This window comes from Triturus cristatus, chromosome 10 (genome assembly GCF_964204655.1).
Source record: "Triturus cristatus chromosome 10, aTriCri1.1, whole genome shotgun sequence".
Lineage (NCBI taxonomy): Eukaryota > Metazoa > Chordata > Amphibia > Caudata > Salamandridae > Triturus > Triturus cristatus.
The window spans coordinates 256016883-256088971 of NC_140593.1; positions in this window are offsets into that span (position 1 = coordinate 256016883).

The window sequence follows — 72089 nt, forward strand, 5'->3', positions numbered from 1 at the left end:
CAGTCTACTAGCTGTAGATTGTGTTTGTTTGGATGGATGTGTGTGGCACTTGTCCCTCTATGCTGGGTCACTCCCAAACCTTTTGCCTTTACCTTCCGCCTTTTTGCTGAATTTATTTTTGTTGGCCATAGGAGTCTGTGCACGTTACCACTGCTAATTAGTGCTAAACATGTGTGTGCTTACTCCCCTTACCATAGCTTTATTGGATTACTTCTCTTCGTCGTATTTAATTTACTTATAATTCCCTTGAAAAGTCGCATACCATATACCCAGGCCGTGTAAATTAAATGCTACTAGTGGGCCTGTAGCACTTATTGTGACACTCACTTATGTAACACCTCATAACATTCCTCAGGCTTGCAATTACTGCCTGAAGGCAGTTTTGAACTGCCAATTCAACTTGCCACTATAACCCCTTTGCGAAGCCTTAAACTCCCCTTTTATTGCATATAAGTCACTGCTAAGGTAGGGCCTGGGTAGCCCATAGGGCAGGATGCATTATAATTAAAAGGATGGACATGTACTTATAAGTTTCACATGTCTGATAGTGAAAAAACAATAAATTTGTTTTCGCTTCTGTGAGGCCTATCTGTCCCACAGGATAACATTGGGTAGCTTTATTACACTTAAGTGTTAACTTTTGACTGGAGACAGAAAGGCATTTCATGTTTGGTATCTATGAAATGGTAATGAAATATCCTCTTTAATGGTAAAGTCAGACTCAATATTACAATTGTGAAAATGTCACTTTTAGAAAGTGAAAATGTTCCTGTCCTTAACCATTTTGTGCCTGCAGTCTCTCCTGGGTCACATGACTGGGTATAACTGACAGTTAGACTTTGTAAATTCCTCACAGACAGTCATACAATAGAGGAATTAGATGTGCCTGCATGGGCCATCTGCTGGCAGGATGGGGGGCAGAGCTGAGCACAACCGTACGTTTAACTGAATAGACTGTGTCCTGCCTTCACACAAAGGGTTTATCACCTCCACATTATCACTGCAGCCATCTTAGAACCAGGGCAGGGGAGTCCAGACATCCCAAGCACTCCAAAGAGACATTTCTAGATACTTTCCCTAACTTCACATAAGGCCCAAGGTATAAAAATAGGAACCTCAGGCCTACTCCTTAGTTCACTCTGCGACCTGCAGAAAAATAGTCAGAGGACTGTAGGCTGCTGTGACCATCTGAGCTCTCTACAAGACTGCTTTTCTGTACCAGGAATTACTGCTTTGCTGTCTTGAACCCTCTGAGGTAAGCACCACTGTTTGAGGTCTGCATCTTCATCTGAATCTAGGACTACCAGAGTGACTCCAAATGCTAGTGTGCACAGCATCTGTTCAGAGCCACAGGGACATAAAAGGTCCCACCATTCTGAAGCCACACCTGGAGCCAGCCTGAGTGAGTCCTGAACCCCTAAAAGGTGTCGCACTGGTCCTGGTGATTTTGTTGATGTGCTAAATGTGCCCAGATAGCCAAAATCCCAAAGTTGGGACTTTAATTTTTTGGGGCTAAAAACTGCTCCGATAACCATGGAAAGACCAGGACCAGCCTGCTTACGAATCCACCCAAGGTGCATCACCAGTTGGCTTAACTTCGTGGCTGCTCCTGCTATGTTCTTCTCCGCAGTAGGAAATCCTGTTCAGCTGTGAAACTGTCTTTGGTTACAGCCTGCTGCCTCGTCCTGCTGGAGATTTTCGACTTCCAAATATAGAAATCTTCACCCAGATGGTGACACCCTGTTCTCGTACACTGCATGCATCCTTGCCCCACTGAACTTTATCTTGTCAGAACATTTTTCTTGAAAATTGTTCCAAGTACAAAGGTAAGCACCGACCAGGTCCATTCCCCTTCTTGTATTCGAACCTTGCTCTATTGCGGTTGGCAATATTATTCGACTTTGAGCCAGTCTTGCGCAACTAATTATCCTTGGTTTGAGCTTTGAACTTTTAGGCACTAGACTTTACTTATAATTTAACTCTGTTTCTAATGATTGGAATTTTGTCATTTTAGCATCAAATAATTAATTAAGTGTTTCTCTAAATTGGAGTGGGATTTTTCTTGTGTTGTATTTTTACTTCATTACTGTTTTGAGCTGTATAAATTCTTTGCACATTGCCTCTAAGTTAAGCCTGACTGTTTTTTATGCCGAGCTCCCCAGGGTTAAGCAGAGGTTAATTGACTAACTTTGTGTAGTTTAGCCTGCCAAGGACCGTGGATGTTGCTTGGATAGGGATCACACCCAGTTAACCAACAACCCAATTTCTCACAATGTGCAATTGTAGTGCGTTTCAGAGAGATGTAAAAAAGGAGCACGGCCTAGACCACCTCTCTGCAACGCAGTGAAGTGGCGCTTACTGGAAGCCCCTGGTGGGCTAGTTGGCCCCCAGGATCCCTCAGGATTGAAGGGGAATTATTTCCCCAACTTAAAATGCGCCACAGGGTGTGTTTGCACACGTTAACTCAGGCCCCGTCCCCTCCCTTCACCACTGTGTAAACACGCCCTGTGGCCGTTTTTAGTTGGGAGATTAAGTTCATTTGAATCCTGAGGGTCCCTAGGGTCCAACTAGCCCACTAGGTACCTCCAGTAAGCGCCACAGAGCTGCGTTGCAGAGAGGTGTAAAAAGTGACACGGCCTGGACCACCTCTCTGCAACGCAGCTCAGTGGCGTTTTTTGGAAGCACCTGGTGGGCTAGTTAGCCCCCAGGGGCCCTCAGGATTTTAGGGGAATTATTTCCCCAACTTAAAACGCGCCATAGGGCGTGTTTGCACACGTCACCTCAGGCCCCATCCCCTCCCTTCCCCACTGTGTAAACACGCCCTGTGGCCGTTTTAAGTTGGGAGATTAAGTCCCCTTGAATCCTGAGGGTCCCTAGGGGCAAAATAGCCCACTAGGTACGTCCAGTAAGCGCCATTGCATAGAGGTGTAAAAAGGGGCACGGCCTGCACCACCTCTCTGCAACGCAGAGCAGTGGCGCTTACTGGAAGCACCTGGTGGGCTAGTTGGCCCCCAGGGTCCCTCAGGATTGAAAGGGAATTATTTCCCCAACTTAAAACGCACCACTGGGCGTGTTTGCACACGTCACCTCTGGCCCCATCCCCTCCCTTCACCACTGTGTAAACGCGCCCTGTGGCCGTTCTAAGTTGGGAGATTAAGTCCCCTTGAATCCTACGGGTCCCTAGGGTCAAACTAGCCCACTAGGTACCTCCAGTAAGCGCCACAGAGGTGCTTTGCATAGAGGTGTAAAAAGGGGCGTGGCCTCAGAACACCTGTCTGCAACGCAGCTCCCTGGCGCATACTGGAGATACCTGTTGGGCTAGTTGGCCCTCAGGGACCCTCAGTATTGAAGGGGAATTAATTCCCCAACTCACAAATGGCCAGGGGGCGCGTTTGCAGAGTGCTGCAAGGAGGGGGCATGGCCTCCGGTGCGATGCCATTCTTTTATTTATTTATTTTTTTTAAGAAGGAGGGCTGTGTGGCCCCCCATCTTTTTCTAATTTATTGGCCCTGGGGACCCCATCCCTCAGGCCCTGCACCCTAATTTTTTTTGTTGAAAAAAATAAATTTGGAAGGGGGCCGCGTGGCCCCCCTCCCAAGGCCTTAATCGGCCCCGGGGACCCCAACCCCCGGGTCATGGCCTTTTTTTAAAAAATTCTTTAGGAGGGGGGCTGCGTTGCCCCCCTCCTCAGGCCACTTATGGCCCTGGGGACCCCATCCCCCGGGGCCGGCCTTTGTTTTTTATTATTTTTAAAAATATATATATTTATAGAAACACCTAGGACATGCTGGACAAACCCTATGTACCTATCACCATGCTGATTTGCGTGATATTCATTAAAAGGTGACTATGCATACAATGAATCCCCGTGGAATGTATTTACACCGCTAGTGAAGCTCTGACGTGTCTGACGTGTCTGACGTGTCTGACGGGATCCGTGCCTAATCCCGGTGCCCCCGCCGGTGGGTACTCTCCAAGTAGACACCCTTGTCGTTTATTTATACAAACCTGGGTAGCTATTGATGGGCACATTTAATACACACGCACACCAAGCCCTTCAAAGGGGATTTGACAAAAATTCGACCATACTATGCAAGAAACCCCCTTCACGGTTAATAAAACACACATCCACCGCCGGATGTGTAATACTTTTTATTTTACTCTCTGGAAAGGAGATAAACCTCACTTGAGAGTCACAGCGTGCTCCTGGCTGAGCCAAATGCTGTGTTACACCCAAGAGTGCCCGCCGAGTGCCACACACATCTGTGTTGTATTCCACCAGCTAGTGCGTATGCTATGACACTCTCTAGCCCATGTGCACTGTAACACCACCCCGTGAATATGTCATGTCACACTTGCCTTCGCACGGGTTATATTGCCCCATCTAACGTGCCTTCCTTGATGCCTATGTTATAAAGCACAGCGCTATGCCATACATATTACAATCTGGGATCCATATCTTTGTCACAGTGCATATGCAACGTTACACTCCCCAGCACATATTTTATATTACAACTTTAGAGACTATGAATCTTTGAAGAAAGGGACGGTGCACCAAAGAGTAAAGTCAGAAACCGCTTTCAATTTATCCAAATGTATCCTTTATTCTTTGTTTAAATCTTTAAAATTCAGACACAGCCAACGCGTTTCGTTCCATTGGAACTTCGTCAGGGCAGAAAATTCACAAATAGTTAACTCCAAAGAATTCATAAACAATTAAGTCCAAAGTAGTACTGATTCCAACATCCAAAATATTCTGCAACCTCTCTAAATAATAGAAGCCATAAAGTCGCAATGGTAGACCCCCTGGATCCGTACGCATCAAATAACCTCAAATACCGGTCAACAGACCACAGTAAGCGATGTGCAATGGTCAAATCAACAATGTAGTTGTATATTAAAAAGCCAATATCGTGGCCATCCATCCTTATCGCAGTTACCTTTGACCCCGGAATACGAAGAGGAAGCTAACACACCACAATTCCTAAAAGGAGTATGGTACCATCAACAAATGATTTATAATGTAACTAAAGTCTTAAAACCTTCTATTAACTGCAATGCTTTTTAATGAGGTGCTATCATGTATATTGGTCCCAAGATGGCTGCCAACACTTCTTCGATGAAGTGCTGACAGCCAATCAGATCTCACGATGAGATGTGTGGTTAGGCTCCGCCCAGATATATCTATCTTTTTAACTATAATTTTCTCAGGAACTACTGAACAGATTTACACCATTTAAGCAAAAGGCACAAGTCTGAACTGAGGACTACCTCTTTGCCAAATTTGGTGTAATTCCGTTCAGCAGTTCGGGCTGTAGCTGCGTCAACAGGTCCTATGGTAAAATGCATGGGGAAAACGTGTTTTGACACCCCCCCTTTTTTCTCGGCCCCCCGTTGACGAATCACCGTGAAATTTTCTGTATAGGAGCGGACCGGAGCTGGCCAAAAGTTTGGAAAATATCGCAAAGATTTGTCAAACGGCAAAATGCGCGCAGGGTGCATGGATCCAGCTGTAAAAAAAAAAAAAAAGCACGGGTTTCCGCGCTTCCTTAATAATTAGCCCCCGGGGGGGCCAAATTCCGGGGGCAAAATGCATAAAAAGTTAATGGGGGGTCCAGGTGGGCCCCCAAGCCCCGGGGACCACCACCCCCCGCGGCTTTATTTATTGAGGGAGGGGGGCTGCCTGGCCCCCCTCCTGGAGCCTTCGAGGGCCCTGGGGAATGCCACCCCCCAGGGCCAGCTCCTACAGTGTCCTTGGGGTGCCCACCCCCAGGACACTGTTGTTTGCTATGAGAGGGCCGGAGTCTCCCGCACTCCCATAGCAAACTTCATTTGGATTTTGAAAGAGAGAGCAGGGAAACCTGCTCTCTCTTTCAAAATCCAAACCATATTGCTTTTCCACATGGGGAGCTGCATGTCAGCAGCTCCCCATGTGGAAAAGCAATGCCGGCTCCTGAAGGACGCGGGGAGCCGGCTGGGACCGTGGGGGCTCCCCCCACGGTCCCCAATGTTTTTTATAAGCCCCGGGGGATGGGGTCCCCGGGGATAATAAAAATTAGTGATAGGGGCGATTTGTTTTTTTTTACAATAAAATTTGGGAGTCGCGCATCCTAACGCATCGTGTGCATGATTTCTCTTGCGTAGGGTGCGCGGTTCCTAACGCATTGGGTGCGCTACTCCAAGGAAAAAAACTGAAATTTTTGGGAGATAAACATCAAGCTTAAGTGTTTTGTTCTTGAGTGGCTCTAAAAAGAACCGTTGTGTTCATTGAGAGTTTTTGGTACTTATAAGTAAGTACCTATACAGAGTCTAAAGTTGTTGAGGAAGACTCTGTTTCCTTCATCAGTAAAGTGTGCTCCATCTCTCCTATACATCTCTTGCATATGAAAGCGTAGATTGTTATTGTAAATGGACCCCATTCTATAGTCTCGGAGAAAAGCAGAAACAGATTTATTCACATGTTTCCTAACTTTCTCAATCTGTGGACAAAAATGATTGGACTAGTTCCATTTCTGCCTTTGGCATATGTTAGAATACACAAAGGCAGTTTTGGGAAAAAGTGAAATCAATTCTGCAAAGGTGTCCTTCATAAGCATTTCCAGACCTACCCCAGTCAAAGTGCCTAGGTCATTGCCACCACAGTGCACTATTACGAGGTCAGGGTGTTGGAGATGCATAAAGGATTTTACCAATGGCATCAATTGGTGCCACTTTAACCCTCTCTGTCCAATCCATTTAATGTCTACATTTGGCAAACCTAGGTCTTTGTGAATGCCTTTGTTTTCTGCATACCTTTGGCTCCAGAAAATATACCTGTGTCCCACAATCCCCACTCTAAGCATCTTGAAGGAAGGTCTGGATTCACTCACATGGTCTCTGTAAATGAAATGGTGGTTTGAAAAGTAAGATTTTTCCTAAAATGGTGGCTAAGATGCAGTTTTGTAAAAAGAAAAGAAATGATTGATTGTTTGACAACCTTCTACACTGAAAACTAGGGTGCATGTTTCTGTTTTTTAAACGCATTATTCTTATTGGTTAACAAAAACTGATTGAAAGGAACATTATATATGATAAGCTGATATGTTGAAAAGTCAAGCACACTTGCTGTTTTGATTTGCAACATTTTGTGCTGAACTTGTGACCTGTGTGCTCAGTTCAGTGTTCCAGGAACTGTTTCTATGGTAACAGGCAGAAGGTAGATTGGAGGTAGGGTTCAAATTTATGTCATTTGGAAAGGGTTGAATTGTTTAACCAATAGAAATGTGTGTGAGCTTTTGAATGAATGTGGGAAGGAATGTGATTTGATGTTTACATGTATATGTGTGCAAAATGAGAGGGAAACGTTGCCATTCTTTGGTTTTGCTGACAGGTGCACAGTGCAGAGATTCTGTATAAGAAAATTTTGTGCGTGACTGACATACTTCCTAATCTACAAAAAATCTTGAAAGGTGAGTTATTTAATTGTGAGGGGATGTATGTGGTGTATTTTGATTTTAATCAGACTAATGTATTTCTCCTGCTAAAGTGCATTGAGTACTTTTTCTGTCTACAAACTTATTGTCCATGTGTGTGCATGTAGAAACAATTCTGTGATAAGCATTTGTGTTTTTCATGTGTTTGCATACAGATAACTGTGCTGTTTTTATGTTTTGGTAGAATTAGAAACCAGTCATTGTTTCTGTATTGGCAAAATGAGTCATGTTACAATGTAGTACTCCTTCTAGATTAAGAAATGTGTTTTGGTACAGTGCAAGGGATAGTGGTGTTTGTCTAGAATCACACAGTGAGTCTGTGTGCATTTAGGAATCATTTTGAGAGAAACATTTTGGCACTAATGTGTAGTAGAAGATTTTCTGCAATGTGTGCATTCACCTTACATCTTGTAGACTAGTAAATATATTTTGCACAAGGGATAGTTGGCTGTCTACAATCACACTGTACGTCTGTGTGCATTTGGGCAATTATTGTGAGAAAAGCATTTGGTAACATCATGTATTTGCTGGCAGATTGATGCTTTAAAATCTGTTTTGTTGTCAAGTTTGAGTAGCATTAGAGGCCAGTCATTGTTTATGCAATTGCAAAATGAGTCAGGCTTTCACAGTAGTGTGCAGTATTGAAATATATAGAATGTGTGCAGTCACCTTACCCCTTCCAGAGTAGTGAATGACTTTTGGTAAACTCCTAGGGATAGTGTTGTTTGTCTAGAATCACACTGTGAGTCTGTGTGCATTTGGGTAACCATTGTGAGAGAAGCATTTGGTAACATCGTGTATTTTCTGACAGATAACTGTTTTAAAACCTGTCATGTTGTCAAGTTTAAGTCGCATTAGAAGCCAGTCTTTGCTTATGCATTGAAAAAATGAGTCAGGCTTTGACACTAAAGTACAGTACTGAAATATGTAGATTGTATGTAGTCCCTTTACTCCTTCCAGAGTAGTGAATGTGTTTTGGTGAAGTCCAAGGGATAGTGTTGCTTGTCTAGAATCACACTGTGAGTCTGTGTGCATTTGGGCAACCATTGTGAGAGAAGCATTTGGTTACATCATGTATTTGCTGATAGATAATGGCTTAAAATCCTGTCATGTTGTCAAGTTCTAGTAGTATTAGAAGCTAGGGATTGCTTATGTATTCACAAAATGAGTCAGGCTTTGACACTAAAGTGCAGTACTGAAATATGTAGATTGTGTGCAGTCCCCTTACCCCTTCCAGAGTAGTGAATGAGTTTTGGTAAACTCCAAGGGATAGTGTTGCTTGTCTAGAATCACATTTAGTTAATATCCAAGTAGTAATGGAGTGAGGCAGGCTTTAGCACATGGATTGATTCAAACGCAAATCCACTATGCATGCAGTCCTCTAACCACCTACACATTTGTCTTTCACATCTTCAATACCCCAGACAGTATTCATACAGTTCCTATAAACACCCTGTCACTCCTCTTACACTCTTTTAGTGACTCATTCAGCATCATGTAGTAATCCATTTACTGTGCCAAAACCTAAACACTTATAAATTCACCCAGTAACTCTCCTTGCAATACTGTATACATTCAGTTAATATCCAAATAGTAATGGAGTTAGGCAGGCCTTAGCACATGATTCAAATGCGTATCCACTATGCATGGAGGCCTCTAACCACCTACACAATTGTCTTTCAGACCTTCAATTTCCCAGTCAGTATTTATAAACTCCAGTAAACACTCTTTCACTTCACTTGCACATCTCTAGTGACTCATCTGGCACTATGTACTAATCTATTCACTGCGCCAAAACACAAAAACTTAAAAAGATCAACCCAGGCACTCTCCTTGCAGTACTGTAATGATTCAGTCAGTACCCAGGTTATCATGCAGTGACCGAGGCCTTAGCTCATGGACTGTTTAAACGTCTATCCACTATGCATGCAGGCCTCTAGTCACCTACACACTTGTCTTTCCCACCTTCAATACCCCAGACAGTATTCATACAGTTCTTGCAAACACCCTGTCACTCCCTTTCCACTTGTCCAGTGATTTATTCAGTTCCATGAAGTAATCCATTAACCCCTTCAGCGCGGCGCGGATTTCCGCGCCACGCTGAAGGTTCTGAGCGCGGGCGGGGCCATGACGGAACGGTTACGTCATAAGCACAGCCCAACCGACGTGCATAACGGAACCGTTCCGTCATCGGCGTCGAAGGGGTTAACGGTGCCAAAAAAGAAACAGTTATAAATTCATGCAGGCACTCTCCTTGCAATACTCTAAACATTCAGTCAGTACCCAAGTACTAATGGAGTGAGGCGGGTCTTAGCACATGCATTGATTCAAACGCCTATCCACTATGCATGCAGGCCTCTAACCACCTACACACTTGTCTTTCACTTCTTCAATTAACTAGTCAATAGTCAATATCAATATACTTCAATAAACACCCTGTCACTCATCTTGCACTCCTCCAGTGACTCATCCAGTACCATGTACTAATCTATTCACTGCGCCAAAACCGAAAAACTTAAAGGTTTCACCCAAGAACTCTCCTAGCAGTAGTCTAATGATTCAGTCAGTACCCAGGTACTCATGCAGTGAACCATGCATTACCATTTGGACTGCTTCAAATGTCTATCCAGTATGCATGCAGGCTTCTTAACTACTATACACTTGTCTTTAACAGCTTGAATTCCCCAGTCAGTATCCATGTACTTATTCAGCACCATGTAGTAATGCATTCACTGGGCCAAAACCCAAACACCTATAAATTCACCCAGGCACTCTCCTTGCAATACTCTAATCATTCAGTCAGTACCCAAGTACTAATGGAGTGAGGCAGGCCTTAGCACATGTATTGATTCAAACTGTGCGTGGAGGCCTTCAATTTCCCAGTCAGTATCTATAAACTCCAATAAACACCCTGTAACTCCAATTGCACACCTCTACTGACTCATTTGGCACTAGGTACTAATCTATTCACTGCGCCAAAAACTTAAACAGATTCCCCCAGGCACTCTCCTTGCAGTACTCTAATGATTCAGTCAGTACCCAGGTAGTTATGCAGTGACCCAGGTGTTTGTCCATGGACTGTTTCAAACGTCTATCCACTATGCATGCAGGTCTCTAGCCACCTACACACTTGTTTTGCACACCTTCAATTCCCCAGTCAGTATCCATAGAGTTCCAGCAAACACCCTGTCACTCCCATTACACTCCTCCAGTGACTCATTCAGCACCATGTACTAATGCATTTCCTGCGCCAAAAACCAAATACTTATAAATTCATCCAGGCACTCTCCTTGCAATACTCTAAACATTCAGTCAGTACCCAAGCACATGGATTGATTAAAACGCCTATCCACTATGCATGTAGGCCTCTAACCACGTACACAATTGTCTTTCACACCTTTAATTCGCCAGTCAGTATCCATACACTTCCAGCAGACACCCTGTCAGTCCCCTTGCTCTCCTCTAGTGACTCATCCGGCACCATGTAGTAATCTTTACTGCACAAAAACCCAAACCCTTAACAAATACATTCAGGTACTATCCTTGCATTACTCTAATGTTTCAATCAGTATTCACGTACTCATGCAGTGAAGCATGCCTTTTGACAAGGACTGTTTGAAGTAACTATCCACTATGTATGTAGTAGTCTAACCAGTTTTACACTTGTGCATCAGGCCTACTTTTCCACAGCTACTATGCATACACTCCAGCAAACACACTGCGACTGCTGTTGCAAACCCATAGTGAGTCTTTTAGTAGCATGTAGTGATCTATTCAATGAAGTAAAATTCAAACAACTGTGATTTCACCCAGTGTCTCTCCTTATAGTACTGTAATCATTCAGTCAGTTAGCATGTAGTCTTTCAGTGAGGCAGGCTTTAGGGCATGAACTGCTTCAAAGTAGTATGCACTATGCATGTAGTGTTTTAACCATTGTCACACTTGTGCTTCAGGGCTATAAATTCTTAGTCAGTATTTATATAAAATGTGTTTGAATAGTAATAGAAATGTATAAATTATAAAGTTATTAATATACATTTATTTGTGATAATTTTTTACAGATACTGTTTTTCACCATTAAAATAGAGAAACCGTGCCGGAAAAAGAAAGAAAAAGAAAAGAACAGAAAAAGGACAGTTACTTGAAGAAAAACCAACCACAAGTGTTGAATGAACAACATAATGTGGCTAAAAAAATCTTCTGGTAAGATCACAAAGCAATTTATTAAAAATGTTTGTAGGACCAGACAGAATGTACAGAATGCTGAAACCTCTGAGAATGCTTCAACTAGAAAAAATATTCAAAATAATAGGAAAAGCAAAAAAGCAAATCAGGTCAAAGGAGATGAATTATGGTAAAAGAAGGCAAAATCAGTATAAGGAAATACGTAAGAAAATATTTTACAAGAGAGTAGTACATAATTTGCTGAAAGATGTGAAGAAATATAAAAAGAGAGCTCTATTTTATAAAAAGAAGAAGCATAGTGAAACCATTGTTGAAAAGGCTTTCGAAGTAAAAAAGAAACTATTCATTTTAGAATTAAACAGAATCCGATCACTAGATAAACCAATCCATTTAATGAAGGCCAAGAGTAGGAGAAAAAGAGTAATTGATAGAACACATTTTTGTGATTTTTTTGGGGAGAATGGAAACACAGTTCAAGTTCAGAGCCTTTCTTTAATGAAGAGCGTTATTTACAGAGCAATCATTTATTGCATGCAGTTGACACCAGTGGTCCAGCTTATGAGGTTAGAAATGGTTGTCCAATTGACAAAGATAAAATGGTTGAAAGAAATGCAGAAGAAGTGATAGCTGATGAAGTTCTAGGGAGACGTCTTAAACACCCTGTGTACACATGGGATTGCAGTAGTATTTGTAGTGTACGACAAGAATCTATTGATAAATTATGTAGTTTCTCATGAGCATATAGTAAAAAAAGTGTTAAACAAAAGATTAAGGTGTTGCAAGGACTGGACCCTTGTAGAGTGAGAAAAATACTGGTTTGCAAGGTCATTCTCTGGCTTGTCTTTCTAGGAAAGTTTGTCAAAGTGTTTTTCAACATTTCAGGATGTTGGCAGTACATCATACTCAAATGCGGAAGTTAGTGAGAAGATTGTATTATGCAGAAAGTCCAGCAGTAAAGTTAAATGAGTTGAACAGTGCTCTTTTGCGTGGGTCAGTATCAGATGTGAAGAAGGTTTGTGATGATATTGAGTTTTGTTACTTTGGTCCTCAGCAAGAGAGTGCAGAAACTGACACATTAGTAGAACAAAATGTTGAAGACCATGTAGAACCCATGATTACAAAAAATGTTGAAGATCAAATCACAAAGTTTAAGGTAATTTCAGGTGAAAGACCAAATGTTTCTTGTATTTGTTGTCGGCGAAGTCACTATTAACATCAGACTAGGAGTGTCAATCTGTATTTAAAAAGTGAAACAGAAAATAATGAAAAGTGGAAGGAATTTGCAACTTATTTGTTGGTAGAGGATTGTTTTGATTTGGGATCTGAGCACCGTATTTGCAAGTATTGTTATAACAATTAGATGAGAATAAAATGCCTGCTAGAGCTGTTCATAATAATCTAGAGTTGATTGCTATTCCTCCAGAGCTGATAGATTTAAATACCTATGAGTCTATTCTCATTCAATGTGTGCACCCATTTCAGGCTATTGTTCGTATGGAGCCTAAAACAGGTAAATTGCCTCCATCAGAGTTACAAAGAGGATTGAAAGGAAGAGTTGTGTATTTACCGTTAGATTTAAAGAAAAACATTGAAACTATTGGTGTAGACCATGCAGAAAATGAAGCACTAGTCATTCTAGTTAATGGTGTTCCTACTAAGAATAAGACAATCTGGCAAGAGTTAGTGGATGTTAGAAAAGTGCAAAAGGCATCATTGTAGCTGATAAAAAATAATGAGTACTATAGAAATGTGTTTGTAGGAGAAGAAGAAATAGATTTAGCAGAAGATAATGAAACATTAAGTGGACAAATTGAAAAAGTGGACATGTCCAGATGTGAAGAAATCTATGACCATTACAGTGTACATCCACTTCATTCCAAAGTGGTGATGGGGAATACGATTGAGTTGTTCCAAATAAAAAAAACAAGAGGAAGTCCCACGAGTGTATGGGAAGAGAGCTTGGAAGCTCGTTGTTTCCCGCAGTTGTTTCCAACAGGCAAAGGCGGACGATATGATGAACGTCCTGTGCAGATTCCTGCATCTGAATATCGGACAACAAGATTATATGCAGAGGATCCAAGATTTCGACAATGTATCCCTTATATGTTTCATATTCTGTTTGAAAGTGACTTGTCTGGACTTTCATATGCAGTAAATCACATTTTAAAAACAGGAATGCATCTTCAAAATGTAACTGCAAAGGATTTTGTGGATAAGTGCATCAGAGAGATGATCATTTAGAATCTCAGTTGATTAATCTGATGGCATGTCAGCGTGGGACTAATGAATATTGGTACCGTCGTCATGGAGAACTGAAATGTATGCTACGGAACTTAGTAACTCCTACATGGTTCGTTACACTAAGCTGTGCTGAGTATGCTTGGGATGATTTACTTGAATTTCTTCGAGAAGCAAATTCCAATATAAAAAATATGGAATACCAGACACCTGGAGAATTGTGCTCTTTGGATCCTGTTAATGTATGCAGATATTTCAATCATAGATTTGAAGCTATGATGTCTTTCATCTGCAATAAAAAAAATCCTCCTCTTGGAGAAGTTGTGGATTTCTTTTGGAGAAAGGAGTATCATGCAAGAGGTGCTCCTCATATGCATATGTTGTTATGGATCAAGGATGCCCACAAATTTGGAACAGATTAAGATGATACTGTTTTGACTTTCATTGAAGATTATGCCACATGTGCTGTACCCAATAGCAGAGAAGATAAAAACTTAAAACAACAAGTCTTACGATTCCAAAGCCATAGATGTGGAAAATAATGTCGACGAAAGTACAAGTCTAAGGATAAGTTCAATACCAAATGTCATTTTGGATTTCCATGTCCTGTATTATCCAAAGGAAGAGTGAACAGTTTTATGTCAGCTATGCGACATACCATCACAAGAAAGTCTCCGAAAAATACCTACAAATTAAGCAGAAGCGAAGAGTCAAAATACATAAATGACTACAATCTAGTTATTTTATCCATGTGGAAAGCTAACATGGATATTCAGTATGTTGCGGACAATTCCATTGCTGTTGCTCGATATGTAACGTCCTACATTACTAAATCAGAAAAGACGGAATTGAAAGAAATGTGGGAAGAGATTTCTCACGAGAAGACTCTAAGTAAGAAATTATAGAGTTTCAGTTTGAAGATGTTATCGCATCGTGAAATTGGAGCATATGAATGCTCAGATCAGTTTTCATCTGTAAGTCTATACTCCAAAAGTAGAAGAATCATTTGGGTGAGTCTAGGTCTTACAGCAATGCGAAATCGGGTACGGAAATCTGTTCAAGAAATTGAATATTTAGCAGAAAAAGAACCAGAAAGTACAGATATTTTGAAAACGAATCTGTTGGACACATGTTACCCAAACAGAAGTCATCATCTTGAGAACATGTGTCTCTATGAAGTGCTGCAAAGCTACACTTTTAAACGGAAGACTACAGAGAACATCAATGATGGAAAACATGCAGTGATTGGTTCCGAAGGATGTCTGGTGAAACAAAGGAAAGGAAATTTAATTAATCACAGGAAACTGAGTTGCGACACTGCTGATAAAAGGGAATTTTACTATTTAGCCCTTTTGCAAATGTTCAAAACATGGTGTTCAGAACTGGAATTACTTGGAGATTATCAGAGCTATGAAGATTCATTTAATGCTTGTAAAAATAGCATACAATGCAGTGGTTTTGCAAATTATGTGTAAATGTTGAATGATGAAATTGATCAAGAAGCTACAATTGCAGCTGAGATTGCTAGAGACAGTTCTCAAGACAGTCAAAGTTCTGCTGCACTGAGTCAAGATCCACTAGGACAACCAATTGTTGAAATTGCCATGAATGAGGTGGAAACAGCAATGCATCAAGCTCAAGAAGATGTAATGCAGTTAGGAAACTTGGAAGAACAACTAAATGTTGAACAGAAACAAATATATCAACAAGTGAAAGAACAGATTGACCATGGATTACTTCATGAAAAGAAAGGGTGCTCGTGTACATAATTTCAACCTATCCGAATCTATGTGAGTGGTCAAGCTGGAACAGGAACAAGTTTCTTAATTAAAGTATTTACAAGTTATCTGCAAAGAACAACTGGGTTGGCAGCACATAACATTAAAGGAATTACTTTACATCGTTTACTAATGCTACCAGTAGAGCATGAGAACAAATTGGAATACCACAAGTTATCTGGAGAAGCTTGTTGTGAAGTTTCAAGAGTCCTGAAGAAAATGAAACTTCTCATTATTGATGAGGTAAGCATGGTCTCAAACTTGATGCTTGCCTTTGTGCATTTAAGAATGCAGCAAATTCTTAAAACAGAGTATGACGTGTTATTTGGAGGAAAACACATCATAGTTTTTGGAAATCTACTGCAACTGACTCCGGTAAAAGTATTTAAAACACTTGCGCAATGAAGATACCAGAAAGTCTCTCGGTAGTGTTGGAAATGTGCACATTTGGACATATTTTGAATACAAAGAACTGACAAAAAATATGCAACAGGCAAATGATGCTGAATATGGAAGTATTCTTCAAGATATAAGAATTAGACTTCTGACAGAACATGGCAAACAAGCTTTGCAGAGTCGATTACTTTCCAATTTGTTTCCAAATGAAAATGTAATTCCTGAGAAAGTGTAGATGAAAATTGCAGAAAATAAATCAGTGATCTGCTTAATGCCAACACTGCGCGAGTGTTCTATATTCAATGAAGAACTATTGAAACTGGAAAATGAAGGAATTATAAAAATGTAAGCCATCGATAAAATAGAGCATGAAGGAATCACTATTATTTTGACTGGAAAATTGAAAACAAAACTGGATTCTTTAGAAAAAAAGATATCTAAAATGGCTGGTTTAGAAAAGACTCTATATGCATGTGTAAACTGTCGGGTAATTTTAAGGCATAATTTAGATGTAGAAAAAGGTTTAGTTAATGGAGCAATGGGTAAAGTGGTGGATTTTGTTAATTATCAGAAAAAAGAAGGAATTACATTTTTAAAAATTAAATTTGATCAGATTGAAGAAGTTAAAGAAATTGGTTGTTGTTCAGTTCGTTTTTTGCTTGTTAAAGATTTATATGTCCATAGGAAACAATTTCCATTTTCTCTGGCATACGCAGTGACTATTCATAAATCTCAAGGATTAAGTGTAGACCGTGCACAGTGGATCTACTGTGTTTAAAGAGGGTATGGCATATGTTGCTTTGTCGCGAGTCAGAACATTATCTGGTTTGTTTTTGATTGATTTTGATGACACAAAGGTTACTGCAGATGCAAACTGTGTAAAAGAGTATAATAGGTTAAGAAGGGCGTATGCTCCCAATTTAGGTCAATATCCTGTATTTGAAAAGCGTGTGGTTGGTCGAAAAAGAAGGTTTGAGAATATCTGTACTGAAGGTGTAGAGAAGGGAAAAGAACAAGATAATGTTGAGATAGCAAGTAAAAAGAAAAAGGACACTATTGAAGAGATTGTTGGTTATCAGTTTGAAAATAGTTTAGGTGTCAACTGCTATGCTAATGCAATGGTCAATGTTGTTTTTTATCTTGAAGGTTTGCAAGAACAAATTATGCAGAATCGGCAAAAAAGATTTTGTTCCTTGTTGCATTCTGTTTATGAAAAATTGACAACAGATACAAGTAAAATACAAACTATTTCAGATGTTCGTAATCTTTTGGATGTGTGTTCTGGTTCTACACAATTTACGCAAAATATCCAACAAGATGCTCAGGAATTTTTAATATATATGCTTACCATTTTTGAAAATGAAGGTGTAGAAATAGAAAATGTTTTTTGCCTTTGTTACAAATGGGAACATCATTGTGAAAATTGCATGTATACATCTAGCACTAATGTAGACACTGAAAGATTTCTATATTTAACATTACCGGACTGTAAATCAGTGTCTTTCAATAAATGAGTTAAAGGTACAAATCAAAACATGGAGTGTAGCCAATGTAAATCAGAAATGTTATCCACATTATTTAAAAAAAAATATGGACAATATATAATTTTAATGATGCAACGTTGTACAGCTGATGGAAGAAAATTGAATACTTTAATAAAGTAATTTGTAGCAACACAACTATCAATATCAGGAAGGACTTTTGTAGCAATTGCAATAATTTTCCATGATGGTCCTTCCACAACATCTGGACATTACACAGCCTATCTAAAATGTGACAAAGGCTGGACACTTTGTAATGATGCCCAGTTGGTTTTCAAACAACGTTTGCCTAGTGAATTACCAAATTCCTACCTAATATTTTTAAAGCCAAAGTTTTAGGAAGATAATTCACTCTCTGAGCAATTAAATTATTATAATTTATTAGGATTACCATTAAAGTTATAATATTGTGTTAGCAATAAGCATTTCATATATGTATGATTTGTATTTTCTGGTATTTTACTGAGAATAGCATGTTGTTTTTTTTTAAACAATCCTTTTGATTGTTTTTTTTTTTGCCCGCTGTGATGAGTACAATTGAAATCACTATTTCTAGTGAAATTCAATATATTCCGAGAACAGCAAAAAAGGCAAACAAATTATTTTGTTTAAATTATGTTGTGTTGTTAAAAATTTATTATTACATGTTATAACTATTTTTTCTTTTATTTCACAGATCCTAATTCTAAAATAAGCAATTTACTACAATTTACATTAGAAAAAAACTGAAAAAAATGTGTACCATTTTTTATTTCTAATACTGTGAAGGTAAGTTTAACTACTATTAATATGGACAATGGGCACATCTGCAAGAAGATACAAAGCTTCAAAACACCCTGTTTATACCTATGTAGTTTTAGAATCTCTCTGTCATAGGATATCATATGACCTCCAAAAAAACAGATTTGAGTGGTTGATATTTCCCATTCTATGTTTTGAAGACTCCAGTCATTTCAATCATTCTTCTTTGAGTATCTTTGCAGACAAACACCGGTGCTTACCTCCTATCATTCACAAGTAATTTTCCAAACAGAAATATGTTACTTTTTGTAACATAGTTATACCGCAAGACACTCTTTTATATTTACAAATTCAGGAAAAGGCACTCTGTGTACCCTTTTTTTCTCAATGTAAATACGACCTCATCATACACACCACTTTGCGTTGAAAGGGTGTTCTATAAGTGTTGTTGTGCGTGATTGCACAGAATCATTATAGAAGAAGACACATCTCCAGATTTATCAAAAATAATAAATCTCGACATGTGTGTGAATGCTGCACCATTCTCCAATTGGTGTAGCAAAGCACAAGGAGAATTGTTTTCATTTCTCCTCATTTCTTAACCTTCAATGCATGCTAAAATGTTCAGCATACATTGAAGGAGAAAAATGCCTTTACTGATTGTTTTTGTGCAGGAAGGATATCATTTGAGATGTCATCAGTGATGTCATCAGTGATGTCACTGACCATGTCATGAGTGATGTAATATGTGACATCATCAGCAGTGCATTGCGGGGGCGCGAGTTATAGTTAGCTGACCTAACTATAACCGGGGAATTTCTACGGTTTTGTACGAGAGTAATGTCCAGCTAACTATAACGCCCCTGAAACCTATGGTTTTTTCAGTGAATTTCTAAGGTTTTTTAAATGCTAATTCCTAACTATAACGTGCCTGAAACCTATGTTTTTATAGTGAATATATATATATATATATATAATATATATATATATATATATATATATACACTGGAAAAACCATAGGTTTCACACACGTTATAGTTACGAATTATCATTTAAAAAACCTTGCAAATTCACTTTAAAAACCATAGGTTTCACGCATGTTATAGTTAGCTGGACATTTCACTCGTAAAAAAACAATGAAATTCCCCCGTTATAGTTAGTGCAGGCAACTATAACTCATGCAACCGCAATCCTCTGCTGATGACATCAGATATTACATCACTGTATTTAGACACTTATTTACCCATGTCTTCTTCCATTAATCTTTAGCTATACATATATTACAAATATTTATTTTTCATAAAGACACATATGTCATCAGTGATGTAATATCTGACGTCATCAGCAGAGGATTGCGGTCGCGTGAGTTATAGTTGCCTGCACTAACTATAACGGGGGAATTTCATTGGTTTTTTACGAGTGAAATGTCCAGCTAACTATAACACGTGTGAAACCTACGGTTTTTTAAGTGAATTTGCAAGGTTTTTTAAATGCTAATTCGTTACTATAACGTGTGTGAAACCTATGGTTTTTTCAGTGAATTTGTACGTTTTTTTAAATGCTAAGTTATGTATTTATTATTTTTTTTTTTTCAGGATTTTCACCGTGCGCGCTCCTCGAGATTTTTAAAAAAAACAAAAATTGTTTTTTTCTCCCTTGGGGGTCCTTCTGTGACCCCCTGACCAAGGCTAGGGGGTCAGGAACTGTCCACTCTGCCCCCTTTTCACGTTCTCCACCTTTTTTTTTTCACCCCCCTCAGACTGCGAGAGACAAAATGGCGGCCGACACTTCCTGGTTTCGACCGATTCGAATGTTTACCGACATCTAACAACCGATCAGAATTGCGCTTGCGCACCCCCTCAGACTGCGAGAGACAAAATGGCGGCCGACACTTCCTGGTTTCGACCGATTCGAATGTTTACCGACATCTAACAACCAATCAGAATTGCGCTTGCGCACGGCAGGGTGCGCGCGTATAGATATTGATATGCATTTAAATGCTATTTTCTCAGGAAATACTGAACAGATTTACACCAGACCTGCAAAAGGCACTTCCTTGACCTTATGGCTACCTCTCTGCCAAATTTCACATAATTCTGTTCAGCCGTTCGGGCTGTAGCTGCGACTAAAGGTCCTATGGAAAAATGCATGGGGAAACGCGTTTTGGGACCCCCCCTTTTTCTCGGCCCCCGCTTGACGAATCACCCCGAGACTTTCAGGGAAGGAGCTGAACGGAGCGCCCCATTAGTTTTGAAAATTTCGTGAGGATTCGTCAACCGGCGCCAAAGTTATTCAAAATAGAATTTTGAGATTTCCTATGGAAACTAGGTTGTAACTATAACTATCTACTGGCGACCGCCAGTAGATAATAAATATATATACATACAACATACAATCTCTACTATACGAAACTTCTATCATGGAAAAGTGTGGGTCTCATTTCAGCTGATGAATACAAATATCTCAAGAATGATACACCTACGACGCCAGTCATATACTTTCTACCCAAACTACACAAAGACCCAATTCGACCTCCAGGGAGACCTATAATCTCCGCACGCAATAGTCTTATGGAAAAAACTTCTCAATACATAGACTATTTTTTGCAGGAATTTGTTCAGGGTTTACCTTCCTATCTTAGAGATACCAGTGACTTTCTCCTAAAAATCAATGACTTTGTATGGCAAGAACAATTTATACTTATGACAATGGACATTACGTCACTATATACCAGTATCAACCACCAAGATGGGTTAAGGGCTGTCCAATTCTATCTCAACAAAAGACCCCCTGAACAAGATCGACACAACAAAATGCTTGTTCAAATGATTGAATACTGTCTGCACAACAATATCTTTCTCTTTCAGAGTTCCTTGTTCCAACAGATTCGCGGAGTGGCTATGGGGGCCAGCTTTTCCCCCAGCTATGCCTGTCTACACATGGGCTGGTGGGAGGAGCTGGTCCTCAAGAGCCAATATGAGTTCATTCTCCGTAGTAAGGTAAAACTCTGGCTGAGATACATAGATGAACTTTTTGTTGTGTGGGATGGCACAGTAACTGAAGCTGAGGAATTCATTAAGAGTTTGAACTCTAACGATCTTAATCTTGAATTTACGGCTGATATAAACTCTTACAAAGTCATTTTTCTTGATGTGGAAATTTACATCAAAGAAGGGTCACTGGTAACTAGAATACATAGAAAACCGACAGCAGGGAATTCTGTATTGCACGCGTCCAGTGCGCACCCCCAACACCTGATTCAAAGTATCCCTTATGGTGAGATGGTTAGGTTGCGGAGAATCTGTAGCAATCCAATTGACTTGTCAGCAGCACAACAAGCCAGTAAAAACAGATTCCTAGAGAGAGGCTACTCTCACAAATGCATTGAAAAAGCTATTCAGAAAAGCATGAAACACACTAGGGAACACTTGCTCCAGACCAAATCGCTGCTTACTGAATTAGACCACCCACTTCCTAACGCCACTCCTCCTAGGGGCAACTTTAGGATGATTTTGGGCTACAATAATCAGGAAAAAGAGATTTACCAGATTATTAGAAGGAATTGGCCTATCCTACTAAATGATCCAGTGATAGGCCATTTGTTGCCCATCAAACCATCTATTACGTACAGTAAAGCCCCTTCAATGAAAGACATACTAGTTCAGAATAACCCAATTGACAAACCATCATCCAACTGGCTCTCTAGCAGATTAGGTTTCACTAAATGCAAAACCTGTAAGGCATGTCAGAATGGTGTTAATACCACATCTTACACCACACCCTTCAAGACACAGGAAATCAAAATTGATAAAGCCCTCACATGTAAAACAGACCATGTGGTGTATGTTCTTCTGTGTCCCTGTGGTTTAAAATATGTGGGCAGCACAAAACTTCAGGGACACAAAAGAATCTTGCAGCATATCCGGGCAATCAAAAACGCTGATCAATCATATCCAGTGGCCCGCCACTTCAAGGAAAAGCATCAATCAGACTCTAAGTTTTTAACTTTTTTTATAATTGATGCCATTCCCATTTCCAAAAGAGGTGGTGACAGGGAAAAATCTCTGCGCAGACTTGAAACCAGATACATTTAGGAACTAGATTCCAAACATCCGGGAGGTCTGAACATGACTGAAGACCTCCACACATTTCTCTAGTTTCAATAATGGCCTGTTTAACTGAACTACAAAAGATATTTTATGTCTATTAACCAAATAATGTATTAAGTTAACAGGCCTTCTTGAAAGCTGTACTCCAGGATCTCAGATTTATTAAACCATTATGGTAGATATTTAATCATGACATGTTTTTAAAGTAAATCCATTTCTTTTAGCAAACTATTTATTTATTTATAATAAATAGCTGCTTTTCACTTACACGTTATTTAATATGTTTATAAATAATAAAACCCAAACATTTTTGAAAAAATAATAATAAAAAAACACATTTCTTAACACTGTTTATTGGGTGATCAGCAATGCCTTGGTAAATCGACATCCACCGAGACTAACCACCAGAGGGATGACTATTTTAGTCTAAATCCCGTCACCATTTCCATAAAGCTAAATGGTTTAGGCACAAAGGAACATCTCTTTTAATTATTTATCAAAGCTTGTGTTTTAATCTCCCTTTTAGCAATCAAAGGACTATCCATGTGTGACATGCAGCATTAAATTAATCTGGGTTTCCATCTAGTTACTTTACGTAGCATTTAAGCTATGATTGTAAGTGAAGAAACTATTTGTGGGCAATTTGTTTTTAATTTGCATTGTTTTGCACAGTTCAACCGAATGTTATTTGCACTATGTTTTCATTCTGTTTACACTGATTTGCGATCTTTGCACTTAATTGGCTTTGTTTGTCCCTAAAAAGACATTTAAACCCGTGATATCATCATGTGAGTCTTTTAAATACTGATCTCTGGTAACGAGGGCACTGAATAACACAGGATCTTCTCTTTGTATCTGGCAGGAACAACGAGTTTAACATGCCCTAGTTCCAAAATGTAGAATTAGTGCTACAACGGTCTTCAAGAGGACCTGCGATGCCGCTTCTGCCTCCCGTACCCTGGAGGAGGCACATGGGTCATGTGGTACGGTCATACTGCTGTGGGACGCACACTCGTTGACCTCTCATGGCACTGCTCCACACTTCAGGAAGGACGCTTTCCATTAGCTGTATTTTCTGATGACGTGTCGCGCCGGTCCCGTCCAACAACAGAACTCCTTTAGATCCAAACAGACTCTTCCACTCTCTTCCACTCTCTCACCGGAAGTGAATCCAGGCCACGCGGACACTTTCACAATACAAGAGCCGGGAAAGCACTTTTCGGTAAAAATAACGCATTACTTCCTCCTAATTCATCAAATAAACGACTCACTGAAGAACAGGGGCCAGCTTCAATCGGAAACAGCCGTTACGATGACTTTTTTACTTCACGGTATGATTACAATACATGCATTACCACACATGTGTTGCACATCGCGAAGTCATTACTACACATTGTTTTAGAACGCATGGTCATTTACCACGCATGCCTTTACAACAAATTTCATTGTAAAGGTATGTAGGGTAAATGACCATGCATTCTAACAAACATGTAGACGATCCACGTCGTTGTAAGGAAACAGAGGCTGTTCCGTTTCCTCAAAACAACGTGCACCGCCCCTCAGAGATGACCTGAAGCAGGAACCACGAGGAGAGAGGAACCACGAGGAGTGAGAGGTATGGGAGATTGGGCATGGGGTGGGGGTTTCATTTCTAGAGTTTAGGGTAGTGCAGTGGTGTTTGGGTAGTGTAGGGGTCATGCTGGGGGTAGTGTTTTAGTGTTTAGGGTAGTGCAGTGGTGTTTGGGAAGTGTAGGGGGTCATGCTGGGGTAGTGTTTTAGGGTTTAGGGTAGTGCAGTAGTGTAGGGGTCGTACTGGGGGTAGTGTTTTAGGGTTTAGGGTAGTGCAGTGGTGTATGGGTAGTATAGGGGGTCATGCTGGGGTAGTGTTTTAGGGTTTAGGGTAGTGCAATGGTGTTTGGGTAGTATAGGGGGTCATGCTGAGGGTAGTGTTTTAGGGTTTAGGGTAGTGCAATGGTGTTTGGGTAGTATAGGGGTCATGCTGAGGGTAGTGTTTTAGGGTTTAGGGTAGTGCAGTGGTGTTTGTGTAGTGAAGGGGGTTGTGCTAGCGGTAATGTTTTAGGGTAGTGCAGTGGTGTTTGGGTAGTGTAGAGGGTCGTGCTGGGATAGATTTAGGGTTTAGGGTGGTGCAGTGGTGTTTGGTTAGTATAAGGGTTCATGCTGGGGGTAGTGTTTTAGGGTTTAGGGTAGTGCAGTGGTGTTTAGGTAGTGTAGGGGGTCATGCTGGGGGTCGATTTAGGATTTAGGGTAGTGCAGTGGTGTTTGTGTTGTGAGGGAATCGTGCTGGGGGTGGTGTTTTAAGGTTTAGGGTAGTGCAGTGGTGTTTGTGTAGTGTGGGGGGTCATGCTGGGGGTAGTATTTTAGGGTTTAGGGTAGTGCAGTGGTGTTTGTGTTGTGTAGGGGGTCATGTTTTAGGGTATAGGGCAGTGCAGTGGTGTTTGTGTAGTGCAGGGGATCATGCTGGGGTTAGAGTTTTAGGGTTTGGGGTAGTGCAGTGTTGTTTGGGAAGTGTCGGGAGTTGTGCTGGGGTAGATGTTTAGGGTTTAGGCTAATGCAGTGGTGTTTGTGTAGTTCGGGAGGTCATGCTGGGGGTAGATTTAGGGTCTAGTGTAGTGCAGTGGTGTTTGGGTAGTGTAGGGAGTCGTGCTGGGGTAGTGTTTTAGGGTTTAGGCTAGTGCAGTGGTGTTTGTGTAGTGTAGGGGTTGTGCTGGGGGTAGTGTTTTAGGGTTTATGGTAATGCAGTGGTGTGTGGGTTGTGTAGGGGGTCATTCTTGGGGTAGTGTTGTAGGGTTTAGGGTAGTTCAGTGGTGTTTGTGTAGTGTAGGGGGTCGTGCTGGGTGCAGTGTTTTAGGGTTTAGGGTAGTGCAGTGTTGTATGGGTAATGTAGGGGGTTGTGCTGGGGTAGTGTTTTAGGGTTTAGGGTAGTGCAGTGGTGTTTGTGTAGTGTAGGGGGTCGTGCTGTGGGTAGTGTTTTAGGGTTTAGGGTAGTGCAGTGGTGTTTGTGTAGTGTAGGGGGTCGTGTTTTAGGGTTTAGGGTAGTGCAGTTGTGTTTGGGAAGTGAAGGGGGTCGTGCTGGGGTAGTGTTTTAGGGTTTAGGGTATTACAGTGGTGTTTATGTAGTTTAGGGGTCATGCTTGGGGTACTGTTTTAGGGTTTAGGGTAGTGCAGTGGTGTTTGTGTAGTGTAGGGGTCTTGCTGGGGGTAATGTTTTAGGGTTTAAGGCAGTGCAGTGCTGTTTGTGTAGTGAAGTGGGTTGTGCTGGGGGTAGTGTTTTAGGGTTTAGGATAGTGCAGTGGTCTTTGTGTATTGTAGGGGGTTGTGCTGGGGTAGATTTAGGGGTTAGGGTAGTACAGTGGTGTTTGTGTAGTGTAGGGGGTCATGCTGGGGGTAATGTTTTAGGGTTTAAGGCAGTGCAGTGGTGTTTGTGTAGTGAAGGGGGTTGTGCTGGGGTAGTGTTTTAGAGTTTAGGATAGTGCGGTGGTCTTTGTGTATTGTAGGGGGCTGTGCTGGGGTAAATATAGGGTTTAGGTTAGTGCAGGGGTGTTTAGGTAGTGTAGGGAGTCGTGCTGGTGGTAGTGTTTTAGTAATTAGGGTAGTGCAGTGATGTTTGGGTAGTGTAGGGTGTCGTGCTGGGGTAGAGTTTAAGGGTTTGGGGTAGTGCAGTGGTGTTTGTGTAGTGTAGGGGTTTTGCTGGGGTAGTGTTTTAGGGTTTAGGGTAGTACAGTAGTGTTTGTGTAGTTTAAGGGGTAGTTCTGAGGGTAGTGTTTTAGGGTTTAGGGTAGTGCAATGGTGTTTGGGTAGTATAGGGGGTCATGCTGAGGGTAGTGTTTTAGGGTTTAGGGTAGTGCAGTGGTGTTTGTGTAGTGTAGGGGGTTTTGCTAGGAGTAATGTTTTAGGGTAATGCAGTGGTGTTTGGGTAGTGTAGAGGGTCGTGCTGGGGTAGATTTAGGGTTTAGGGTGGTGCAGTGGTGTTTAAGTAGTGTTGGGAGTCGTGCTGGGGGTAGTGTTTTAGGGTTTAGGGTAGTGCAGTGGTGTTCGTGTAGTGTAGGGGGTTGTCCTGGGGGTAGTGTTTTAGGGTTTAGGGTAGTGCAGTGGTGTTTGGGTAGTGTAGGGGGTCATGCTGGGGGTAGATTTAGGATTTAGGGTAGTGTAGTGGCGTTTGTGTTGTGAGGGAGTCGTGCTGGGAGTGGTGTTTTAGGGTTTAGGGTAGTGCAGTGGTGTTTGTGTAGTGTGAGGGGTCATGCTGGGGGTAGTGTTTTAGGGTTTAGGATAGTGCAGAGGTGTTTGTGTTGTGTAGGGAGTCACGTTTTAGGGTATAGGGTAGTGCATTGGTGTTTGAGTAGTGTAGGGGGTCATGCTGTGGTTAGAGTTTTAGAGTTTAGGGTAGTGCAGTGGTGTTTGGGTAGTGTAGGGAGTCGTGCTGGGGTAGTGTTTTAGGGTTTAGGCTAGTGCAGTGGTGTTTGGGTAGTGTAGGGGTAGTGCTGGGGTAGTGTTTTAGGGTTTAGGGTAGTGCAGTGGTGTTTGTGTAGTTTAGGGGTAGTTCTGAGGGTAGTGTTTTAGGGTTTAGGGTACTGCAGTGGTGTTTGGGTAGTATAAGAGTTCATGCTGGGGGTAGTGTTTTAGGGTTTAGGGTAGTGCAGTGGTGTTTCGGTAGTGTAGGGAGTCATGCTGGGGGTAGATTTAGGATTTAGGGTAGTGCAGTGGTGTTTGTGTTGTGAGGGAATCGTGCTGGGGGTGGTGTTTTAGGGTTTAGAGTAGTGCAGTGGTGTTTGCGTAGTGTGGGGGGTCATGCTGGGGGTAGTATTTTAGGGTTTAGGGTAGTGCAGTGGTGTTTGTGTTGTGTAGGGGGTCATGTTTTAGGGTATAGGGTAGTGCAGTGGTGTTTGTGTAGGGGGTCATGCTGGGGTTAGAGTTTTAGGGTTTAGGGTAGTGCAGTGGTGTTTGGGAAGTGTAGGGAGTTGTGCTGGGGTAGATTTTTAGGGTTTAGGCTAATGCAGTGGTGTTTGTGTAGTTCGGGAGGCCATGCTGGGGGTAGATTTAGGGTCTAGTGTAGTGCAGTGGTGTTTGGGTAGTGTAGGGAGTGGTGCTGGGGTAGTGTTTTAGGGTTTAGGCTAGTGCAGTGGTGTTTGTGTAGTGGAGGGGTTGTGCTGGGGGTAGTGTTTTAGGGTTTATGGTAGTACAGTGGTGTGTGGGTTGTGTAGGGGGTCATTCTTGGGGTAGTGTTGTAGGGTTTAGGGTAGTTCAGTGGTGTTTGTGTAGTGTAGGGGGTCGTGCTGGGTGCAGTGTTTTAGGGTTTAGGGTAGTGCGGTGTTGTATGGGTAATGTAGGGGGTTGTGCTGGGGTAGTGTTTTAGGGTTTAGGGTAGTGCAGCGGTGTTTGTGTAGTGTAGGGGGTCGTGCTGGGGATAGTGTTTTAGGGTTTAGGGTAGTGCAGTGGTGTTTGTGTAGTGTAGGGGTCGTGTTTTAGGGTTTAGGGTAGTGCAGTTGTGTTTGGGAAGTGAAGGGGGTCGTGCTGGGGTAGTGTTTTAGGGTTTAGGGTATTACAGTGGTGTTTGTGTAGTTTAGGGGTCATGCTTGGGGTACTGTTTTAGGGTTTAGGGTAGTGCAGTGGTGTTTGTGTAATGTAGGGGTCTTGCTGGGTGTAATGTTTTAGGGTTTAAGGCAGTGCAGTGCTGTTTGTGTAGTGAAGGGGGTTGTGCTGGGGGTAGTGTTTTAGGGTTTAGGATAGTGCAGTGGTCTTTGTGTATTGTAGGGGGTTGTGCTGGGGGTAGATTTAGAGTTTAGGGTAGTACAGTGGTGTTTGTGTAGTGTAGGGGGTCATGCTGGGGGTAATGTTTTAGGATTTAAGGCAGTGCAGTGGTGTTTGTGTAGTGAAGGGGGTTGTGTTGGGGTAGTGTTTTAGAGTTTAGGATAGTGCAGTGGTCTTTGTGTATTGTAGGGGGCTGTGCTGGGGGTAAATATAGGGTTTAGGTTAGTGCAGGGGTGTTTAGGTAGTGTAGGGAGTCGTGCTGGTGGTAGTGTTTTAGTAATTAGGGTAGTGCAGTGATGTTTGGGTAGTGTAGGGTGTCGTGCTGGGGGTAGAGTTTAGGGGTTTGGGGTAGTGCAGTGGTGTTTGTGTAGTGTAGGGGGTTGTGTTGGGGTAGTGTTTTAGGGTTTAGGGTAGTGCAGTGGTGTTTGTGTAGTTTAAGGGGTAGTTCTGAGGGTAGTGTTTTAGGGTTTAGGGTACTGCAGTGGTGTTTGGGTAGTATAAGGGTTCATGCTGGGGGTAGTGTTTTAGAGTTTAGGATAGTGCAGTGGTCTTTGTGTATTGTAGGGGGCTGTGCTGGGGGTAAATATAGGGTTTAGGTTAGTGCAGGGGTGTTTAGGTAGTGTAGGGAGTCGTGCTGGTGGTAGTGTTTTAGTAATTAGGTTAGTGCAGTGATGTTTGGGTAGTGAAGGGAGTCGTGCTGAGGGTAGTGTTTTAGGGTTCAGGGGAATACAGTGGTGTTTTTGTAGTTTAGCGGTCGTGCTTGGGGTAGTGGTTTAGGGATTAGGGTAGTGCAGTGGTGTTTGTGTAGTGTAGGGGGTCATGCTGGGGGTAGATTTAGGGTTTAGGTAGTACAGTGGTGTTTGTGTAGTGTAGGGGGTCGTGCTGGGGGTAGTGTTTTAGGGTTTAAGGCAGTGCAGTGGTGCTTTTGTAGTGAAGGGGGTCGTGCAGAGGGTAGTGTTTTAGGGTTTAGGGAAGTGCAGTGGTGTTTGTGTAGTGTAGGGGTTGTGCTTGGTGTAGATTAAGGGTTTAGGGTAGTGTAATGGTGTTTGGGTAGTGTAGGGAGTCTTGCTGGTGGTAGTGTTTTTCTGTTTAGGGTAGTGCAGTGATGTTTGGGTAGTGTAGGGGGGCATGCTGGGGTAGTGTTTAAGGGTTTAGGGTAGTGCAGTGGTGTTTGTGTATTGTAGGGGGTCGTGCTGGGAGTAGTTTTTTATGGTTTAGGGTAGTGCAGTGGTGTTTGTGTAGTGTAGGGGGGTGATTTAGGGTTTAGGGTAGTGCAGTGGTGTTTGTGTAGAGTAGGGGGTTGTGCTGGGGTTAGTGTTTTAGGGTTTAGGGTAGTGCAGTGGTGTTTGGGTAGTGTAGGGGGTCGTGATTTAGGGTTTTGGGTAGTGTAGGGGTCGTGCTGGGGGTAGTGTTTTTGGGTTTAGGGTAGTGCAGTGGTGTTTGTGTAGTGTAGGGGTTCATGCTGGGGTACTGTTTTAGGGTGTAGGGTACTGCAGTGGTGTTTGGGTAGTGTAGGGGGTCATGCTGGGGGTAATGTTTTATAGGCACATGCATCAAGCCAAAATGTGCTTGCAAAATTAGCGATTAGCAATTTGCGAGCGCATTTTATCGTTTCCCTATGCATCAACCAAATAACCAATAATCGCAAAAATACCGACTCGCAAATCCCGGGAATCCAGAATCCTTATTAGCGAATCCTTATTAGCGAAAAATTGAAATGCGGGAGCAAATAACGAATCGCAGTAATTATTCGCTAATGGATGCATCAAAAATCGCTAATAGCGATTTTCCCAAAAATCGCATTTTAGCAAGTGCAGATTAAGGAGAATCATTAGCAGGTGGTAAAAAATATTTTTGACATTTTTATTTAAGTACAACTGATGAGCTGGTGAGGGGTATTGCAACTGACCAATGAGTCCATAGAGGAAGCACACAAAGGCGGCACACTACTTGTTTGTGAGGAGGATGAGGATCCATGCAGCAGGGCAGAAGGAGATTCCAGGAGAGGGCATTCTGCCTGCGCATCACTCAGTTGTGACAAACTGATGAGGACATATATGATTAGTACAGGATCAACGCTGCCATGTAACCTAACCTCATAGCTGATTTCGAAACACCAATGCAGCGCAAGACACGTAGGACCCATGCCATCCCTCTCCATGTCCAGGTGTGATGTTGCCTGCACCTACTTGCATCAGGAGGTGTCCAGGGTGTAGTGGCATTAGCCGGAGGGGTATCACAAGGCTCCCACTCACGTGTCTAGAGAACCTTCCTGGCTCCCATGATGACTCAGACCCACAACCACATCAGCCTCCCCAAAACTCAAATGGAATTGAACCCACCCAAACTCCATTCATATTGAATGGCACTGTTCCCTAATGTGATATGAATGCATAGATCGCACCCACGAGCCATATGTCCACCACCAGTCAATGAGTAGATCTTCCGTAACCGGAAATGTTATCACTCCATCAACGTCCAACCAATGTGCAATGTGAATGACATCATGACCGACATTGTCGCGCAATATCCTGGGAGCATCCATGATTCATACATCTTCCGATACATTGGCATACACACACGCCTGCTCAGGGGTGGATATGGTGAGGGACACCTGCTATGTCAGACAATATGCTAATGCACACTAAATCATTCTGTAATGGCAATGCATACATGACACATACACATTCCACACTACCCTGTAGGTGAGAGTGCATATGCTGTGAGGAACTATATCATGACTCCATAGTTGAACCCAGGCTCCCAACAGGAGCAGCGGTACAACGCAGCACACACCAGGACAGGTTATGTGATTGAACGGACATTTGGATAGCTCAAGAGTCACCTCCACATCCTGCAGAGACCTGGTGGTGCGATGCAGGACCAGCCGGTGACCTGCTGTAGGATAGTGGCAGCATGTGCAATGTAGCCCAACGTAGCTCTCACGAGACGCATACCGATAGATGCCTACGGCACTGCGGACAACCAGCCCCCTGTACACCCACCACACCCGCATCCTGCAAGCTCAGCAGAGGGGCAGTTGATACGTGCCCACATCACCCAACATCACTTCAAAGGTACGTAATTATGAGACAGAAACTATCAATCTTTACATGCAAAGTTTTTATTTGCACGTGAACATGGACTGTTGTGTGTCTAAACATACACGTAGCCTAAGGTTACATTCACAGCATGTACCAAGGCACCATTGTAAATAAGGATTGGGACTTCATTAGCAGTCCCTCTGTATGTCCTGACCATGGTTACGCCACCATGGCTAATTGTCCTGAGGGATGTGTGTGCTCAGTGCTTCCTCCCACGCACACCGAGGCGTCTTTCTCCTGCAGCGGCATCCCCACATATTGGTGCAATTGTAGGTGTAGAACGGCGTGTACTACACCTCCTGCCGGTGCTGACTGGCGCAGACATGCTGCTCATGCTGGATGCCCCCTCACTCCCCTCATCTCCAGTGGCATTGCTAAGGCCACCTGCACTCGCCTGGAGCTGTTTGACAGCTGTGGTAACTTGGCCAAGGGCCCTGGCCACGTCCCCACAACAATGCCCCATGTCAATCTGCATTGCCACCTACCTCCGTGACAGCAGTGCAGTGCAGTGGCGTTGCACAACTTATTGTTGGATTGTGTATATCCAGCCAGGCGCGCCATGAATTGTTGATGCCTCCTCCGCTCGGTGTTCTGTCCCTCCTGCATCACACGGACGAGCTTGTGCAATGTGGCGTTGGTGTGCCTGTTGCCCTCACCAACTGCTTGAGTGAGTTCACTCATGCGATCTGCCATGGTGGAGAAGTTCTTGTTTAATTTGGCCATTTGCTGATGGCTCCCATGTGTCGTGCCTGCTGGTGCTGCACCCTCGTCATCTGCATCTCGACACCTCCCCAGACATTTGGAGTCGATGCCTCCTGTGCTGATGTGTGGCCCCTTGCCCTGCGTCTTCGCGTCATCTGGACCGGTGTCTGCGGGGTGGTGGTGGTGGACCTGACACTAGGCTAGGCTCTGGCTTCCTATGGGCACAGACTGCAACATGGGAAGAGTTAATTCCTGGTTGTGAGGTCATCAGGCTGCTCCCAATGCGACTCGGTAAACATGCGAACTCGCAATTAGCGATTTCGCTAATTGCGATCTCGCTATTTGCGAGATCGCAATTTGTGAGTTTTTCAGCGATTAGCGATTTTTTGGGGTTTTTTTCTGTAACGCGTTTAGCAATTTTTAGCGAATCTGTAATTTTTCGGAATCGGCGTCATGCATAGGAGATACCGAATCCTTATTTGCGATTCCTTAAAAATTGCAATTAAGGACTCGCTATTTCTTAGCTTGATGCATGTGCCTGTTAGTGTTTAGGGTAGTGCAGTGATGTTTGGGTAGTGTAGGGGGCATGCTGGGGTAGTGTTTAAGGGTTTAGGGTAGTGCAGTGGTGTTTGTTTAGTGTAGGGGGTCATGCTGTGGGTAGTGTTTCAGAGTTTAGGGTAGTGCAGTGGTGCTTGGGTAGTGTATGTGTTTGTGCTGGTGGTAGATTTAGGATATAGGGTAGTGCAGTGGTGTTCGGGTAGTGTAGGGGGTCATGCTGGGTTAGTGTTTTAGGGTTTAGGGTAGTGCAGTGGTGTTTGTGTAGTGTAATGGGTCATGCTGGGGGAAGTGTCTTAGGGTTTAGGGTAGCGCAGTGGTGTTTGGGTAGTGTAAGGAGTCGTGCTGGGGGTAGTGTTTTTGGGTTTAGGGTAGCGCAGTGGTATTTGGGTAGTGTAGGCGGTCGTGCTGGTGATAGATTTATGGTTTAGGGTAGCGCAGTGGTGTTTGTGTAGTGTAGGGGGTCATGCTGGGGGTGGTGTTTTATGGTTTCGGGTAGTGCAGTGGTGTTTGGGTAGTGCAGGGGGTTGTGCTAGGGGTAGTATTTTAGGGTTTAGGGTAGTGCAATGGTGTTTGGGTGGTGTAGGTGGTCATGCTGGGGGTAGTGTTTTATGGTTTAGGGTAGTGCAGTAGGATAGTGCAGTGGTGTTTGTGTAGTGTAGGGTGTCATACTGGGGGTAGTGTTTTACGGTTTAGGGTAGTGCAGTTGTGTTTGGGTAGTGTTGGGGGTACTGCTGGGAGTAGTATTTTAGGGTTTGGGTAGTGCCGTTGTGTTTTTGTAGTGTAGGGGGTCATGCTGGGGATAGTGTTTTAGGGTTTAGGGTATTGCAGTGGTGTTTGGGTAGTGTAGGGCGTACTGCTGGGGGTTGTTTTTTAGGGTTTAGGGTAGTGCAGTGGTGTTTGTGTAGTGTAGGGGATAGTGCTGGGGATAGTGTTTTAGGGTTTAGGGTAGTGCAGTTGTGTTTGTGTAGTGTAGGGTTTCATGCTGCGGTACTGTTTTAGGGTGTAGGGTAGTGCAGTGGTGTTTGGGTAGTGTAGGGGGTCGTGCTGGGGGTAGTGTTTTAGGGCAGTGCAGAGGTTTTTGTGTAGTGTAGGGGGTCGTACGTGGGTAGTGTTTTAGGGTTCAGGCTAGTGCAGTGGTATTTGTGTAGTGTAGGGAGTCGTGCTGGGGGTAGTGCTATAGGGTTTAGGGTAGTGGAGTGGTGTTTGTGTAGTGTAGGGGGTCGTGTTTTAGGGTTTAGGGTAGTGCAGTGGTTATTGGGTAGTGTAAGGGGTCGTGCTGGGAGTAGTGTTTTAGGGTTTAGGGTAGTGAAGTGGAGTTTGTGAAATGTAGGAGGTATGGCTGGGGGTAGATTTAGGGTTTAGGGTGGTGCAGTGGCGTTTGTGGAGTGTAGGGGGTCATGTTTTAGGGTTTAGGGTAGTGCAGTGGTGTTTTGGTAGTGTAGGGGGTTGTGCTGGGGTAGTGTTTTAGTGTTTAGGGAAGTGCAGTGTTGTTTGTGTAGTGTAGGGCGTCATGTTTTAGGGTTTAGGGTAGTGCAGTGGTGTTTGCGTAGTGTAGGGTGTCAGGCTGGGGTAGTGTTTTAGGGTTTAGGGTACTGAAGTGGTGTTTGTGTAGTGTAGGGGGTCGTGCTGGGGTAGATTTAGGAATTAGGGTAGTGCAGTCATGTTTGTGTAGTGTAGGGGGTCGTGCTGGGGTTGATTTAGGGTTTAGGGTAATGCAGTGGTGTTTGGAAAGTGTAGGGGGTCGTGCTGGGTGTAGTGTTTTGGGGTTTAGGGCAGTGCAGTGCAGTGGTGTTTGGGTAGTGTAGGGGGATCGAGCTGGTGTAGTGTTTTAGGGTTTAGGGCAGTGCAGTGGTGTTTGTGTAGTGTAGGGGTCGTGCTGGGTGTAGTGTTTTCAGGTTTAGGGTAGTGCAGTGGTGTTTGTGTAGTGTAGGGGGTCGTGTTTTAGGGTAGTGCAGTGATGTTTGGGTAGTGTAGGGGGTCATGCTGGGGCTTGTGTTTTAGGGTTTAAGGTAGTGCAGTGGTGTTTGGGTAGTGTAGGGGGTCGTGCTGGGTGTAGCATTTTAGGGTTTAGGGTAGTGCAGTGGTGTTTGTGTAGTGTAGGGTGTCATGCTGGGGGTAGTGTTTTAGGGTTTAGGGTAGTGCAGTGGTGTTTGTGTAGTGTAGCTTGTCGTCCTGGGGGTAGTGTTTTAGGGTTTAGTGTAGTGCAGTGGTGCTTGTGTAGTGTAATGGGTCATGCTGGGGGAAGTGTCTTAGGGTTTAGGGTAGCGCAGTGGTGTTTGGGTAGTGTAAGGAGTCGTGCTTGGGGTAGTGTTTTAGGGTTCAGGGTAGCGCAGTGGTATTTGGGTAGTGTAGGGGGTCGTGCTGGTAATAGATTTATTGTTTAGGGTAGCACAGTGGTGTTTGTGTAGTGTAGGGGGTCGTGCTGGGGGTAGTGTTTTATGGTTTCGGGTAGTGCAGTGGTGTTTGGGTAGTGCAGGGGGTTGTGCTAGGGGTAGTGTTTTAGGGTTTAGGGCAGTGCAGTGGTGTTTGGGTAGTGTAGGTGGTCATGCTGGGGGTAGTGTTTTAGGGTTTAGGGTAGTGCAGTAGGATAGTGCAGTTGTGTTTGGGTAGTGTTGGGGTACTGCTGGGGGTAGTGTTTTAGGGTTTGGGTAGTGCTGTTGTGTTTTTGTAGTGTAGGGGGTCATGCTGGGGATAGTGTTTTATGGTTTAGGGTAGATCAGTGGTGTTTGGGTAGTGTAGGGCGTACTGCTGGGGGTAGTTTTTTAGGGTTTTGTGTAGTGCAGTGGTGTTTGTGTAATGTAGGGGATAGTGCTGGGGATAGTGTTTTAGGGTTTAGGGTAGTGCAGTTGTGTTTGTGTAGTGTAGGGTTTCGTGCTGGGGTACTGTTTTAGGGTGTAGGGTAGTGCAGTGGTGTTTGGGTAGTGTAGGGGGTCGTGCTGGGGGTAGTGTTTTAGGGCAGTGCAGAGGTTTTTGTGTAGTGTATGGGGTCGTACTGGGGGTAGTTGTTTAGGGTTTAGGCTAGTGCAGTGGTATTTGTGTAGTGTAGGGAGTCGTGCTGGGGGTAGTGTTTTAGGGTTTAGGGTAGTGCAGTGGTGTTTGTGTAATGTAGGTGGTCGTGTTTTAGGGTTTAGGGTAGTGCAGTGGTTTTTGGGTAGTGTAAGGGGTCGTGCTGGGAGTAGTGTTTTAGGGTTTAGGGTAGTGAAGTGGAGTTTATGAAGTGTAGGAGGACTGGCTGGGGGTAGATTTAGGGTTTAGAGTGGGGCAGTGGCGTTTGTGGAGTGTAGGGGGTCATGTTTTAGGGTTTAGGTGAGTGCAGTGGTGTTTGGGTAGTGTAGGGGGTTGTGCTGGGGTAGTGTTTTAGGGTTTAGGGTACTGAAGTGGTGTTTGTGTAGTGTAGGGGGTCGTGCTGGGGTAGATTTAGGGTTTAGGTTAGTGCAGTCATGTTTGTGTAGTGTAGGGGATTGTGCTGGGGTTGATTTAGGGTTTAGGGTAATGCAGTGGTGTTTGGAAAGTGTAGGGGGTCATGCTGGGGGTAGTGTTTTGGGGTTTAGGGCAGTGCAGTGCAGTGGTGTTTGGGTAGTGTAGGGGGATCGTGCTGGGGTAGTGTTTTAGGGTTTAGGGCAGTGCAGTGGTGTTTGTGTAGTGTAGGGGTCATGCTGGGGGTAGTGTTTTGGGGTTTTGGGTAGTACAGTGGTGTTTGTGTAGTGTAGGGGTCGTGCTGGGTGTAGTGTTTTAGGGTTTAGGGGAGTGCAGTGGTGTTTGTGTAGTGTAGGGGGTCATGTTTTAGGGTAGTGCAGTGATGTTTGGGTAGTGTAGGGTGTCATGCTGGGGCTTGTGTTTTAGAGTTTAAGGTAGTGCAGTGGCGTTTGGGTAGTGTAGGGGGTCGTGCTGGGTGTAGCGTTTTAGGGTTTAGGGTAGTGCAGTGGTGTTTGTGTAGTGTAGGGTGTCATGCTGGGGGTAGTGTTTTTGGGTTTAGGGTAGTTTCATTGGTGTTTGTGTAGTGTAGCTTGTCGTTCTGGGGGTAGTGTGTAGGGTTTAGGATAGTGCAATGGTGTTTTTGTAGTGTAGGGGGTCGTGTTTTAGGGTAGTGCAGTGGTATTTGGGTTGTGTAGGGGTTCATGCTGGGGGTAGTGTTTTAGGGTTTAGGGTAGTGCAGTGGTGTTTGGGTAATGTATGGGGTCATGCTGTGGGTAGTGTTTTAGGGCATCAGGTAGTGCAGTGGTGTTTGGGTAGTGTAGGGGGTTGTGCTGGGGGCCCCGTTTTAGGGTTTAGGTTAGTGCAGTGGTGTTTGGGTAGATTGACAACTATAGATCTCGCCAAGCGTGCAGCACATACGTTGCGTCGCTAGAGGAGACCTAAAAGCATTGCACCAAGATGGCTGCCAACACTTCCTGGATTGAAGTGTTGTCAGCCAATTAGGTCCAAGCTCAGGCTTGTGTAGTTAGGTCCCGCCCAGATATATAAACAGGTTTTCCCTTTAATATCTCAAAAACTACTGAACGAATTTACACCATTTAAAAAAAAGTTCTCTCTCTGAACCAAGGGCTACCTTTCCTCAAAATGTGGTTTATTTCCGTTCAGCAGTTTCAGCTGTAAGCGTGTCTAAAGTTTCCTATGGGAAATTGATTTTCAGACCTCTATTTTTTTTAATTTCTCAGGAACTACTGAATGGATTTACTCCATTTAAAAAAAAGGTCTCTTTCTGACACAAGGGCTACCTTTTTGCCATATTTGTTGTACTTCCAATCAGCAGTTCGAGCTGTAGCCATGTCTAAAGCTTCCTCTTGGAATTAACATGGAGAAAACATGATTTGGGATCCCCCTTTTTTCTCTGTCCCCGCTTGAGGATAGGAGCTGACTGAGCGTCCCACAAGTTTTAAAAATTTCGCGAAGATTCGGCATCCATCACCAAAGTTATTGGGAGAACAAAACACACTTTTCCTATGGAAACTAGGTCCTAACTATAACTATCTACTGGTGACCGCCAGTAGATAATATATTATCTACTGGCGGTCGCCAGTAGATAGTTATAGTTAGGACCGTGTTTCCATAGGAAATCCGCAACATTCTATTTGGAATAACTTTGGCGCCGATTGACGAATCCTCGCAAAATTCTCAAAATAGGTGGGGCGCTCCGCTCCGCTCCTACCCTGAAAGTCTCGGGGGGATTTGTCAAGCGTGGGCTGAGAAAAAGGGGGGGTCCCAAAATGCGTTTTCCCCATGCATTTTTCCATAGGACCTTTAGTCCGAGCTACAGCCCGAACGGCTGAACAGAATTACTTGAAATTTAGCAGAGAGGTAGCCGTCAGGTCAGGGATGTGCCTTTTGAAGGTCTCGTGTAAATCTGTTCAGTATTTCCTGAGAAAATAGCATTTAAATCAATATATATATCTATAGGCGCGCTCCGAGCGCATACCATAAGCTTACCGTAAGCGCACGCCGCCGTGCACGAGCGCGATTCTGATTGGTTGTTAGATCTCAGTAAACATTCGAATCAGTCGAAACCAGGAAGTGTCGGCCGCCATTTTGTCTCTCGCAGTCTGAGGGGGTGAAAAACAAAGGTGGAGAACGTGAAAAGGGGGCAGGGTGGACAGTTCCTGACCCCCTAGCCTTTGTCAGGGGGTCCCAGAAGGACCACCAAGGGCAAAAATTAATTTTAATTTTTTTTCAAAAAATCGCCGAATGCGCGTAGCGTACGCGCACGGCGTAAACGGAGAAATTCCGCAAGAAAAAATCCGCAAATTTCGCGTAACTATTCCGCGATTACGCGTATTGTACGCGCACGGCAAAAAAAAAATTTCAAAAAGGAAAGCTTAAAAAAAAATTAAAAAAATTGTGAGGTAAGGTTGGCTCTTAAAGGAGCCGTTGGGTTAATACAGGGATAGAGGAAAGAAAGAATGGGAATATTATGAGCGTCTACAAACGTGCTGGTCTATCTTATTGTTAATAAGGGAAACACTGGTCTCCCCAAAAACAATAAGACCACAACACGTTGTACACCTCATTGAAACCCTCCGAAATCGAGGGTTAATGTCCAGAGGAGCAGAAGAAGGTGATGCTCCCACCTCAGAGGAAGGGCTCAGCTGAGCTGCCGATGATGTACTCGGCTGAGCTTCTGAGGTTGGGCTCCGGTGACTTACTGAAGATTTTTCTTCAGTATGTCGAGCAAATGTCCTGGGATGTTTATCCCTAATGTGTCTCATCATAGAGTGATTTCCAAAGGAATACTTCTTTCTTGGATCTCCTCTAGATAAAACACGGTCACAAAGTGTGCAAGTGAGCAATGGAGCATTGACCTTTTTCTGCCCCTCTGGAAAAGTAAAATACTCCCACACAAAAGAATCCTTTTGTTTCCTCCTTCTCTGTCTGATGATGGTGCTGCTAGGCTCACTCTCAGAAGAGGTCTGCTGCTCTGCCATTGTATCTCAATGTCAATTCAGCTCCTTCTCCTAGGGGATCTCAAGCAGTAATGAGGGGAATGGGTGTGGTGTGGGAAGTTTCTGGAACTGAAAGTAGTTTCAACCAATGAAAAGTGTTCTTTGTGGATCACATGACCTACCGTGCGTGCTCCGTAAGCTTACGGTACGCACTCGTAAACAAGTACGCATGTGCAAACGTGACGCTTACGGAGCGCTTACGGAGCGCGTACGTAAGACGCACTCGCGCATGCGCATTACACGCCCCTGCGTGTACGCGTACGTCACGTACGTATCACGTAAGCGCACTGTACTTATGACGTACGGAGCGCGTAGCGTCAGCTTACCGTACGCGCATCGTATCACGTAAGCGCACCGTACTTATGACACACGGAGCGCGTAGCGTCAGCTTACCGTACCCGCACGGCAAAAAATGCATTAAAAAAAAAATTAACCATTCCATAATGCAGGATATAGTACATATATTATTTTATATATAGGTTGGAAATTATTTTTTTCCAAAAATCTCAAAAAAAAATTAGCATTTAAAAAACCGTACAAATTCACTGAAAAAACCATTGGTTTCACACACGTTATAGTTAGGAATTAGCATTTTAAAAACCTTGCAAATTCACTGAAAAAACCATAGGTTTCACACATGTTATAGTTAGCTGGACATTTCACTCGTAAAAAACCAATGAAATTCCCCCGTTATAGTTAGTGCAGGCAACTATAACTCATGCGACCGCAATCCTCTGCTGATGACGTCAGATATTACATCACTGATGACATATGTGTCTTTATGAAAAATAAATATTTGTAATATATGTATAGCTAAAGATTAATGGAAGAAGACATGGGTAAATAAGTGTCTAAATACAGTATTAGCATCAACAGAGCATTGCGCTCGCGTGAGTTATAGTTGCCTGCACTAACTATAACGGGGGAATTTCATTGTTTTTTTACGAGTGAAATGTCCAGCTAACTATAACATGTGTGAAACCTATGGTTTTATCAGTGAATATATATATATATATATATATATATATATATATATATATATATATATATATATATATATATATGACTTATGACTGGTTTCAATATCTATCACACAAATATTCGCAGAATACTCACAAAACATTGGCAAGCGGTAAGAAGTGATCCAACAATAGGAGAAATATGCAGCAAACCACCACAAATCACATTTAGACGAGCAAAATCAATGAGGCAGGAGCTAGTTTGTAATTCACCTAGACTAGACACTAAAACAGATTGGCTCAAAGCAAGAAATGGATTTTACAAATGTGCGAAATGTAAGGCGTGCAAGTTTGGGGTCAACACCCGCAGCCTTAGTTTACCTTTTAAACACACTCCTTTTGAAATCCGCAGCAATTTCACCTGCAAAACAGAATTTGCAGTGTATGTTCTCAAGTGTACCTGCAATAAATTATACGTAGGTAGTACTATCCATCAAGTACACGTACGAATCCTGCAACACCTACGTGCTATAAATACTGATGATCCATCTTACCCTGTAGCACGTCACATAAACACTACACATAGTGGTAGAAGTGAGGATCTCACATATTTTGTGATAGATAGTGTTCCAAAAAACATTCGGGGAGGAAACAGATTACTGTCTCTGCGCAAACTCGAATCTAGATACATTGTTCTACTTAATAGCAAGATTCCAAATGGATTCAATGCGGATGAAGCTCTAAGTGTACATCTGCAATAATAAAAGTGAAACCAATGTAACACAGTTTATTTAGCATTTAGATAATACAATACTGTGTGTTCATCTGTTTATTTTGAAAGACTACTTCTTTTGTGTTTTTTGCTCACTCTTCTACAGCACAGGTCTAAACTTTTGGCACAAGCCTAGATGAATATTAGCTTGTTTTTCCTTAAGGCGGTATAAAGTTTCATTTTACAGTCACAAGAAGCCACTACCCACTTGGGTTCAATTGATTGGTTAGCGAGTTAATGCAACTATACTAAAGTACATATTTTAAATGTTTACATTTTATGTTCGACAATGAAAGTTAAATGCTTGCGCAAATAGTATTACTCTGTACATACATTTGGTGATTTAAAGAAAACACTCGCAGTGACTCTTTCTATGTTTATGATTAACCGCCAAAAGTCAACTAGCCAAAGGTGTATTTAAGCACTGTAATAATGTCTTACCTGTGTTCAGTGACCAAGGCGGCAAGTCCGTCGAAACGCGTTTGGCTTTGGTGTGAAGAATAAAAACTTTTCTTGATGGATTACCCACGGTGTCAGCGCCTCTTCAGTATCGCTTGAATTGGGTTGTACAATATATATATATATATATATATATTCACTTAAAAAACCATAGGTTTCACACAGGTTATAGTTAGGTGGACATTTTACTCGTAAAAAACCAATGAAATTCCCCCGTTATAGTTAGTTCAGATAACTATAACTCGCACGCCCGCAATCCACTGCTCATGACGTCACACATTACATCACTCATGACATGGTCAATGGCATCACTCATTACATCACTGATGACATCATCCTTGTGATAGAGTGGCGGTCGCGCGAGTTATAGTTATCTGAACTAACTATAACGGGGGAATTTCATTGGTTTTTTACGAGTGAAATGTCCACCTAACTATAACCTGTGTGAAACCTATGGTTTTTTAAGTGAATTTGCAAGGTTTTTTAAATGCTAATTCCTAACTATAACGTGTGTGAAACCTATGGTTTTTTAAGTGAATTTGTACGTTTTTTTAAATGCTAAGTTATGTATTTATGAAATTTTTTTTTTTTCAAGGTTTATCACCGTGCGCGCCCCGTGTGCGCACGGTGCGCTGCGCACACCGTGCACGCGCTTTTGGGGCACGGTTCGCTGCATGCACCGAGCGCGCACCCCGCGATTTTTTTCAAAAATTTAAAAATGTTTTTTTCATCCTTGGTGGTCCTTCTGTGACCCCCTGACAAATGCTAGGGGGTCAGGAACTCTCTTCCCTGCCCCCTTTTCACATTTTCCACCTTTTATCCACCTTTCCTTTTCAGTGCGACAGACAAAATGGCGGCTGACACTTCCTGATTTCGACCGATTCGAATGTTTACTGACATCTATCAACCAATCAGAATTTCGCTCGCGCACGGTTCGCGCGTATAGATATTTATATGCTTTTAAATGGTATTTTCTCAGAAAATACTGAACAGATTGACACCAGACCTGCAAAAGGCACTTCCCTGACTACCTCTCTGCCAAATTTCAAGTAATTCTGTTCAGCCGTTCGGGCTGTACCTTCGACTAAAAGTCCTATGGAAAAATGCATGGGGAAAACGCGTTTTGGGACCCCCCTTTTTTCTCGGCCCCCCCTTGACGAATCACCCCGAGACTTTCAGGGTAGGAGCTAGTTTTGAAAATCTCGCGAGGATTCGTCAACCGGCGCCAAAGTCATTCAAAATAGAATTTTCAGATTTCCTATGGAAACACGGTCCTAACTATAACTATCTACTGGCGACCGCCAGTAGATAATATATATATAATATATATAACTCGCGCCCCCGCAGTGCAATGCTGATGACGTTACATATTACATCACTCATGACATGGTCTGATGACATCACTGATGACATCTCAAATGACATCACTGATTACATCACTGATGACGTCATCCATGTGATAAATTAGTGCATCTTCTCACACCCTAATATAACCTTTGATACACCAACTCAAAATTTCAGACGGCCATTTTGACAACCATAGATACTCCAATACCAATAACTACTCACCCACTCATTGACTTTTAGGTCTACATACATGTCCACTCACTCACCTCTACAGTCACTCATACTTACAGTCACTCTGTGCATTTATACACCTATATAGACACTCACACACCGCCAATCATCCATTGAGGTACTGACACATCTAGTCAGTCATGCAAATAATTAATCACAGTCCAATTTACTCACATGTACAGTTAAACACACTCAAGTTCACTTACTCATAAAAATACTAACAAATTCTGTGTCTTCCTGCAGAAAAAACAAACAGCACATGACACAGATATCCTTGCACTATGGCGTATAGAGCCACTCCCAAAATCTCACACACTCAGATATAGATAGTTATATACTCTTACACACATACACACTGCGTTTCACATATGTAGTTACTGACACATGTACAACTGAGATATACATTCAATCACTAACACACCCATACATACACTCACCCAACCTTACAGTCCATCACAGATGCACTCTTAAAACCATGCACCCAGTGAATCACCCACTCACACATCTAGTCACAGAGTCACACACACCCTACCCACACAAACACTCAGGCACCCATACAGATACTCAGACAACTAATCAATAACCCATATAGACACTCATATAGCTATTTACAAAACCATGCAGCCACTTATACACCAACACACAGACACATACAGACATTCACACGGTTTAGTCACTAGTCTGCAGTAAGATACATTTAATGACTCACTTATGGAGTCCGTTACGCACCTAGAAAATCATCCATTCACACACTTGTACACCCATGAGCAGTGCATTCCGGAGGCGCGAGTTATAGTTAGCTGAACTAACTATAACAGGGGAATTTCTAGGGTTTTGTACGAGGGAAATATCCAGCTAACTATAACGCCCCTGAAACCTATGTTTTTTTCTGTGAATTTCAAAGGTTTTTTAAATGCCAACTCCTAACTATAACGCCCCTGAAACCTTTGTTTTTTTCAGTGAATTTCAAAGGTTTTTTTAAATGCCAATTCCTAACTATAACGTGCATGAAACCTATGTTTTTTTCAGTGAATTTCAAAGGTTTTTAAAATGCTAATTCCTATCTATAACTTATCTCTGAAGATATCATGAAAAGCATTCTTTTTTAAAAGTAGGGTGCACATTAGTTTTGTGGAAAAGCATCTTTGTGATTGGTTAAGAAAAAGCAGTTTCAACGTGGAGTATATATCATAGGATAAAATTTGCTCAGCTCAACCACACCTACTACTTGCATTTGGAAGGCACTGTTCGATCTTAAAACAATCGTCAACTTTTAACCTGCACGTGTCGTTAAATGTTCAAGAAAATGTTACAATAAAATATCGTAAAGTTTAAAAAAATTGATGAACTTTTAACCTGCACGTATTGTAGAATGTTCTAGAAAGTGTGTTGATAGAATAGGTTGCACTTCTGACTTCTATGTGTTGTTTAATATTAAAAAAAATGGTTCATATGGAGAATTAAAAAGCAACCAATAGAGAAGTTTTGAAACCTAAAAGAATCAAGGAACTATTCTATTTTATTCTTTACATGTATTTATGTGTGCAGCAACAAAATTATAGACACAACAGCACTAGGAAGAGGAAGAAGAAGGGAGTGGGGGGAGGGGGAGATGGGCAGAATGGCACACATGCACAATTAAGTACAACACACATATAGACTAACAATTGCCAAAATGAAACACTCAACCTGCCAACATCACACCGCTGAACGAGCATAGAAATGAAAACCACGCTGCATTCATACCGGATGTGTACAAAGGACAGTCGTTGGTGTTGTGGGATGTCTGCGACCGTGGTCATCATGGATGAGATGCCCAGCATGTGGCACATGGTCGAGTTCACTGTGTGTTTTGTTGCCAAACAGCTGCTCCTCCCTCCCACGAGCCCCCACACATTTGTACGGTGAGCTGTTGTATCTCGTGCACTCGTACGGCACGCCATTGTAATGCCTATTTGCGCATGTCCTGCTACATTCTAACTGCAACATCACAGTGCCGTTTGGAGGTGGTGAATGCCACTTTACAACATCGACTGCTGCAGGTCTCTTGTAACAGGCCACACCAGAACACAGAGACACACTTACCGCACTTCCTGTACATGGACATGTCCGAGACACCCCGTTCCCCTTGCCAGATAGGCACACCCCTGCACTGACCTGTGAACAACAGACCAGCACACGCCAGTTGTGCATGCAGGAGGATGCGTACGTAGCTACAAATACAGGCTCACTGCTAATGCTGAGGTGACAGCACACTGTGATGTTGCAGGGCTCGTGCCGATCATGCTAAGACAATGACCACAGGGACACACTTACTAAGATGTGGGTTTGGGAGGCATTGGCGGTCCTGGAGTTGTTGAGATGAGTCTTCTGGCCCTCATGGGTATCCCTGTATCATGCTCATTGACTCTATGGCACCTGTGGGTGTTCTGGTGTGGCTCTTGGCTGTGTTCCCTTTCATGGTGCAGGTAGTTGTCCTGCTTAACACCAGCAGAAAGCAAGTGTAAAATCCCTGGTGCTAACGTATCTTATCGCCGGAATTTGTTTCGTATTGCAATTGGTGTGAAAGTTGTGATGTGATTTTTTTCGTGTGCACAACAATATACAAACTGAGCAGTGTATCTCGTCAAGATCCAGCACCTGATGCGCTGTTCCCAATCAACATAAATACAATGAGATTTCTTAATAGATTTTGAGTGTACACTGTAAGTGCAACCAATACCTCAGTGCAATACAATACAGGATTTTAGTATTTAGAATAAATCGCAATGGTGCACCTCGTATCTTTTTGCACGGGAACGGCTACTCTCCATTTCATTATCAGCACTTTAACAGAAGTAAAGTTGAGATAAATCTAACACACTATTCAGAAGTTGGTGCAAACTGCAGATATCACCAGTATTCCAGCGATAAGTGCCCCAAAATTTAACACCATGGTGGACTCCATCAAATAACAGTAATAAGAACAAGAAAGAGTCACACAGCAGTTAAGAGAACAACCAAAAACGTTATTAATTTTTTTTCAAACTTTATTTTTTATAATAATAAATATATAAACGAAAAACTATTTTCAAAGTTTATTTTTTTATTAACATATATATGAACAATAAACTAATAAACAAAATGTAACAACAATAACAAAAAACAACAAGGCGGAACAGTACTGTGGGGACAATGGATGTCGACAACAGACCTGGAAAATAAGAAAGATTGTTAAAAAAAAAACAACATGGTATTCTCAACAAAATACCACAAGAAACAAATCACAGATCTATAAAATGCATACAGCTAACAAAACTTTATAAGTTTAACTTACAAAAACTGTAAATGTTGCCGCTTTAAAATATTCACTGAATCTGAAGAAAATGTTTTGCAGAAGGCACCACACCAACGTTTTTCTTCAGTGGTGAGGAAATTTTTTACTTTTTCCAAGGAGCAAACAAAGACCAATGCCACCTTCTTCACTCGCGAGATTTGCCAAAGAGTTCTGTTACGAGGGGATCCTAACAAAAAATACTCATGCAGCACAGCAAGTATGATGAAACACCTAAGGACCCTTCATCCAAACAATCTTGCACAAGAAGAGTGCAAACAGATGAGAAACACTCCTGTTCTGTATCTGTAAAAAAGAATCACAAATATATGTATATTAATAACTTTCAAATTTATACTATTCCATTACTGTACAAACACATTTTATATAAAAACTGACTAAGAAACTATAGCCCTGAACCAGAAGTGTGACAATCGTTAAAACACTACATGCATAGTGCATACTACTTTGAAGCAGTTCATGCCCTAAAGCCTACCTCACTAAAAGACTACATGCTAACTGACTAAATGATTACAGTACTATAAGGAGACACACTGGGTGAGTGACAGGGTGTTTGCTAGAAGAGTATGAATACTAACTAGGGAATTGAAGGTGTGAAACACAACTGTGTAGGTGATTAGAGGACTGCATCCATACTGCATAGGCATTTAAAGCAGTCCATGTGCTAAGGCCTGGCTCACTGCATGACTACTTGGGTACTGACTGAATGATTAGAGTACAGCAAGGAGAGTGCCTAGGTGAATTTATAAGTGCTAGGCTTTTCGCACAGGGAATGGATTAGTACTTGGTACTGAATGGGTTACTAGAGGAGTGCAAAGGCAGTGTCAAGTGCTGGACTGTATGGATACTGACTAGGAAATTGAAAGTGTGAAAGACAAGTGTCTAGGTGGTTAGAAGACTGCATGCATAGTGCATAGGGGTTTGAAGCAGTCCATGTGCTAATGCCTGGCTCAGTGTATGAATACTTAGGCACTGACTGAATGATTAGAGTACTGCAAAGATAGCATCTCGGTGAATTTATAAGTGTTTGGGTTTTAGCACAGTGAATGGATTAGTACATGATGCTGAATGGGTCACTAGAGGAGTGCAACGGCAGTCACAGGGTGTTTGCTGGAAGTGAACGGATACTGACTGGGGAATTGAAGGTGTGAAAGACAAGTGTGTAGGGGGTTAGAGGACTGCATGCATAGTGGATATGGGTTTGACGTAGTTCATGTGCTAAGACCTGGCTCAGTGTATGAATACTTAGGCAGTGACTGAATCATTAGAGTACTGTAAAGAGAGTTGAATTTATAAGTGTTTGAGTTTTGGCACAGTCAATGGATTAGTACATGCTGTTGAATGGGTCTCTAGAGGACTGCAAAGGAAGTGACAGGATGTTTCCTGGAAGTGTATGGATACTGACTAGGGAATTGAAGGTGTAAAAGACAAGTGTATAGTATGTCAGAACACTTTTATTTGAAGCAACCTATTTGGTACTTAGAAACTGACTAAATAATCAGACTACTTCTAGGACAGTGCTTAGGTAAAACTTTTACATTTTCAGTTCTGCCACAGTGAACAGAATAGTACATGGTACTGCACCTTAGTGTCAAACCCTGACTCATGTTATCAATGCATAAGCAAAGACTAGCTTCTAATGCTACTAAAACTTCACAACATGACAGATTTTAAAACAGTTATCTGTCAGCAAATACATGATGTTACCAAATGATTCTCTCACACTGATCCCAAATACACACTAACTCACAGTGGGATTCTAGACAAGCACCACTATCCCTATGAGCTTACCAAAACGCATTCACTACAGTGCAAGTGGTAAGGGAACTGCACACAGTCTACATATTTCATGACTGCAATTTACTGTCAATGCCTCACTCATTTAATGAAAGCATAAGCCATAACTGTCTTCTAATGCTACTAAAACTTGACAACCTGACTGGTTTTAAAACAGTTATCTGTCAGCAAATACACAATATTACCAAATGCTTCTCTCACAGTGGTTCCCAAATGCACACAGACTCACTGTGTGATTCTGGACAAACAACACTATCCCTTGCACTATACCAAAACACATGTCTTCATCTAGAAGTAGTACTACATTTTAGTATAGAAACATAACATAACTCATTTCACAAATTCATAAACAATGACTGGTTTCTAATTCTACCAAAATATAAAAACTGCACAGTTATCTGTCTACAAACACATGAAAAACACAAATGCCTATCACAGAATGGTTTCTACATGCACACACATTGTAGAGAAAAAAAGTACTCCCTACACTTTAGCAGGAAAAATACATTAGTCTGATTAAAATCAAAATAGTCTACATACATCCCCTCACAATTAAATAACTAATCTATCAAGTTCTTTTGTAGATTAAGGAGTATATCAATCACTCACCATATTTTCTTTTACAGAATCTCTGCACTCTGCACCTCTCAGCAAAAGCAAAGAATGGAAAAGTTTCCCTTTCATTTTCCACACATATACATGTAAACATCAAATCACAATCCTTCGCACATAAACTCAAAAGCAAACACACATTTCTATTGGTTAAACATTTCAACCCTTTCCAACTGAAATACATTTCAACCCTTCCCCCAATCTGCCTTCTGCCTGTTACCATAGAAACAGGTCATGGAACACTGCACTGAGCTCACAGGTCACAAGTTCAGCACACAATGTTCCTACACAAGACAGGAAGTGTGCTTGACTTTTCAAAATATCAGCTTATCATATATAATGTTCCTTACAATCTATTTTTGTTAACCAATAACAATCATACCTTTAAAAAACAAAAATGTAGAAAGTTGTTATACAACCAATGATTTCTTGTCGTTTTTCAAAAAATGTAGCTGTGGATCCGCGCACCCACAGCGAGAGAATCCATGCATCCAACGCGATAGGATGCGCGCACCGTGCGCGCATTTCGCCGCTTTTTTTTTTTTTTAAAAGGGGGGCCACAGGGGGTCCTTCTGGGACCCCCTAAGCAGATCTAGAGGGTCAGAGTATTTCCACTCTGCCCCCTTTATATCTTTTACACACTTATTCCCCTTCCATCTTCAGCCTCGCTTCTACCGAGGCAGAAAATGGCCGCCAACAGTTCCTGGTTTCGAATGTAGAGAAACGCTCGACAGCCAATTAGCATTCAGCGTGCGATCGGGAGGGTGCGCGCTCCGTTCGGGGAGGGTGCGCTTACGGTGCGGGTACGGTCCGTGGATCCTCCGCGGCCATAGATATCACTAACTTTTTTACCCTAATTTTCTCAGGAACTACTGAACAGATTCACACCAAATATGCAAAAGGCACGAGTCCGAACTGAGGACTACCTCTTTGCCAAATTTGGTGTCATTCCGTTCAGCGGTTCGGGCTGTAGCTGCGACAACAGATCCTATGGGAAATTGCATGGGGAAAACGCGTTTTGGGACCCCCCTTTTTTCTCAGCCCCCGCTTCACGGATCACCGCAAAACTTTCAGGGTAGGAGCGGAGCGGAGCTGGCCAAAAGTTTGGAGAATTTCACGAAGATTCGTCAATCGGCGCCAAAGATATTCTCAATAGAATGTTGCGGATTTCCTATGGAAAATAGGTCCTAACTATAACTATCTACTGGCGACCGCCAGTAGATTATATATATATATATATATATATATATATATATATATTATCTACTGGCGGTCGCCAGTAGATAGTTATTGTTAGGACCGTGTTTCCATAGGAAATCCGCAACATTCTATTTGGAATAACTTTGGCGCCGGTCGACGAATCCTCGCGAAATTTTCAAAACTAATGGGGCGCTACGCTCCGCTCCTACCCTGAAAGTCTCAGGGGGATTCGTCAAGCGGGGGCTGAGAAAAAAGGGGGGTCCCAAAACGCGTTTTCCCCATGCATTTTCCCATAGGACCTTTAGTCCGAGCTACAGCCCGAACAGCTGAACAGAATTACTTGAAATTTGGCAGAGAGGTAGTCCTCAGGTCAAGGATGTGCCTTTTGTAGGTCTGGTGTAAATCTGTTCAGTAGGTCCTGAGAAAATAGCATTTAAATCAATATATATATCTGTAAGCGCGCTCCGTGCGCTTACCGTAAGCTTACCGTACTCGTACGGTGCCGTGCGCGAGCTCAATTCTGATTGGTGGTTACATGACTGTAAACATTCGAATCGGTCGAAATCAGGAAGTGTCGGCCGCCATTTTCTGTCTCTCGCACTGAGAAACAAAGGTGGGGAACGTGAAAAGGGGGCAACGAAGAGAGTTGCAGACCCCCTAGTGTTTGTCAGGGGGTCCAAGAAGGACCCAAAAGTACGGAAAATACATTTAATAATTTTAAAAAAAAATTGCGGAGTGCGCGTACGGTAAGCTTACCGTACGCGCACAGTAAGCTTAGGCGAAGCGCACCGTGCGCGCAGGGTGTGCGCACAGTGAAAAACCAGAAAAAAAAATAAAAAAAAAATACATAATTAGCATTTAAAAAACCGTACAAATTCACTGAAAAAACCATAGGTTTCACACACGTTATAGTTAGGAATTATCATTTACAAAACCTTGCAAATTCACTTAAAAAACCATAGGTTTCACACATGTTATAGTTAGCTGTACATTTCACTCGTAAAAAACCAATGAAATTCCACGTTATAGTTAGATCAGGTAACTGTAACTTGCGCGACCGCAATCCACAATGTGTAATTTCAGATGTCATCATTGATGTCATGAGTGATGTCACTGACCATGTCATGAGTGATGTAATATGTGACGTCATCAGCAGTTTATTGTGGGCGCGCAAGTTATAGTTACCTGATCTAACTATAACGTGGAATATAGATATATATATATACACATACCCCACAAATACTTAAATCAATCATCACTTTGCCAGCCACGCAATTGTCCTGGCATCACATGTAGTGCACTGCAGTAATTACACACACCTTGCATAGGTCATAAGTCACTTTGCAATGTAGGTAAACAAAATGCATTAGATCACCATTACATTGACAATTGAGACACATTTCTTAAACTATGCTTTCAGGGATAGTTGACTCTCATAACGGGCCTTCCTCTGCACCCCCCAGCCTGCCCGGGCTGCCGGGAAACGCTCTACCGGTTTCCAGGGAGCAGGCAAGGGGCACAAATCACCCAGGTGTGGTGTGGTATGACCTGTGGGAAAGGAAGCTACTAGAGTCCCCACTGTGTAATTACCAGCTTGGTTCAGTTTGGCCCGAGCACACCGTCCAGGTGCATGTCTGCTGGCAGTAGTGACCAGGCTGCCTGCCTTGACCTCACAGGAAAGAAAATGCAGCCTACTTAGGACTATGGCCATACTCAGAGCCCTCCACAGGCCTCCGTGGGGTGAGGCACTGCTCCTCTCAGGCGGTGCAGCCCTTCAGCCTTGTGCGACTGGTGCAGGAGCTCCAGACTCGCAGGGGAAACCCCTCTCGCATCTACCTTTGAGGATGCAGTCCAATGCCCGTGGTGATGGGCCGGCTGCTTATGACGCCACTCTGGCTCTAAGCTTCTGGGGCAGTTGCCAGGCAGCACCAGGAACTCTAGGCAGTGCGTTTTTTGCTGGGGCAACGCTGGGTGACTCCTTCGCTTCTACCACGGCTAAGTCAGCAGGCCCTCTCAGTGTGTGGCTTGGCTCTGTAGCAGGTGGGGCTCAGTTTAAAACCGGGGCAGCGATTGGAAGTGAACAAAGAAACAGTGCACATGGCTTCCAGCACTTAAGACCACCAAGCAAGGATTTCAGCCCAGTATATGCACTGGGGAGTCTTCACCCGCCACAAGCACAGAGAGGCTTTCAGGAAATAAAGCCTTAAGGTATACTTTTAGATCAGAAAAAACAAATGTGGAAACTTTGATGTCCCTGAGTTTCCCAGAACTGGAGAGCAGTACACACAGACCACTGAAGAGTTCTTCACAAGCAGGATACCATAGCAGGGCAAAAATAATCCGTCCTTTTTTTCCACCACAGACAGAAGCAGCAACTGCAGGCAGACCCACCCTTCACACAGTCCTTCTGCTCTTCTTCTTGGCAGGGTCCTCTGGTTCCTTGAAGTAATCTAATTCTCTTGGGTTTAAGCTCTAATACTTATATCATATATTGTCATTGTTCTCTTTGTGGCAAATGTCTCTGAACCCATTCCAAACCAATCCTGTCCTCCCTGGTGCAGCATGACCACAGAGGGTGGAGAAAGCATTGTGAAAAGGAGACACAGACTATTCAGGTGCAAGCGAAACTCCTCCCACCAGTCTAAATGCAGACCAGTTCTATTGAGCCCTCTTTGAGTCACCCAGGCAAGTCAGGGCACACCTCAATTCCCCCTAGTGACTGTCTAGAGTGAATGCACATCCCCCGCGCCTGTCAGTCCAACACCAGACTCGGAATACACAAACAGTCAGAGGCACACAGGATGGTAAACTAAGAAAGTACCCACTTTCTAAAAGTGGCATTTTCAAAGCCAGAATTTAAAAGCCACCTTTACCAAAATGTTCCTGGCAGAGGCTCCATAGGTCAAGAAATATTCTTAAGTGGTGGTGTCTGAGGTCCTTCTTTTATACACAGGTTTGCCTTTGAAATGGGGAGCTTTTATACACAGGTTTGCCTTTGAAATGGGGAGAAACCTCAAGGGGGATGCACAGAATCCCAGCCAGCTCTGGCTCCAGACAAACTACAGGGCTTAGGCAGTTTTTTTGCGTGGGGACAGGAAACAGCCTATTCAGCTATATGTGAGGCTGGGTCCAGATCCTCCCTCCCATTAGCCTACTCAGTCACACTCAAGCTCCCATTGTGTGTTTGCTGACTAGGAGGAATTCAGAAAGCCCAACAGACAATGAAACCCAGTATTGTGACCAGAGACAGGATGCAGGGACCAAATGGCTAAGGCAAGATAATGGCAACTTTCTAAATGTGTCATTTTCAGAATTTTATTTTAAAATCTGACTTTACCATACATTAGGATTTTGAGTGAGTCTTCTAGAGACACCAAACCTGAAATAATTACATTTTCCTATTTGGAAATTACACTTATAAATTATAATACAGTAACTCCAATGTTATCCTATGGGAGATATGGGCCTTGCAGTAGTGAAAAACAAATTCAGATGTTTTTCACTACCAGGACATGTAAAACTTAAAAGTACATGTCCTGCTTTTTAAACACATTGTATGTACCCTGCCCTTTGGGATTTCCTGGGCCTGCCCTGGGGGTGGCTTATATGTATTAAAAAGGATGGTTAGGGCCTGGCAAGAGTCTTATGTTGCCAGGTCAATATGGCTGTTTAAAGCTTCACACACAATGGTAGACATGAAACATGTTTAAAGGGCTACTTAAGTAGGTGTCCCAATCAGTGACCCACTAGTAGAATTTGATTTACAGGCACTGGGCACTTCTAATGCACTTTACTCATAACTTCTAAGTAAATCAAAAGTGCCAATTGGAGATAAGTTCATGTTACCATGTTTTAGAGTAAGATCACAAGAACGTTAGCACTGGTTGGTTAGCCATGGTAAAGTGAGCAGAATAATAATGCCAGCAAAAACAAAGTCAGCAAAACAGGAGGTCTTATGGCAAAATATTAGGGGAAATCACGCCAAGGATGCCAGGTCTAACAGTATATACTAGTTGTGTAATTAAAAAAAAAAAACAATTAGTATCAATGTGATCATTTCTACTTTTACAGAGGTGTGGCCAGGGACATGAGTAACCTCTACTCTATGGTCATTCTGACCAAGTTTTGGGAGAATGTATTATTTTACAGCGCGAGCAAGAAACAAATTATCGCCAAGCTGCGGAATGCGGAAATTTTGACATTTTCACACTCTCCGCGGAACGCGAAAATGTCAAATTATCGCAATTTCCGCGAACGGAATGAAATTTTCGCCCAGGCCTGAAGAATATTTTGGCAGAGAAATGGTCCCTTTCTAAAAATACATTTTCCAAAATACTTATTACAAATCTGACTTTATCAGTGAATTGGGATTGTAATAAATATTTCATAAACTCCCAGAATTACATTTTTTGTTATTTCCTAGTTGGATATAACATTATTCTATTTAATATTTTATATTATAAAAATAATTTAATATTTTATATATGTATAATTTAATATTTTATCCCAATGCTTTTCTGTAGAACAGTCATCCTGCTACATTGAAAAATGGCTTTTGAGGCTTATACAAGTTTAACATTAAACTTTTACATGTCCTACTTTTAAATACAATGTACCATGACTTATGGTCAGTGATTACTACTTAGGGATGAGTTATTAGGATTAAAAGGAAGCTTTAGGCCTGTCAAAAGAGGTCATTTTGACAGGTTGAATTTGCAGTCTTGAAACTTCACTGCACAGCCAGCCTACACATGGGAGGACTGCAGCCATGAGTGCACTGTCACTGTTGTAGGTGGCACAATGGGTGCTATGGTCTACTTGTGACATTTAAGTTACAGGCTGTGGATAACCTTTTGTACCATATACTAGGTACTTATAGATAAGTTAAGCATGACATTTAGGGGAATGTCAATTTCATCATGTTGAAATTGGGAGCACAGGCACTTTACAATCGGCTAGCAGCCAGCAAAAGCAGTAATAGCAAAAAAAAGCCATTTTTGCACTGATGCTGCAATGGGTGGCACAATGAGTGATGCAAACCACTGATGATGTTTAACTTACAGGCCATGGGTACACTCTAGTACAATATTCTAGGGTCTGTAGGTAAGGTTAGATATGCCAGTTAGGGGTAGGCCAATTTCATCATGTTTAAACTGGGTTCACAAGCATTTTACAAAAGATTAGCAGGGGTGAAGTGCTAGAGTTCTACAGCCGGTAAAAGTAGTCATAGAAACAAAATTATGTTTATAATATGTTATACAATTACTGGCTACAAATGTTCAGTGACCAGTCAAGCTCAAACAATGGCCCAAGTTCACTTTGGCCCCCCCTATGTCATAACGAAACCACACTCACTGCAAGATTTTGCATGTATCCTGATCTCTTAGACTAACTGCGCTTTTTGAAAAGTTGAGAATGATCACGTACAAACAAGACAAAATCATGTTGAGTGTTTTTTCTGCTTTTCTTTTCTCTTCTTGCTTTTCATTAATAGCTGTACGTCATAGTGGTGTCACCTGTGTGTCTTGAGAGAGGTTACATCATAACACTATATAACCTGGGCTCTCATTTGAGGTTGACCGGTCACTGAACGTTTGAGGCCGCTATATTGAATTACATAGTATATACATAATTTTGTTTCTATGCAGAATGAGTAATTTAGTCATCCTGAAGAATGCCCTTGAACCCCGGATGGGGTCATAGATGTTGACCTTCTGTAGGCATATAGTGGTTGTTAACCTCTAGTCCTCTTTTCTTTTATCCCTGTCCAGAATAAATAGTTACTGCCCCCTGCAGACAATTTTATCTCACTTCCTTTGTTAAATTGCAGTCTGCCCCTCACCACACCCCAGCGTCAACCCTTGAAAACACCTCAGCTCCTCTTCAAACCCTCGAGAGTTGTAGCCCACACCAATGAGCTTGCCGCCTTGGTGTGTGGAGGGAACCCAATGATGAAGCATGTCACCTTCTGGTGAGTGAGGGTTCTTATCCTAGAAGAGGTTCTTCTCTCCCTTTTTGCTGGGACATTCAGCCCGATACCCACACTATACTAGTGTGTTTTGTTTTCTTCTCCTTCCCCCTGTATTGAGGCTTATTTTCTATGAGTTCAGACAAAAAGCGGTTCACTCTTCCTTGTGAGATCACAGGTAATTGGAATTTAAAACAACATCTTGTGTAAAATGTTCCTTGAGATTTGTATTGTTGATGACAGTTTTTACCACACCCATGAGTTTGAAATTGTAGAACTTGCTGTCTCAACCCCTTCTCAGTAGTATCTTTTGCGATAGTGCATGTCGCATATTGTACTATGAAAGACAAGAGACACTCATAAGTGTCCGTACCAATCTTTGAGGCATGTTTTACCCATAGAAGCATGGGAATATGTGGAGCACTTCTTGCTTGGTACACTTTGTGCCAAAAGAAATCAGTCACTTCACCAAGAGGAGGATTCATTTTGTTACAGATAAAAGCCACCATAGCTTGAAATCTGTGGTTAAAATATCTGCAAACATTTGCAGGGTTCAATGAGCAGAGTTCTCTTGGTGTCTTCAGATTTATGTCTTTTATATTGGAGTTTGCTTATCCTAAGCAGTCAAGCCGATCCTCCCAGGCATACTCAGCACAACTGAGTGTTAGAAACCAAGTATGTGCTCATAGGTTTCTCAACATGCATTTCAGCTCACCATGATGATGATATCAATATTCTTTAGTACTATGTTGACACACCAACAAATCAGGTTTTATTCCAGCTTTTTGTCTTTTCCATGAACTTTATCAACAAATTGTCTTGCTGACAGACTTTGCAGATTGTCTCCTGGTTTGAGATTGTGATTTGCTGAATAGGATTTCCCAAACAAGTATCGCACAAATAGTAGATGAAATATATATGGAATACACTGAGGAAATCGAGGATCCTCTGAATAAAGTCTAGTTGATCTGTACTCAGCTGCTGGTATTTATAAAAGCAGGTCATCATACCTACCACCTACTCCAGTAGGAAACAGTAGTGGAAAGCAGCGATGTTCAAAATTTCTCTCCCACATACTCAAGGGAGCTCCTTTTGCTTCTTTCATTTGAAAGAGATCAATAGCATCACTAATGATTTTTTTAGAATGGGGAGGGTAAATACTGTAGTGTTCATAAATGTGTTCTGATCTCAATGTAGCCACATTTTCAATCTAACCTCTTGATGGTAATATATCAATCTTCATGTGTGTAAATTCTTGAAGAACATCTAAAGTTTTATAATAATGTTATTTTGTACCAGATATAATGTTGCTTTTTTACTTTACTAAAATCTACTAACACTTGCCATATCTTTTTTTCTCTTCATAGGGACACCATAGACTAGAATTATAAGTGCTTCTTCCAAATCTCCTTGCATGCCGGCAGTTCCAATAATCTGCATGAAATCTAATAGCAAGTACACAACTCTACCTTTAAGAACTTCATGGAGCATAGTTGGAGGTAACCTACCTGTCTTTAGTTCCATACGGATTATAGCTTGGAATGGATGTATACATTATGTAAGTATAGATTCATAAACATTCAAACCTTGAAGTACTTCTGTAATAGGTACTTTTTCTAACTTATTATGCACTACTCTAGAGGACATTTTGTTTTCTTCCAACTTATTGTAATAGTACTTGCATATAACCTGTCACTTGTCCTCTACAAATACTTAAATAGCAAATTCTTGTCACTTATCATTGTTCTCTTTTTCTCTTTTTAAATAAAAATCAACAGTTTTAGTTTGACTTTTATGATGAGTGCATTGACACCAAATGAAAACACAGTTTGGTTCCTCTGAAGAAACACTGTGAAATCTTCTAATCTCCTCTTGAAAATTATCAACATTAATACTTCTCTCATGTTCCACTGGACCTGCAGATACCAAATCCTAATTTTTCCTAGTTTTCTTCAGTACCAAAGAAACAAAACTGCACATCATCAGAAATCTTTTTTACCTTTGCCACTTTACCATGCAAACACGATCTATTCATTTCTCCTAAACATAGGGCCGGAGTTTTCACATAGTAAAGCCTCCTAACTAAAGTTTGCATTTTTGAGTGGTGCAGACCTAACATTCTGCAACGATGAAAGGTACTTTGGCACACTTTGTTTGATATACATGCTAGTGAGTGTCATTGTAAATTAGTATGCTTCCTTACTTTGCATGGATCTAATCCTTGTAAAGCCACAATTTTCTGTTTTGGAAAAATCCTTGGGAACGTATGTAAGACATTTCTCAATAGATCAATTGGTTGCTGTCAAATACTGCAAACACTACTACATTTCCATTTGTATACAGGAGCCAGTCTACGTCTGCCCTGCACCTCTTCAGCAATCACTTCCTCTACATTTCTAGGTATCATCACTTATTTTGGAATAGGACTACCATTCTTTACCTTATAACATTGACCCGATTCATCAACTGCATGCACCAGTATATTCTCTTGGAAGTTTGTTGTCATTAACAACAGGCTCAATACTTGGAGTATGTGCCCATTCACCACTAAAAACTTTGCAAATTATACTTATATTAATAAGTTCTTTCTTTTGACTACACAACCTCATAGATACCTGCATGTTGTTCAGTGTCTTCATTCTCAGGAGGATCAAAATAAATAGCTTGCTTTTCAGAGAAAAGGCCATATCACCTATTCCCTCAACATGTTCCTTTTGCCTGATTGCTTCTCTTCTTCTTTTAGACCTCTTCATCCTCTTGTGAGATTAAGAATTACTCTACTTCTAAACATTCTCTGAAACAGCTTCTGCCTCCTTCTTTTCATCCACTTTTTCTGCTTCCTGGATCTCAAACTTTGTTTTTATTTACTTTATTTTCCAATATTTCCAATTGAACACTGAGGTCCTCATTTATGAGGCCCTACGTTCCAGTGGGCCAATGTGCCAATGGCATATTTATAAGGGCACGTAAAGCCATGTTACGTGGCTTTTCATTGCCTTATAAATATGTGCCCCTTACACAGAGAAAACTGCATGAAAGGGGCATTCCCTGGGTGTTGCTGGTGGCATTCCCAGCAACATCCATGGCTTTTTGACACTTCCTCAGATTTACAAGAAATTGTAAGCCTGAGGCAGCGCCAAAAACATAACACTCCCAGGAGAGACGTAAAGGAGGCAAAACAAGGAGATATGTATTTATTTCTCCTTGTTTTTCTTTTTTCTATGTGCATACTGTAGCACACATAGAAAGAGGAAAAAGCCTCTTCCTGCACAAAAATAATCATCCCTCAATCCAGGCACCCTGCAAAATGTGCTGCCATGCGCCAATGCATGCCCCTCATTTTGCGCCGGCACAGGGGAAAAGGACAGAAAGGCGCTGAATGTAATAGATAGGGCGCATTTCTGCCCTTTTATTTTGCCATAGGGCAGCACAGCAGCAAGGCCTGCTGCGCTGCCTTACAGTAAAAAACCCATAAATGAGGCCCTTAGAATTTTAACAAATTTATTTTTCCTTGTATCAGCTGGTCTTTTCTCTTTCATCACTTTTTACACTTTTTTCCCTTATGTTTCTCAGTTTTGAGGACATACTGTTTCTTCCTTCGCTCAGTTATTGAAGGCATTGTTACTGTCTGTAGATAAATAGATATTGATGTCTGCAAGGAAAAAAAGATAAGCACATTTACCTTTTACTATTGTAGTATTAGATTACATTTTTCAAACATTTAACTACCAGCAAAAACAGTTCTCTTATTCTCACAAGTGCAGAGTACATGCCTTGTGTTTTAAGCCCATAGCACTATGCCTTATGGCCTACTACAGCCTAAATTAGTGATCACTTATACGTGTTAGAAAAGCAATTTACACCTTGTCTAGGAGTATTAAATGTCACAGTGCGCATGGATGTTTTATTGTCTCTGTTTTTCAACTTAGGTATGTCACATTAAAGCCTAAGTGGCAGAGTGAATGCATAATTAAAACATCTGTTATTCACCACCAAGATACCCCGTTCCAGGTGAATGTGCGCTTTACAAATACACGTTATGTTATGTTATGTTAATTGGGAACATGGGTCCCTAGGAGTACATATAGCTCACTGAAACTTCACAGTACATGTGTTACCTTTTATGCACATAGCTCCCTGTGGTATGGCCTAGTTCCACCCTATCTCAGTGGTGAATTATATGTGGTACAAGAGCAGTTTATGCGTTCTCTTGAACTTTTAAATGTAAAGGTTGGCCTAGTACTAAAGCTGCATGCACAGGCTGAAGTTTAGCAGTCTCGACACATGAATCAGAGTCTGCTTCTCTGTATAGTAGACTTCAAAGTGTGAGTTCTTTAGCAGATATCTGAATGAGTGTCTTAGTTCCTATCAGGGCTTTGATTGCATGTGCATGTATGTTTCATAGTAAATCACTGCCTCTCTTTGTGAACTGTATGCTTCTCTAGATGTGTCTCTAAGGGGGCTGCACCAATTGCCTCATGGGTGTTTTATTGAGTATTGGGCTTTTTAAGTCTGTGTGCATTTGCCACCATTAGCACTAGACACATATCAGTTCTGCCTCTCTGTATGAGTGAATGTTTAGAGACATCTCCTACTATCTCACTGGGTGTTTTACTGTCTGTCTGCTTTTCTATTCAGATTTAAGTCTGGATAACAATCTGACATCACATATACCTCCTTAATGTAATGTAATGTAACCAGAATTTCTAAAGCACACTATCACCCCACGGGTATCCTTGCGCTGAAAATGACGGAGGTTCTTTTACATGCACGTATTTACCCACCGGATGAATAACCTGCACTACATCCTAGGGAAGAGATACGTTTTAAGTTTTTTCCTAAACTGAAGGAACTCTTCTATTTGTCTGATATTGGGCGGGATATTGTTCCACAGAAGGGCAGCCGCACAGCTGAAAGTTCTCCCCCCAAACCTGGAGGTTCTTATTCTGGCGGTACATACCAGGAGATCAGTGGAAGAACAAAGGTTTTGTGATGGGGAGTGCCAGACAAACTTTTTCTGCAGTGGCAAAGGTCCAAGTCCATGAAGGGCCTTGAAAACAATACATAATGATTTGAACTCAACTCTCTGAGCTAGAGGAAGCCAATGGAGATCATTGAGAGCCGCAGATGCAGAACCACCTTGTGTCCTCTTTAAAGCTAACTTTGCGGCTATTATCATTATTCTTTGTAATTTCAGAATGAGGAAATTGGATACATTGAGGAGCAGGGCATTGCAGTAGTCCAGCCTGCTCAAAATAACACTTCTAACTATTAGAGCCCTGGCTGACAAATGTAACATGGGGGAGGATTTTCTGCAAATCTTTGATGAGAGAAAAGCAGGTTCCAACTGTTTTATTCACATGTTTTTCCAGACTCAACTTGTTGTCAAAAACTACCCCCAGATTATGCACTGCTACCGCTGGTGTGGGAGGCGTATCTGCCTGAATGGGCCGGAAGCTGTGTGGAAGTGGACAAGGGTTTTTTTTTTACAGTGCAGTGTAAGATTTCCATTTTCCCACCATTAAACTGAAGGAAGTTATCCATGAGCAATCTAGCAGTCTTCTGCATGCATTCGTGGAAGTTACTGAGTGACATAGACTGTCTGCCTTCAAGAGACAGAATGAGCTGCGTATCGTCTGCATAATTCAGCAGCTTGATGTTATAGGATCTAATAATGGAGATCAATGGTCTCAGATAAATATTAAAAAGGATCGGACTGATAGATGACCCTTGGGGGACCCCATGCTGAACCGCTCTAAATTTAGATAGAAAAGGGGGAGGGCCACAGCTTGTTGCCTATTCTCCAGATAGGACTGAAGCCAATTAAGAGCCAGGCCCTCCAGCCCAAGTTCAACAAGCCGCCTCAGTAATATTATATGATTGACTGTGTCGAATGCGGCAAACATATCCAGTAGAATCAAAATGGTCGACTGACCTCTGTCTGCCCGCATTCTAGTGCTGTCTCTGGTCGAAAACCAAATTGCACGTCTTCAAGTCCCAGATTGATTTTGAGAAATTGAGAGAGAGTTTTGCTGACCAGGCGTTCAAGAATTTCTACAGGGTATGGGAGGAGGGAAATAGGACGATAATTATTTGGACACTGAGGGTCAAGGGCAGATTTTTTCAGCAAAGGTGTCACCATGGCCTGTTTCCAGCAGGGAGAGACTGTCCCGCTGCTCAGGAATTGGCTGCAGATCTGATGGTGCTGTGGTAATAGCTCCCTACCATACTCCTTCCAATCCTTGTGGGGTAGGGGGTCCATCGGGGACCCGGATTTGGTGCTCATAGCAAGCTTGTAAAACTCTTCTTCCGTGGGTGTAATAAACTGGCTTAGGGTTGCAAGTCTATTCTCGCGAGCCCCTTCCTCTATTTCATAGGCTAGTGGCTGTATGCATGCCTCAGATACAGAGTCACATGAATTTTCCTGGTTCTCTGATAACCCGGTAATTATTTTTGACATTTTCTCCTCAAAAAAAGTTGCTAGGCTTTCGCATAATTCTTGAGTTTTGATAGTTTTATTTTTTATGCAATCAGGATTGGACAATTCGTTGACTTTCCTAAAGGCCCTACGGGTTTTGTTGAGTGCCTCTAGAATTGAGTTGGCAAAAAACTCAGCTGTTGCTTTAGAAATGTAACTTATTTAGTTGGTCAGTGTGGCCTTCAGAGCTGCTTTATCAGCTATATCATAGCACTTCCTCCATTTTCTTTCTGCCAGTTTACATCTCTTTTTAAGATTTTTTAGGTTTTCGTTAAACCAAGGGGCGTACGGCTTACGCTTAGTCTTCAAATATTTTACCGGGATGGTCAAATCAAGGGCACTTAGTGTCTGTTTGCAAAATTCCAAATAGTTTGTTTCCACAGGCTTGTTTACATCAAACACATAAGTACCAGTGAATATAGGCGCTTGTTTGTCAATATCAGGCAGTTTTTTCCATTCCCTGCCTCGGCAGTAATTAAGCGTGGTGGTGAGGTCTGGGTTTTTTATGGTGGACGGCCAATGTAAAAGTTATAAGGAAATTGTCCGTCCAGCAAAGAGGCGAAATGGCCTCTACTGTGGCCGTGTTTTCCTCGAAAATCAGATCTAGAATGTGACCACCCTGGTGAGTTGGATCCAGTACCAATTGTTGTAGGTTCAAATTCTCGCATGATTGCAGGAGGTCATTAAATGCCGATCCAGTATTCCCATTGGCCCAGAGATTAAACTCTCCTACAATAATCATGTGGGAATGAGTGAGAGCCAAGTTAAACAAAGTATTGATAAAATTCTGGAAATAAGGGTTGACTACACCGGGGGGACGATAGCAAACCATGCCAGAGAGCAGGTGTCCACTGGGGCTCATCAGGGAAAACCTCATGAGCTCCATGCCCTCGGTATCATCAATAGAGAGTTGCACAAAGTTCCAGCAATCTTTAAAGATAAAACCAACTTCCCCTCCTCTACCATTCAACCGTGGTTTCAGTGAGAAATAGTGCATCAAGCTTAAGGGAAGCAATCAATATATATATTTCCTGGTGGTGCTTTACAAGGGACCTAGCATTAATCAAACCACACTTGAGACTACCCAGCTTACTTTTCTCAAGCGGTGCTTTCACCTGCAGGGGAGAGGTGTCGAGGGGGTCATCACCCCTACCTTCCCTAATCCGTAGGAGTTGTTCTCTTGTGTACATCTGATCTAAAATCCTCCTGAATTGAGGATCAAAACCGGCAGCATGGCTGGCACTGTGCGAGGCTGGTGCGTGGCCGGGCACAGACGGGCTTGCCTTTGGCGCGTGGCGGCTGCACAGTCGCCTTACAGCCGCGCTTAAGAAGCCCCCGTTAGTGCACATATAGAGTGCTAACCGGAAGTTCCCGCCCCAAAAGTACTACCGGCGCTCACCGGAAGTGGGGAAAACTGAGCCCCCAAGGAGAATGCTGCTTCCAGGCCGGTAAGCAAGCGTTAAATCAATTAAAATGAATGACAATGTCACAGTCTCATGAGTGAAAGCAGTACTAGCGGGTAAAGATCACTTTACCTGAGGTAGCTACTGGTATTCCGTTAAGAACAGTGCAAAATGTAAATGCGGCGCATCCATGGTGGCGGAGCCGTGATACAAAATACCTGGTGCATCCCTGCTGATATGCAGGGATGCGCCAGTTATTGTAAATCTGCCCCAGAGTTTTTAGTGAGATCTGTGAATGGGCGTGCAAGTGTGTCAGTGAGTGTCTGAGTGGGTGCATGAGTGTCTGAATATGTCTTTTAGTGGCTGTGTGAGTGTGTCTATGAGTGGGTGCGTAAGTCTGAGTTGGTCTCTCACTGGAGGCATGAGTAGCTGAGTGGTATGTCAATAGGTGTATGCAAATATGAGTGAATCTGTGAGTGGCTGCATGAGTGACAGACTGGGTCTGCAAATGGGACATAAGGGTCTGTGAGTGGGGCATGAGCCTCTGTGTGAGCTTGTAAATAGTTATATAAGTATGTGTGGGTGTTTAGGGGTGCATGAGTCTCTCTGTGGTCTGTGGGAGGGTGCATAAACCCCGGAATGGGTCTGTGACTGGGTGCATGAATCTCTGAGTGGATCTCTGAGTGGGTATGTGAGTCTCTCAGTGGATCTGTCAGTGGGTGTACATGATTATGTGTGAGTCTGTGAATGACTGCATGACTGAGTAGTAAGTGGGGCATGAGGGTCTGTGAGTGGGGCATGAATCTCTGAGTAGGCTTGTGAGTAGGTGGGTAAGCTGGCATGGGTCTGTGAAGGTATGCATGAGTCTCTGAATGGGTCTATGACTGTGTGCATGAGTCTTGGAGAGGGTCTCTGAGTGGGGGATTTAGTGTCTTAGTGGGGCTCTGAGTGGGTGCATGAGTCTCTCTGTAAGTGGGTCTTAAGGGCTTTTGAGTAGGTTTGGGTCTATGAGTGGTGCATGAGTCTCTCAGTGGGTCTGTGAGTGGGCACATGAGCCTCTGAATGGCTCTGTGACTGGGTGCATGAGTCTCTGAGTGGGTCTCTGGGTGCATGAGTCTCTGAGTGGGTCTGTAAGTGGGTATCTGTGAATATGAGTGAGTCTGTGAGTGACTGCATGACTGTCCAAGTGGGTCTGTAAGTGGGACATGAGTGTCTGTGAGTGGGGCATGAGTTTCTCAGTGGGCTTGTGAGTAATTTTGTAAGTCAGTGCGGGTCTGTGAGGGGGTGCATGACTCTATCATTGGGTCTGTCAGTGGGTGCATGAGCCTCTGAATGGGTCTGTGTCTCAGTGCATGTGTGTCTGAGGGGGTTTGTGAGTGGGTTCATGGGTCCCTGAGTGGGTGCGCCAGTGGGTGTATATGAATATGAGTGAATCTAAGAGTGGCTGCATGACTGTCTGAGTGGATTCATTAATAGGGGCATGAGGTTCTGTAAGTGGGGCATGAGTCTGTGAGTGGGCTTATGGGTAAGGGTGTAAGTCAGTGTGGGCTTGTGAGGTGGTGCATAAGTTCTCTCAACAGGTCTGTGAGAGGGTGTATTAACATCTGAATTGGTCCGTGATTGGGTCCATGAGTCTGTTTGTGGGGCCTCTGAGTGGGTGCATGAGTCTCTGAGTGAGTTTGTGAGTGGGTGCATGAGTCTCTGAGTGGTTGTATGTGAATGTGAATGTGAGTGAGTCTGTGAATGGCTGCATGACTGTCTGAGTGGGTCTGTAAGTGAGACATGAGGGTTTGTGAGTGGGGCATGAGTCTCTGAGTGGGCTTGTGAGTAGGTGCTTACGTTGGTGTGGGTCTGTGAGGGGTGCATGAATCTCTCAGCAGGTCTGTGAGTGGGTGCATAAGCCTCTGATTGGGTCTGTGACTGGGTGCATGAGGTTCTGAATGGGCATGTGAGTGGGTGTGTGTGGAGTATGAGTGAGTTTGTGAGTGGCTGCATGAATGTCTGAGTGGGTCTGTAAGTGGGGCATGATGGTTTGTGACTGGGGCATGGGTGTTTGAGTGGGCTTGTGAGTAGATGTATAAGTCTGTGTGGGTCTGTGATGGGTACATGAGTCTTTCAGTGGGTCTGTGAGTGGGTGCATGAGCCTCTGAATGAGTCTGTGACTGGGTGCATGAATCTCTGATTGGGTCACTGAGTGGGTGCATGAATGTCTCACTATAGGTGTGATTGGCTGCATGAGTTTTTTTGCCGATATTTGCATTCATTGCAATGTTACAATGCTGATGGTCACATCGACCTTCCTAATATCATGCGTAAAAAAACATTTTCGACACATAGCTTGTCTTATTAACACCCCTACATGTCAACAAACTTTTACCACTTTTGTGGTGAATTTTCACCTCCCCTGGGACCATGTCCCATTTCCAAAAATGGAGGCCACAACTTTCTGCTCAGGCTGCGGCCATTCCTGTTGACGTGCGCATTTGCTATTAATTGTGAAATAATCGCAGATTAGCTGCAGCCACAGATATCACTATCTTTATTTTCTTACATTTCTCAACAACTACTGAACTGATTCATACCAAATAACTGAAAGCGTAACCTATGAAACCAAATCTTCCTTTCTGCCAAATTTGGTGTAATTCCATCTAGTGCTTTGGGCTGCAGCTTCGACAAAAGTTCCCATTGAAATTAACATGGGAAAAGCACTTTTCCTAACCCCCCCCCCCCCCCCCACCCTTTCTCTCGGGCCAGATTGACAGATCGCTCCAAAATGTATCATGCACAACAAGATTCACTGGGGCACTTTTAAAAAAAAAAATAATAAAGTTTCGTCAAATGGCACCAGTATCAAAAGCGTTTTTTTGCTTTGCCAATAACTTTGGCGCTGCATAATAAATCTTCACAAAATTAAAAAATAAAACTTCCCCTTTACAGTTCAGCAGCTGTATTGAAGGTTTCAGGGTGATCGGTCAAGCAGGGGCTGAGAAAAAGGGGGCCCAAAATGTGTTTTCCCCATGTTATGTCTATGGGGATTTTTCATTTTTTGAACACGACTACAGTCCAAACTGCTGAACAGAATTACACAAAATTTGGCAGAAAGCTTGAAGTTAGTTGAAAAAGAGTGCATTTTGTGATTTGGTGTAAATCTGTTCAGTATTTTCAGAGATATTTAAATTAAAAAATATAGATTTCTGGGAGCGCAAGTCCTTGCAGTGGGCTTGTGGACTCTATTGAAATTTGATGGGCTGCCAACACTTCAATCAGCAATTTTTGGCAGCCATCTTGGGACTTGGCTTGAAGCCGAGTCTCACAAAAAATTAAATAAAAGGGCCTAGAGTAGGAATACCCTGACCCCTCCCAGATATGGTGGTGGGCTCCTACAGGACCGTGGGTTAAAACCATTTTTTTAATTAAATCTTGCCACAAATTCACACGTGGGCCCGCAGATCCATGCAAAATTGAAAAACAATACCATGCTGGTTCCCATGCATTTTTTTCAGGAGGCCCCCGGGTGGGCCAGATCCTGGGGAAGTGTTTATTAATTATGCAGGGGATGCCCCGTGGCACCCCCCCCCCCACACCTCGGGAACCACCACCTCCCCGGGGCATACAATGAAATGATATGGGGGCCTGCACAGCCCCCACCTAGCCCTGGGCACCTCCCCAGGGCTATTTGTGAATTAGTTCTGGGAAGGCCCGTATGGCCTCTCCTGCAGCCCCAGGATCACCACCTCCCCAGGGCTTAATTTGAAAGAAATGGGGGTGAGGCCTGTTCGGCAAACCCATGCCCTGGGGTCTGCCACCAGTCCAGGGTAAAAAGTTCAGTTAATGCAGGGCGGCACACGCTGCCCCTGCGCAACCCCGGGGACCACCTCCTCCCTGAGGAAATCAATTATAGAAATGCAGGGGCCCCACACAACCCACCTGCAGTCCTAAGACACCCACCTCCCCAGGGCAATTGACTTATAGAAATGCAGGGGAGCCACTTGATCCCCCCACAGCCCTGGTGACCACCACCTCTCCGGAACTTTAATAATATAATGGAGGGGGTCTGTTGTGGACCACCACCTCCCCAGGGCTAAAGTAATTATTAGAGGGGGGCTGTGCTGCCCTCCCTCCTGGAGCCATACATAGCTCTGGGGACCACCACTCTCCAGGGCCGGCTCCTTCTATATCTCAGGGTGTGCACTCCATGACATAACTGTTTGCTATGGCTTAGTGGGAGTTTTACCACTACCACCAAGCCATAGCGAACTGTGCTCTGCTTTTTGCTCTCGCTTCTTCAAAGCTGAGCACAATTGCTTTGACACAGAGGGAGCTTCATGTTAGTAGCTCCCTCTGTGTCAAAGCAATGGCAGCTCTGGCATGAGGTCCTGAACCAGCAAAGACCACAGGGTTCTTGATGCTCTCCCCGCAGTCCCCAACATTGCTAAGTGGGTGCCCTGGGTGGGACCAGAATACCCACGCTCAAAGCTGGGCCTTGGAGTATGGGGTCCCCAGGGCCTAAATAGGCCACGGACGGGGGCCACTCAGTACCCCTCAGATTAATTTATTAGAAAATATTTTTTTAAAGGCCTGGCCCTAGGGGATGGGGCCCCCAATGCCGAAATTGGCTGAGGAGGGGGAATCACGGCCCCCTCCCCCATTCAAGAAATCCCCTGGGACAGAAATTGGCCCAGGAAAGGGGGCTCATGTGGCGCCCCTTACTCTAACACTCTGCAAATGCATCTCATGATGCACTGCTGGTTGAGGGAAGAAGTCCCCATGTATCCAGAGGGTCGTTGGAGGCCAATAAGCCCTCCTATTACCTCCAGTAATTCCCACACAGTGGGTTTGCTGAGAGGTCTTCGAAGGCCACACGCCCTTTCTCCACCACTCTGAAAACATTCCTCCTGGTTGGGGAATGAAGTCTTCTTGGATTCTGAGGGTTCTTGGGAGCAAAGAAGCGCTCCTGTTATCTCCAGTAAGTCCCACATAGCCTGCAAATGCATCTCATGATGCACTGCTGGTTGAGGGAAGAAGTCCCCATGTATCCAGAGGGTCGTTGGAGGCCAATAAGCCCTCCTATTACCTCCAGTAATTCCCACACAGTGGGTTTGCTGAGAGGTCTTCGAAGGCCACACGCCCTTTCTCCACCACTCTGAAAACATTCCTCCTGGTTGGGGAATGAAGTCTTCTTGGATTCTGAGGGTTCTTGGGAGCAAAGAAGCGCTCCTGTTATCTCCAGTAAGTCCCACATAGCCTGATTGCTGGGAAGATTCCGGAGGCCACACCCGCTTTCTTCACCGCACTGCAAACGCACCTCCTGGTGCACTGCTAGTTATGGGGAGAAGTCCCCTTGGCTCCAGAGTGTCTTTGTGGGCCAACAAGCCCTTCTGTTACCCCTAGTAATGAAAGGAGTTTCTGGGGAAAAAGTGAACCAGGCTACAGGTGCTCCTCATATATACATGCTATATTGGATAAAGGATGCAACAAAATTTGGAAAAGATATTGATTAGGTTGTTTTGTCTTTCATTGAACAGTATGTTACATGTGCCATCCCAGAGGAGGAGAAAACATTTTTGCAGTTTCAAAGTCATAGATGTGGAAATACTGTCAACTGAAATACAAATATAAAGGAAACTTTTAGAAAAATGTATTTCTGAATTCCCACAAACTATAATATGTGAAGGAAGAGTAAATAGCTTTTTGTCAGCGGTAAGACATACAATAACTCGAAAATCTCCCAAGAATAAATATACAACTTAAGAAGAACGGAAGCTTCAAAGTATATTAATCACTATAATCCAGTCATTTTGAAAATGTGGAATGCAAACATGGATATTCAGTTTGTTGCAGACAACTCAATTGCTGTTGCTCTTTACGTCACATCGTATATTACAAAATCTGAGAAGTCAGAGATGAAAGAAATGTGGGAAGAAATCTCTGCAGAAAAGAGTCTCAGCAAAAGATTGCGCACCTTTAGCTTGAAGATGCTGTCCCCTAGAGAGATAGGATCTTATGAATGTTCAGATCGCTTGAGGTTAGCCAGTTTATATTCAAAGTCAAGAGGAATCATTTTAGGTTTGTCTAGGTCTAGATTCTACACTGAACAGAGTATTGAAATCTTTTCCAGAAATCCAATACTTAGCAGAGTATGAGCCAGAAAGCACTGATATTGTCACAACAAATACGTTGGATACATACTATTCAAAATGGAGTCCACATCTTGAAAACTTATGTCTAAATGAAATACTTCGACACTATAGATTTAAAAACAATGTTACAGAAAATATAAAAGGAGAAAAATATGCAGTAATTGGATGCGATGGATGCTTAGTGAAACATTCCAAAGGAAATCTTATAATCCACAGGAAACTCAGTTGTGAAACTCCAGATAAGAGTGAATTTTTTTATTTAGCACTTCTGCAACTGTGAAACAGAATTGCTAGGATATTTTGACTGCTATGAAGAATCTTTCAATGCAACAAAAGATACTATTCAGTGTACAGTATTCCCTATTAATTTAGAAATGATAAATGATGAGATTGAACAAGAAGGAACTAGTGCAGCAGAAATAAATAGAGACAGTTCACAAAGCAGTCAAAGTTCTGGTCCATTGAGTCAATATCCACTTGAACAACCAATTATTGGAAAGAAGCAGCAAGAGCCATACATGTGGTATAAACTGCAATGACACAAGCACAATAGGACAATATTAAGTTTGAACAATTAGAAGAACAACTAAATGCTGAACAAAAAATATATATATGCAAGGGAAACAGCAAGTGGAAAATGACTTCCTCCATGAAATAAAATATTGCCAATGCTCATCATTTCAACCTATTCTATTATACATTAGTGGTCAAACTAGAACAGGAAAATGTTTTTTAATTAAAGTTCTCGTAAGTTATCTACAAAGGACTACAGAATCACGTTGATCTAGTGTCGTAACAGCACCAACTGGATTAGCAGCACACAACATTAAAGATATTACTTTACATCAATAACTTATGGTACCTGTTGAACCTGATAATAAACTGGAATGTCAGAAGTTATATGGAGAAACTTGTTATGAAGTCTTAAGAGTACTCAAGAAACTGAAACATTGAATCATTGATGAGGTGAACATGGTCTCAAACTTAATGCTTGTCTTTGTACAATTGAGAATGGAAGAGATTTTGAAAACAGAGTATGATGTGTTATTTGGAGGAAAGCATTTAATTGTATTTGAAGACCTATTACAACTTACTCCTGTTAAAGGACAACATTTTTTTAAACACTTCCCCATGATAGACAAGGGAATCTTTGCGGAGTATTGGAAATGTAAGTATTGGTTACATTTTGAATATCAATAACTTGTTAAACATATGCATCAAGCAGCTGATGAAGACTCTGGAAATATTCTTAAAGACATAAGAATTGGCATATTGACAAAACTTGGTAAACAATCTTAAGAAAGTCGGCTAATAAGGAATTTGTTTACATCTGGAAATACACCAGCAGAACTAATGTACAATATGCTCATAGAAAACAAGTCCATAGTTTGTCTAATGCCTACAATGCAAGAGTGTTCAACCTTTAATGAACAACTACTGAAACTGGAAAAACAACAATCTGGAAATTAAAGCTACTGACAAAATGAAACACCAGGGAGTAACAATTCTACGCACTGAAAACCTACAAGCTAAATTGGATTCTTTAGAAAGTCTGTGTCTTAAATTGTAGGATTAGAAAAGTTTTTACATGATGTAAAAACTATAGAGTAATTTTGTGAAGTAATTTGAATGTAGAGGAAAGATTAGTAAATGGAGCAATGGGAAAAATTGTTGATTTTGTAAATGTTCAAAGTAGGGCTGGAATAAAATTTTGATTGTATAATTTGACCAGATTAATGAAGTAAAACAGATTGAGTGCTGTGTCATTCTTTTTTTTGCTTGTAAAGGACGTGTATGTTCGAAGACAACAGTTCTCTCTAGCATATGCAGTAAATATTCACAAATATCAAGGTTTAAGTATAGACAGAGCTTTTGTAAATATTGGAAGTACTGTGTTCAAAAAAGGAATGGCATATGTTGTATTGTCTCGAGTAAGATCATTCTCAAGTTTGTATTTGATAGAATTTGATGAGAAAAAGGTTAGTGCTGTTGCAAAGTGTGTAAAAGAGTAAAATCGCGGGGGCGTGGTTTAGGCGCCGTAAGGAATGGCCGCCTTTCTGCGACGCTCCGAGAGTCCGTGAAGTGACGGGACTTCCCCGGGCGTCTATGCTGCTTCTCCGGACACGACTCTGCACATGAACGCGTCGGAAATGCTCCTCCATGCGCTGTTGGTGAAGTGGAGGCGCGGGGTGAGCTAATTTGCATTCTTTCGGCATTTTTCTTCAAACGCGGCTCGTTATTAAGTAGCGGCCACCATTTTGAGATCCTGCAGTCCCGCGTTTGCATTGCATTCGTTTACACTTCACTCTAAAATGAATTGGAGCTTAAATAAAGACTACATTTTTAATATTTCCCTCAGACA